Source organism: Notolepis coatsorum (assembly GCF_963971535.1).
Source record: "Notolepis coatsorum genome assembly, chromosome: 10".
NCBI lineage: Eukaryota > Metazoa > Chordata > Actinopteri > Aulopiformes > Paralepididae > Notolepis > Notolepis coatsorum.
The window spans coordinates 7,378,512-7,450,600 of NC_140174.1; the positions used below are offsets into that span (position 1 = coordinate 7,378,512).

A 72,089-nucleotide genomic window follows, 5' to 3' on the forward strand; every position below is an offset into this window, starting at 1 on the left:
GAAGGCAGCAATGGATCAATACATCTCCGAGTCCTTGGAAGCAGGACTCATTCGGCCTTCCTCCTCTCCTGTGGCGGCCGGCTTCTTCTTTGTTGGGAAGAAGGACGGAGACCTTCGACCCTGCATCGACTATCGCCAGCTCAACGAGATCACCATTAAGAACAAGTACCCTCTTCCTCTCATGAACTCCACCTTCGAGCCTCTCACCCAGGCTACCGTCTTTACCAAGCTGGACCTCCGGAGTGCCTACCATCTAGTCCGTATCCGAGAGGGCGATGAGTGGAAGACCGCCTTCAAGACTCCCAGGGGCCACTACGAGTACCTGGTTATGCCGTTCGGCCTCACCAACGCTCCGGCGGTATTCCAGGCGCTCATGAACGACGTCCTTCGTGACATGCTGGAGGAGTTTGTGGTAGTATACCTAGACGACATCCTCATCTTCTCCAAGACCCTCGAGGAACACATCCAGCATGTCCGCCGGAGCCATTGGTGAGCCATTTACCATTTGGACGGACCACAAGAACCTGACGTACATCCGTGCTTCCAAGCGCCTCAATGGCCGGCAGGCAAGATGGGCCAGCTTCCTCAGTCGGTTCGACTTCTCGCTGACGTTTCGCCCTGGTTCCCGCAACACGAAGGCCGACTCCCTGTCCCGGTTACACTCCAAGGGGGCTCCAACCACTGAGGACCTGACTCCCATCCTCCCAGAGGCCAGGGTGGTAGGAGTAGTCACCTTGGGCATCGAGGGGGTGATAAGGCGTGCCCTACGCTTCCATCGCGCTCCAGGCAATGTACCGGTTTATCGTCTCTTCGTCCCCGACTCGGTCCGGTCCCGGGTCCTCCAGTGGGGCCATACCAGCCGGTTCGCCTGCCACCCGGGCGTTCATCGCACGTTCTCCTTCCTGGCTCGTCGATTCTGGTGGCCCACCATGAGGAACGACGTCAAGTAGTTCGTACTGGCCTGCGCAGTCTGCGCCCGCAGCAAGGCCTCCCACCAGGCACCCTCCAGGCTATTGCAGCCGCTTCCCATCCCGAGCCGTCCTTGGTCACATGTGGCGCTGGACTTCGTCACGGGTCTTCCTTCTTCCCAGGGGAACACGTGCCTACTGACCGTGGTGGATCGGTTCAGCAAGGGGGTTCACCTCGTGGCCCTTCCCAAGCTTCCCTCGGCGGCCGAGACGGCGGACCTCCTGACACGCCACGTGTTTCGCCTCCATGGTTTTCCCCAGGACGTCTTCTCGGACCGGGGGCCCCAATTCACTTCCCAGGTATGGCAGGCTTTTTGCAAGGGATTGGGCGCAACGGTCAGTCTTTCCTCTGGTTATCATCCCCAGACTAACGGACAAACGGAGAGGATGAACCAGAGTGTGGAGTCTGCTCTTCGGTGTGTGGCTGCCGAGAGACCAGCTTCTTGGAGCCGTTTCCTTCCCTGGGTCGAGTACTCCATCAACTCCATGGTCAGTTCCGCCACCGGCCTCTCACCCTTTTTAAGGTATCCCTGGGCTACCAACCCCCTCTTTTCCCTGCACAGGAGTCGGAGGTGGCAGTTCCCTCCAGGACCACCTCGACCGGTGCCGTCGGGTCTGGGAGATCACCAGGACCGCGCTGCTCCGGTCATCGGAGCGCGCCAGTCGTGGGGCTGACCGACGCCGGGTTCCTGCGCCGACGTACCACCCTGGGCAGAGGGTGTGGCTTTCCGCAAGGGACCTTCCACTTCGGTCCTCGGCCAAGAAGCTTAACCCCCGGTTCGTCTGTCCTTTTGAGGTTCTGAAGGTACTCAGTCCGGCGGCGGTGAGTCTTAAGCTTCCTGCGTCCATGCACATTCACCCCGTTTTCCATGTGTCCCGGGTTAAGCCTGTCTCTCTCAGTCCCCTGATGCCTCCTGCTCCGGAACCACCTCCTCCCGAGATGGTGGACGGTCACCCCCAGTGGCAGGTCCGCCGGTTGATGGGCGTTCGACGGCGGGGTCGCGGGTTCCAGTACCTGGTGGACTGGGAGGGGTACGGTCCGGAAGAACGGAGCTGGGTCTCCCGCCAGCCAGGGTTAGAAATTAACATTTTTTTTCAAGGGCTTTTTTTGCCCCCCTTAATTGATTTTCGGGGGCTTTTTTTGTATTTCGGGGGCACTGAATTTTTATGATGAAAATTAACAAGGATTATAAAACATTGTTGACACTTTTTTTTACAGTCTTCGTCCCTATGTTTGATAATGTAATGTTAATGTCTCCATATATAGGGCTCTACGCTAACCTTTTTCCCAAGGAGCACATGTGCTCCTAAATAAAATGTTAATAAATAAAATCTAAATAAAAATTTAGGAGCACACAAAGAAATTTAGGAGCACAGTGAAAATTGTTCAAGTAACACAGAGTTTATTAACTATTTATCTCATGCATTATTATACTGTGCGTGTGCACACTATGAATTGAAAATGGGGGACCCTGATGTAAACAAGACGAAAGTCTTTCTCTGGTCTGCATCCCCTTAACTTGTGTGTATTGAGCTGTACTGTATTGTACCCATTCTGCAATCTGTTAATAAAGTTTTCAATCAATCAAACGCAAAGGATATCGGTTGTCAAGCTGCTTTTGTATGTTGTAGTGTTGTTATGATACCAACATTTTGACTTTGATACAGATATGAAAGGTAATGGAATATATTATTAGATGACAGAACATTGAAAATTCTTTATACAATTATTTAATTCATTATGAAATAGAAATTCCGTTTTTGGGTGGAACGTTTGTTGCAAGGAGGGAGGAGGCGGGGACCGCTGCGTGTTACACACAACACGGAGAAATGGTCTAGCTGCTTCGGTGCGTCGTTAACGTTAACGTCGGAAGAAATTCCCCACTAAGCCCTAAATTCAGAGCAGAGCAGTATCCTAATGACTTTTATGCTTCAGTCGATAAGGTGTTTTGCGAATTCTGTCAACATACCGTGGGGACTGGACCCGCAAAAACACGTGCGAATATCACTTCAAAAGCCATGTCAGCCGGATTCCTCTCTTTCTCCTCGTCTCTCTTTTGCTCAAAATAAAAATGAATGGGCTTCATGGCTGGCTGATTTTTTTGCGTTGTCTGATTCTGAATGTATAACTTGCCTAAGCCGGTACCGTGACTTTGTTTTCGGGCGCTACTGTGATTGGACGTTTATGCGCCTTGTGTAATGTGGGACTATTATAACAGCGGAGCTGTTTTGTAATCGTCACTCGTCTCGAGTAAATGATTTTTCCGGGTGGCGCACACACACATATTATTAGGGCCAAATACAAGGGAAATGCTCGCACTGTAGATAATATATATAATTATATATATAATTAGTAAACTGTCGGGGGCATTTTCTGCCCCCCTTAACTGATATTCGGGGGCATTTTGTCCATTTTCAAGGGCATTTTGCCCCGAGCCCCCGTTAATTTCGAACCCTGCCGCCAGCTCATCGTGGATCCCGGCCTGGTCACCGACTTCCATCGTGCCCATCCGGGCGAGCCGGGTCGGGCTGGTCGCCGGGTGGCTCCCGTGGAGGGGGGGGTACTGTGAGGTTTTGGTCCGCTCCCTGCCACACGCTCCGTTCCTTTAAGGTACTATGTGATTAATGCATTCCCCGCCACGCGCTCCGTTCCTTTAAGGTGCCGTGTTTGATTGGTGCTTTCCCCGCCACACGCTTTTGGAGCAAGTATCAATCTCATCCCGCAGCTGTCACAGCTTGTAATTAGCGCCCCTGAAGGCTTTATATGCTCAGACCCCCTTACTATCGATGTTGGGTCGTTCTGAATTACACCTGCATATACCTGCCTTCTCAGTCGCTGTTCCTGTCTTTTTGCTCTCCAGGATCTTTTATGGAGAACTGCTGTGGAGAACCTGGTTCCCCGTTCGGAGCTACGCCTCGTTATCTGCCCGCTTCTCGCGTTGCGCTCTGGTGAGTTTTTGGAAACTGTCTTTTGGATTATCAGTTTTTTGTGTGTTTGGTGAACACCGAAGAGATCCCGTTTGTTTGTACCAGGACTCACCTAATTTTGTGTTAGATTAACACTGAAGATACCGTATTGTTTTTTCTCTGGACTCAGCTAAACTTGTGTGTGGTACACCGAAGATCAAGTCACTTGGATTTATACTGGATCAGTCACCTCTCTGCCTCTGTGTGTTCGTTGGGCTAACTCTGATTTCTCTCTCTCTCCGTTTCCACCGGGAGTGAAAGCTGGGAGTATCTGCAGAGCCGCTTCAACGTCACTAGCCAATTCCTCACCACTACCTACTGGGAGTATCTGCAGAGCCGCAACATCTTCACATGCCAGATTCCCCGTTTGTTCGATTGCTGTACTTCATTCCATCTTGTGACTCTGTAAATAAATACGCCCTTGCTTTGGCTAACTCTGAACTTCCTCTCTGTGCCGTTGCGTTTGAGGTCGGTTACAAACGATAACACAATGCTTATACAATAACATGAGAACAAAATAAAAATATAATAATAATTGTTGTGAAGGGCCAGATTAAACCGAATATATATATTTATTTATATATATATATTTAATTGTATTTGTATATTCTCTAATATTCCCTGATATCCCTTGTATATTCCTTGTACAATATGCATTGAATATCCATTCTAGCCTACTGAACATCCCATAATAGTCTCCATTCTACTATTGGTCGAGACCTTGGTGCCAGGCTGCCATACCCCCCAGACCCAGTTCAAACGTACCGCTCAACATGTACGAACAAGTCCTAGTTCCGCGTAGGAATCTGGCTACCGCACCACTAATGGTACTATTTGTTCATAGTGCGTATATATACTGCGCTACTAAAGTAGGACTTCCTTTTCAGTCCAGTTTCTTACCCTCCAATAGAGTGACAGACGTAAAGCCTCCCCGCGACGCCACGTGTGGGAGTAAGGCCAAGTTCGGCCTACCATCGGTATTGAGACATCGTGTATATTAATATTTGAATAGTCATATTTGGCACTATATCGTCGAGTTGGACGTAGTCTATTAAGCTAATAATAGTCTATTCATATGTAGTGCTTCGTGCGGTGAGAATACTATCGTAGTCAGTACCCCCATCGTTTCCGGTAGAACTGGCTGCTTATCCAGGGTGGCCGACCCCATGTGAGGCTGCACCCGAGGAGCCCCAGAGCCGACGAGCGAGTGGACCTGCATACCGGATTATTCTACCGACGACAGCCCGCCTTCCCAGGCACGGATTATGCTTTGTATACAGTGATTATTCTATGGATAAAGACCAACACTGCCGTGTGTTGGAAAACCCCCCCCCGGAGAGGACGACAGGTGAGGAGACGCTCTACACGACGAGGTCGCTTCACGTCTCTCCATCGTGGACCGGAGGAAGCCGGCCCACAGAGAGTCCAACTGCTTTCATCTGTGGATCGAGGATCGCTGAGGCACCGAGCCGCACAACCGTGGGTTCTCCCAGGATACCCTCGGCCAGACGGATACAGCCAGACTCTACCCCCCCCCCCCTTCTCCAGTTGTCTTACAAGCGACCGGAATTCCCCCCTAGTGTATCCAGTTCTATAATCATTAAAGTATCATTGCTATTATTCCTTAAATATTCCAGGTTGTATATTTACCGCCTGCGCCACCAGAGATTGGACGTTCTCTATTGATATACCAACGAATACTCATTTGCCATAAAAGTGCATCCTATTTCAAATCATAAATGTAATTAAGTGATTGCTCTACATACCTTTTGCTATGTATTAATTATTATTAAACGCAGACTTTCGACTTGGTACATTTGTGTTGGATCGTTTCATCTACGTGGGAGTGTTTACCATAATTATTTATGCCTAGTACTGGGTGGCCAGAGTCTAAAGTACAAGAGGTAGTGGTAGTAAGTATCATATCTAACAATACAGTCAGGGAATTGTACCCCTCAGTTACAATTGGTCCTTCGAGCCGGATGGTAATTAGTGTAATATTAATATAGTGTTATTAATATTGAAATGGCCTATGATGAACACTCCACGAAACGATCCTCCTAACCAACGCCCGCAGCGCGAACGACGGCTCCCTCAGTACTTAGAGGCTTACGCTGTCAGTCAACAACCTAGTCTTCTACTAACAGTAAACGCGGTAAAACTAGAAAGTAATGTCTAACCCCAACGCCCAGACTACCCCGACCATAGAGGCCCCTACGGGTTCTAATGTAACTGACCAAGCTCACGGTGGGGACCAGTGGGAACCAGACATGACTTCACACCCCGCCAGTACTGAAGAAGTAGTCCCCGATGAGTCCCGGGAGGAATACAACGCTACCGAGAGAGAACTCGGCACGGAAGAAGACGGGGAGAGCACCGTGGAGATAGAGCTCCAAGGCTCCGCAAGGAGTACCCCGAGGGAAGGCTCCCCTATACAACCGCCTTCTCCCAGCGAGGCAGAGAGGACCCTACAGCAGGCCTTCCTCATCAGCCTGAACGCCGCTGCTGAACGCGACCGACTGCAGATCCAGCAGCGGGGCGAAGAAGAGCATATACGTCTAGAAATAAGACGCATTCAGATGGAAGAGAATGTGGCCCGAGACCGAGCAGACAGCCAGCGAGCAGCTGCTGGTGCTCTACGGGACGCAGAGCGCGACAGACAGCAAGCGCAACTAATAGAACAGCTGATCAGACGGACAACACCCTCTCCCTCCGCCAGAGGCTCCAGGAACTCGTCTAGACACACCTCCAGGGCGGCATCCCCTAGCCGAGTAAACAACCCTGAACTTGACCAACAGACGAGGTCTATACCCCCCACAGACCACCTCCCCCCACCGGTCCAAGCGAGACCTAGCAACCGGGAAGGAGCAGCATATCCTGTGGAGAGGCTAAACCAGAGACTACAAGCACTGGATGACCTAACTGAAGACGAAGAGGAAGAGGAGGAGAACCACGCCCGACGACAGCACAGTACTCTACCGGACCAGGAGGTCCGGTACAGCCCAGGCTATACTCCCGCGGAGCTGCGCTACAGACCCCCGACTCTATACACGGGTGAGCACGACGCACGACCCGCACCGAGGAACAGCACCTGGACAAGCGGGCCATGGTACACTGCCGGTACCAGCCCATACCAAGGAGCGGGAGGAGACTCGCCTAGGAGGCCTCTCCCCCAACGCTCGCCGATGTATCCACAGTCAGCGTCATACATTGGCACGCCTATGGTACCCGACTTCACCCAAGAGAACCGGGCCCAGTATACAGAACTCCGCATGTGTCTGGAGACCATGTTGGTGGATGTATTGGATGAACGCCATAAATACGCCATCCTACTGAAGCACTTAAAGGTACCCCGCGCACATAATATAACGCTCGCCTACGCGACTTCCACCACCCCATACACAGCAGCGCTGGTAGCATTGGACCAGAGGTATGGGCGCATATGGGATTACGTGATCCAGGAGATCCGACACATCGACCGCTTACCCCCAGCAATAGACAATCGAGCACTGGACGACCTGTCCATCAGAGTGCAGTCCCTGGTAGGGATGTTGGGAGCGCAGAGAGAGAAGGGGAGGCATGAACTTTACGCCAACTCAAATGTGGAAAGGATCTTGGAGAAGCTGCCGCCCGCTCGACAGGAGCGTTTTAGGCGGCAGAGAGACCACCGAGACCCGAATGGCCCCGAACCGAACCTCCTCGATCTAGCAGACTTCCTGGCGAGAGAAGTCAGCAGCCTACGGCTAGATACATTCGGACGGAGCACCCCTGGCTCCAGAGAAGGAACCAGACGACTAAATGATGGAAGAAGATCGGTGACTGTGATGCACCAATCGGAGTCAGTACCGAGCAGCAGGAGCCACAGTACCCCCTCCAGAACGGAGAAGTGGAAGATAGTGTGCCCCTACTGTGAGAAAGAACACTGGCTAGCGCAATGTGACTCCTTCCCCAAGCTGAACGCGGAGGAAGCAAGTCAATGGATAAAGTCCAACAAGCGCTGTTTTCGCTGTGCGCGCTCACACATGGCAGCCGAATGCCGCTTAAAGAAAAGGTGCACCAAGTGCGATGGAGCCCATCTGGACATACTTCACGACAGTAACAGACGGCGCCCTTCACCCGCACCATCCAGCAGCAAAGCGAGCGTCATGTACATCGATCCCGCCAGCAGCAGTGGAGCCCGAGTACTCCTAAAAGTAGTGCGTGTGACACTAAGCTACCAGAATAAAGTCCTGGACACTTACGCCGTCCTCGATGACGGGTCAGAGAAGACCCTTCTGCTCGCCTCCGCTGCGGCCCAGCTAGGGCTGCGGGGAAGCGAAACCCAAATGACAATTCGGACAATAAGACGAGATTTGAAGACGATAAAGGGCGAGAATGTCTCATTCTCTATCGCAGCAAGCGGCCAGCCTGAGCGACGGTACCAGATTACAGACGCTTTCACCAGCCAAGAAATAGGACTGTCGCGGTACACATACCCCGTCGCCAAGCTGATGGAGAAATATGCACATCTGCGCAAGTTACCGATCCCGCTCATAGACAATGCTATGCCGACCCTGTTGATAGGCTCCGACCATGCAGACCTCATTGTCCCGATAGACCGGGTTCATACCGGACCCCGAGGCTGTCCTGCAGCAGTCGAGACCCGTTTGGGATGGACTCTCCAAGGCCCGCTCGCCAAATCTCTCAACCGAAGTACAGCCACTAGATGTCTCCACTCCCGAGTCACAGAGGGAGAAACCGCACTCCCGCAACACGTAGAGCGGCTATGGACCTTGGAACAAATGCCCTTTAAGAACGGAAAGAAAGACATTCGCTCTAAAGATGACATTTACGCCATTCACCTCCTCGAGACAGGGACCAAGAGAGTCCCGGTCAACGGCGTGTTGAGATACGCCACGCCACTCCTGCGGCGAGAAGGAATGCCTACTTTCCACGCCAAGACAGACGCCACAGAACGGTACCTGCTGAACACGGAGCGGCGCTTAGCCAAGAACCCCGCCCAAGAGAGTGTATACCGCGCCGAGATTGAGAAGCTCATCACAGCAGGACACGTCACAAAGATGGACATTAAAGAGGCTGACCAGACCACTGAATCGTGGTACGTGCCTCACCACAAGGTCCATCACAACGGTAAAGACCGCATAGTATTTAACTGCAGCTACCAGATCGGATCCCAAAATCTTAATAAAGAGTTACTGCCCGGTCCCACACTCGGCCCCTCCCTACTCGGCGTTCTACTCCGCTTCCGCCAGGAAAAGGTGGCCATCAGCGGGGACATTAAAGGAATGTTCCTGCAGGTGAGATTAGTAGAGGAGGACAAGCCCCTGTTACGGTTCCTATGGAGAGAGAAGCCAGGAGATGAGCACCCAGCCATCTACCAATGGGAAGTCCTCCCCTTCGGAACGACGTGCAGCCCCTGCTGTGCTACATTTGCACTACAGAAACATGTAGCAGAGGACCCAGCAGCGGACGAAGAGGTCCGACACAGCGTAAAGAACAGCGTCTACGTAGACAACTGTCTACAAAGCCTTTCAACCCAGGAAGAAGCCGAGGCTCTCCTGATTAAACTCTGCGCCTCATTGATCAAAGGCGGCTTTGATCTCAGGCAGTGGGCCAGCAGCGATCCGCAAGTACTGCGCAGCCTCTCCTCCGAGGACAAGGCAGCCAGCAGCGAGACCTGGATGGCTACAATCCCGGGAGAAGCCCAGGAGATGACCCTGGGATTGGTGTGGCGATTCAAAACAGATTCGCTTCACTACAGACACAAGCCCCTGACTACGGAGCAGGGAAGGCCGGCGGCGGCGCCGACCACCAGACGGAGTGTGTACACAACACTCGCCCGACAATATGACCCGCTAGGATGTATTCTACCGTACACCACCAGGGCAAAAATGATTGTATGAGCATTGTGGGACAAGGACCAGGGCTGGGACGACCCCATTCCCGCACACCTTGTATCCACCTGGAGAGAGTGGGAGATGGAGCTCCACTCACTCCCAGGCGTTAATATGCGCCGAAGCTACTTCCCACCCACGGTGAGGCCAGAGACATGTAAAATGGACTTACACGTCTTCAGTGACGCCTCAGAGGTCGCATACGGATCAGTAGCCTACTTGCGGGCCCAAGAAGAGGGGGGAGAGATCTACACAGCATTTGTCCTCGCCCGCTCGAGAATAGCCCCACGCAAGCAACAATCTATCCCACGTCTAGAGCTCTGCGCAGCCCTAGCCGGAGCGCACCTAGCCACGCTCATCCAACGTGAGCTCACCATACCGGTGTCTAGAACAATCCTGTGGTCAGATTCCACGACAGTACTCGCCTGGATCAAATCGGACTCATGCAAGTACAAAGTCTTCGTGGGAGTCAGAGTCACCGAGATTCAAGACTTAACCGAAGAGTTAACCGGAGAAACAGAGTGGCGCTACGTTGATACAAAACAGAACCCAGCTGACGTCATCACCCGGGGAATGCCCCTAGATGACCTCACCCGTCGCAATGTCTACAGTGACGGCCCAGCATTCCTAAAGCTCCCGGAAGGAGAGTGGCCCACGCCTATCCCGAGGGAAGCCAGTCAAGAGGAGGCTGAGAATAAGAAACCTATGTTCTGTGGATTGAGCACTGTTATCTCCGCAGACCCCAACATAGATGATTGCACTACCATAGAGAGTGCACAACAAAGGACATTCCTACTGCACTACCTACCGTCTCTACAGACCCGCCAGAAGTGGGTAAAGGAGAGAGACAATTTGACAGAAGGAACAGTCGTCATGATTATTGATCAATCACTGCCCAGAGCTATGTGGCCGGCCGGCCGCGTAAGCAAAGTGATCACCGGTGCCGACGGCAAGGTCCGAGCAGCTGAAGTGCTTGTCCAGGGTCGCACTTACACCCGTCCCGTGGCGAGGCTCATAGAACTGCCCCGACTCCCAGACACAATCGATGATGACCATGACCCTATAACCCTATGACTTTGTGAAGTTGACTGACCCCTACAGCAAACCCTTATGTGTAAATAGACAACGCGATTAATCCGTCTCTGCTTAACTGATTAGGTCTGGGACCAATCAGGGGGTGGCTGTTGTGAAGGGCCAGATTAAACCGAATATATATATTTATTTATATATATATATTTAATTGTATTTGTATATTCTCTAATATTCCCTGATATCCCTTGTATATTCCTTGTACAATATGCATTGAATATCCATTCTAGCCTACTGAACATCCCATAATAGTCTCCATTCTACTATTGGTCGAGACCTTGGTGCCAGGCTGCCATACCCCCCAGACCCAGTTCAAACGTACCGCTCAACATGTACGAACAAGTCCTAGTTCCGCGTAGGAATCTGGCTACCGCACCACTAATGGTACTATTTGTTCATAGTGCGTATATATACTGCGCTACTAAAGTAGGACTTCCTTTTCAGTCCAGTTTCTTACCCTCCAATAGAGTGACAGACGTAAAGCCTCCCTGCGACGCCACGTGTGGGAGTAAGGCCAAGTTCGGCCTACCATCGGTATTGAGACATTGTGTATATTAATATTTGAATAGTCATATTTGGCACTATATCGTCGAGTTGGACGTAGTCTATTAAGCTAATAATAGTCTATTCATATGTAGTGCTTCGTGCGGTGAGAATACTATCGTAGTCAGTACCCCCATCGTTTCGGGTAGAACTGGCTGCTTATCCAGGGTGGCCGACCCCATGTGAGGCTGCACCCGAGGAGCCCCAGAGCCGACGAGCGAGTGGACCTGCATACCGGATTATTCTACCGACGACAGCCCGCCTTCCCAGGCACGGATTATGCTTTGTATACAGTGATTATTCTATGGATAAAGACCAACACTGCAGTGTGTTGGAAAACCCCCCCCCGGAGAGGACGACAGGTGAGGAGACGCTCTACACGACGAGGTCGCTTCACGTCTCTCCATCGTGGACCGGAGGAAGCCGGCCCACAGAGAGTCCAACTGCTTTCATCTGTGGATCGAGGATCGCTGAGGCACCGAGCCGCACAACCGTGGGTTCTCCCAGGATACCCTCGGCCAGACGGATACAGCCAGACTCTACCCCCCCCCCCCCCTTCTCCAGTTGTCTTACAAGCGACCGGAATTCCCCCCTAGTGTATCCAGTTCTATAATCATTAAAGTATCATTGCTATTATTCCTTAAATATTCCAGGTTGTATATTTACCGCCTGCGCCACCAGAGATTGGACGTTCTCTATTGATATACCAACGAATACTCATTTGCCATAAAAGTGCATCCTATTTCAAATCATAAATGTAATTAAGTGATTGCTCTACATACCTTTTGCTATGTATTAATTATTATTAAACGCAGACTTTCGACTTGGTACATTTGTGTTGGATCGTTTCATCTACGTGGGAGTGTTTACCATAATTATTTATGCCTAGTACTGGGTGGCCAGAGTCTAAAGTACAAGAGGTAGTGGTAGTAAGTATCATATCTAACAATACAGTCAGGGAATTGTACCCCTCAGTTACAATAATAATAATAATAATAATAATAATAATAATAATAATAATAATAATAATAATAATAACAACAATAAAAAGAGTCATAGGGAAAGCTATTACCATCAACTTCATACAGTCGAAATGTTCTTTCTTTATACTTTTTCTTGAACTGAAAGATATTTGTACAACTCTTTAAATCATTATGTAGAAGATGATTCTATAGTTTTACGCCACATAGTGAAACACATGGCACACAGTCATAATATCGCATGGGCTATGTACCCTTTACGTTGGACCGACTGAGGGGAGACTGGGGCGATCTATTATGGAAAGTGGCCACCAATAAAATGTGTACAAAGTTCCGAAGAAACTGTACATTGGAGGAGGTTGGTAGGAGGGGTGGAGGAACTGTACATTGGAGGAGGTTGGTAGGAGGGGTGGAGGAACTGTACATTGGAGGAGGTTGGTAGGAGGGGTGGAGGAACTGTACATTGGAGGAGGTTGGTAGGAGGGGTGGAGGAACTGTACATTGGAGGAGGTTGGTAGGAGGGGTGGAGGAACTATACATTGGAGGAGGTTGGTAGGAGGGGTGGAGGAACTGTACATTGGAGGAGGTTGGTAGGTAGGAGATTGGTAGGTGGAGGGGGTATTTCGTATAACACACTCCACGTGACCCCAGAACCTCAATGTAAATAAACCATAATCACCCTACAAAAACAGTACTGTATTTGTAAATCTGGTACGTCATAAATGTATAGATGTACATTTACATTTAGTCATTTAGCTGACACTTTTATCCAAAGCGACTTACATGTTCTGTACGACAAGCCATCAGGAAGGGCACAACTCTATCAGCTGAGCAACAATGTTCATCAAAGTGTTGAGTGCTACAGTGTAGGTTAGTTTATTAGGACAAGTGCATGACAGTACGGTTAGTTAGGGTTAGATTTTTTTTTTAATAAAAAAGAAAAAAAAAATTATTCAGATAATGGTTGAAGAAGTGCGTCTTTAGTCGACGGCGAAAGATTGGACGTGTTTCGGCTGTCCTAACTGGGGTGGGTAGTTCATTCCACCATTGTGGGGCAAGGACTGAGAATAGGCGACTTCTCTTTGATGACCCTCCCGGAGCTTGGATAGGAGTAGGTCTGAGGCGGCCAGAAGATGCAGAGCGTAGGGGTCTTGAGGGTGTGTAGTTAGAGACCATTGACCGGAGGTAGGCGGGAGCGGTTCCCTTTGCCGCACGGTATGCTAGGTCGAGGGCCTTGAAGCGGATTCGTGCAGCAATGGGGAGCCAGTGCAGGTCCCTAAGAAGTGGGGTGACATGGGCCGACTTCGGTAGGTTTGAGATCAGGCGGGCCGCTGCGTTCTGAATGTAGCAGTACTGTCTATGTGTATGTCATGTAAATCTGTAAACTTGTGCATAAAGGCTCGATATGGACTAAGCAATATATAGCTCAATATGGACTAAGCAATATGTAGCTCAATATGGGCTAGGCAATGTGTAGCTCAATATGGACTAAGCAATATGTAGCTCAATATGGGCTAGGCAATGTGTAGCTCAATATGGGCTAGGCAATGTGTAGCTCAATATGGATTAAGCAATGTGTAGCTCAATATGGGCTAGGCAATGTGTAGCTCAATATGGGCTAGGCAATGTGTAGCTCAATATGGATTAAGCAATGTGTAGCTCAATATGGGCTAGGCAATGGGTAGCTCAATATGGACTGTCACTAGGCAACGTGTAGCTCAATATGGACTAGGCAATGTGTAGCTCAATATGGGCTAGGCAATATGTAGCTTAATGACTTGTCGTACAGAATTTGTAAGTCGCTTTGGATAAAAGCGTCAGCTAAATGACTAAATGTAATGACTTGGGAATGAAAACTAGTGGCTCACACAATCCAATAACTGTCAAAAAGAATATGCCACTCATTTTACCACTATATAGAATCTTGATTCAAGAGTAAGACTAAACACCAGAGAGGAGACACCGATTTAGTAAACACACGTGTTTTATTACAGATTTGATCAATGTGTTAATAGACTTCCAGTCGAGGAGAATACTGCGATTGCCGTCAGCGTTATGAACACGGCGTGTGGATGATTAAAAAGATGATTGCATGGCCTTCAAGTTACCAACGTAATCAGTATACTATTCATTAATTCAACAATAGTAAGTGACATCACACAAGACATACAACTCGACTGAGTCATCATTGCACCATTGTATTCAGAGGGTTAAAAAGGTCATGTAAACTGCATTAGAAGGCAGGGGACATATTTCCCATGAGTACATATTTTACGCAAAAGCATCTTACGAGTAGTAGCTCTTCCTGATGAGGCGTCGCCAGCCACAGAGTAGTCCAGTACACACGGCGTGTCACTCCAATTCCCTGCCCATGATTGATAAATACACAATAAACAAACACAAAATAAATGTACCAGACATATTTGCAGTGTTGGGGAGTTAAACTACACAGTCCAATAACTAGTTTAACTACATTTAGCAGTAGTCAGGTGGTAGTTATCTACCATTCAAATCGCCATAGTTTTTCAGTAAACTACCTTTGGTCATGTAGGTTAAGTTAATTACAAGCTACATATTTCCCTTAGAATAGTGCATTCTCCCTATTCCACTTAAATAAACTGCACCCCCCCCCCCCCCCCCCCCCCCCTTAAAATACACCACCAGGCATGCCCGGGTGAGTTATGAGTTTACTTGTTGCTCCATGTACCCACATGACCTGCCAGACTCAAGATTATGATACTAATGTAGTTTGGATGTCGAATTACTTTTTTTGGGAGAGTAGTTTAAGATTCAGTTTAGTAGTATAGCCAGTAGTTAAAGAGTTTAGGAGAGTTTAACTCGTCTGTGAAGACAGACACTTTAACTACTGCTGTGTTCCAGTGTGACCTCCATATATTTATATTTGTAAACGCTACTTGATCGTACACCGTGAACGGAACGTGCAATAATGTTAATGTTACTTACTTGTGTCTTGTATATATCTTCTACAATTTTTTTAAAGATCTCCTTATTTTTAGCATTCGCTTGTATTTAAGTTGTTCATTCTAGTTAAGTATTGTGTGATCCGTGTGATGTTGTGTGAAGGGCGGACTAGCAAAGTAAGTTTTTCATTGTACGGCAAACTGTGCACATGACAATAAATCATCTTGAATCTTCTCTCTTTGAGAAGTAGTAGTAGTTTCCCCAACACTGCATATTTGGACGTTAAAAGAGACGCATAAGCAGTTATGTTCTCATTTCCCTTGCATTTCAAACCACTGAAGAGGTACAGTTGCACAACAGAGGGGGAACAACGACCTTGCACATACATTATGCACACTTCCCTCCTTGCAACCGGAAAGGAATGTCGAACAGACAAACACTTCTTACCCATAATAGTTACTAAAATCTTTTAAAACACCTTTTTAAAACGACAATCAATCAATTTTTTTAAACAAATCAATATCGGAACATGATGTTCTTGAATATCCAACTAAGCATACATTCCATGTTTGGATGAAAGTTAAGTGATGAAGCCTTAGTTTTATAATATTCTGTACCGCTGCGATTTCAGAAGTAAACGACAATGCTGCTGCTGATCAAACCTGGATAATGTCTCTTTTGAGAGTTCCGAGTAACTCTCTTGCGTCAAGACAGTCCATCAAGAGTCCCAGTGGTACTGTAGGTCACCGCCGCCACAAAGAGAAATCATTTCCGTGTTCATCTCTATGGAAAACACCACCTTTCAGGAGACAATGGAGAGAAGAGGGACCCTAGTCTAGGACAGTCTAGGTAAATGTTAAGGGGGCAGTTCGCCAAGAATTAAAAAATATATATATTTTACTCCTTTACCTGGAGTGCCATCTATAGTATCCATCCAGATCATGTTGGTGCGATTCTACTTGTTTTGGAGATATGTGACTTGGAGAGAGCTGACGTAGAGATATCTGCCATCATTCCCAAGAAAAAACAGGGCTGAACGACACTCCGTTGGTTGAAAAATTATGACCCGGTTACGCACGAAAATCCACAGAGGAGGGGGGGGGGGGTAGTTCGGTAGAAAATAGTTCCTACATGAAACTGCTCACAACAAGGCCTGTGGATTACCTTGAGTAACTGGGTCATGATTTATGGAAAGAGACGTCGCTTTTGAGTTTGAGCGACACAAGCCGTTCAGCTCCGTTGTGTCGGCGTGACCGGCAGATATTACACTGGCATCATGTGATGAGGCCCGGAGACACGGGTCTCTCCCGTGTCTCTCTCCCTGCCCTCGGCTCCCTCGCAACTTGGGGCTGAACCATTTGGAAAAAACAAAACATCCAAGTGCGACTATTTTGACTGATATTGCCACAAGTCACGATATCGGAGGGAATGGTCTTTTTGTGACACCGTTCTCATGAGGATGATCGCGGTCGCGGGGGAACGGTTACCAAACGGATGTTTTCTTAAGACTATAGAAAACGAGCTGTAGACCAGGCCATCTTTACAGCACCACAATGCTTTATTTTGACACACACTTTACCGTGAACAGATATTGCGCCTCCTGCGATTTGAATATTGCACTAGTAGGCCATATTACGATAAGATACGATTTTTCGCTTCATTGTTCAGCCCTACTCCCAACCTTCCTTTACTTAAACTATCAACTGGTTAACCCTTTCACTGCGGCAATACAGAAGATGAACCCTTTCACTGCCACACGACAAAGGGTTAACCCTTTCACTACCACACTACAGAAGGTGAACCCTTTCACTACCACACTACAGACGGTTAGTTACGTCTGTAGCGCGGTAGTGAAAGGGTTAACCTTCTGTAGCGTGGCAGTGAAAGGGTTAACCTTATGTAGTTTGGTAGTGAAAGGGTTCACCTTCTGTAGCGCGGTAGTGAAAGGGTTAAGGGGAGTGGAGTACCCACTCTCCTTAAAAAATAAAAAAAACAAAAAAAAAACGAAACAAGCAAAAACAGAAACCTAGAGGCTACAATGCAGCTCCTCTCCGGACTAAAAAAATAAACTCCCAATAGAGCCGCCATTAAGATCTGCGATGGCTTCTTTATCCCTGCAGGGCCGCCGTTAAGATCCACGATGGCGTCTTCATCCCTGCAGGGCCCAACAGTAGATCCGCGATGGCGTCTTCATCCCTGCAGGGCCCAACAGTAGATCCGCGATGGCGTCTTCATCCCTGCAGGGCCCAACAGTAGATCCGCGATGGCGTCTTCATGCCCGCAGGGCCGGCAGGAGATCCGCGATGGTCTCCACGTAGTAATCCGGCACCATGCCCTGCCGCTCCGGACAGCCGCTCTGCTGGTGGGCCGCGGCGTCGGCCAGGGTGCTGATCCCCGTCAGCGTGAGCAGCGTCTTCAGGCCACAGTTGGAGCCCAGCTTGATGTCCGTGTCGAGCCGGTCGCCGACCATCAGGCAGCGGCTGCGGTCCACGGCGAACTGGGCCACCACGCAGTCGAACATGAAGCGGTTGGGCTTGCCCACCGTCTGGGCCAGGCGCTGGGCAGCCGTCTCCACCGCCCTCAGCAGACAGCCTGTGCCTGGGGGGGGGGGGGGGTAAAGGGGACGCGGGTTGCGTGAATATTAAAGGCAACCAACTTGTGTTCAGCTTTTCGTTCAGCGTTTCTCTGATTGGCCACACAGCCAATCAATCAATCCACTAGCACACGCCCTTGCGGCAAGAGAGACGCGGCAGGAGCGCTGGTCGAACCAGCGGTGTTCTGTTGTGTGACTGTACTACAGCGGTGTTCTGTTGTGTGACTGTACTAAACTCTTCCACCACATGACCGACATTTGACATACAGTACACCTCCTATCTATGTTGGGATTATGTTTGGTCATGACAAAACAATAAAAATCGCTACTGTTAGTAATGCTGCCACCATCCACTTCAATGACAGAGCTCTCATATTTGCGAATGCATAAACTATATCTTAAATTATGGCGATGTGTCTAATATGGCTGTCGCGAAGTCATTGATAAGCGACAGCCATATTAGACACATAGCCATAATTTAAGATATAGTTTATGCATTCGCAAAATATGAGAGCGCGCCGCTGTCATTGAAGGGCTTCCTACAACAGAGCACCGCCGCTGCTGCTGCTGAAGCTGTATCAAGCCGACGGCGGCGCACGAAAGCCGGGGATAAAACACCGCGTCGCCCCGCTGGCGCTTCAGGCTCAGCAGCCTCCACGGGCGAAATAACATATAACGTTACAGTTCCACACTGATGTACAGTGAGTGTCTAATATGGCTGTCGCGAAGTCATGCCTCTCCCTCTGACAATATCATAATGATGTGTTTTCTATATTATATCCACAATCATTCATCTAAAAAATTGTATGGGCTTTGATTAAACATGTAACCTACACCTACTGTAACTTACTGTACCTCTGCTTCCTACAGCACAGCAGGTAATGGCGTTAATCAATGGAACGCGAAACATAATGACGTTACGCTTTCTAGTTCAGCGCATTTCATAACTGTATGGGCTTTGTTTATACACAAGTGAATCTGGTAGTTGGTTGTTAAAAACGCGAAACATAATAACGTTACGCTTTCTAGTTCAGCGCATTTCATAACTGTATGGGCTTTGTTTATACACGAGTGAATCTGGTAGTTGGTTGTTAAAAACGTGAAACATAATAACGTTACGCTTTCTAGTTCAGCGCATTTCATAACTGTATGGGCTTTGTTTATACACGAGTGAAACAGCAGCCCAACACAAGTGCGTTGGAACAGCAGCCCATGGTACACAAGTTGGTTGCCCGCGCTGCCGCTCGCTTGCGCTCCTTGGATTTCATTTGGGACGTGGGACGACTGCGCTTGCCTGCGCGTGGGGGCGCGGCCAATCAGATAAAAGCCGAACACAAGTTGGTTGCCTTTAATATTCACGCAAACGGGTTATACAGGATACAGGTGGGGGTGGGGTGATCTACTGATGTACAATGCAATCCTACTATGTAGTAGAACTCTTTGAATGCAACAAAGTGACATGCTCCATATTGATAGGGGCCAGCTGACAGTTCAACATTAAAAAGGGTCACTAAATGTAGATTTATTTTTGTACATAATCTCACACGTATCCCAAGGCTCTAAACTGTTTAGCATTCATTTAGTTTGACAGTTATTGAGTGTTCATGAGTTTGAAAATCTCCTCCAGTGATGTCATCAGAGGACACTGAATCCTTGTGTTGCGTTAATTAACACCTCAATGAAATGATGTAGATGGAAAAATAGCAATCCCTATCACTATGTTTTCATCTACCCGATTTCATTGAGCTGGAATTAGCACAACACAAGGACTCTGTGTCCTCCGATTGACGTCACTGGAGGCGATATTCAAACTCTTCATTAACTCGCAATAACTGTCAAACTAGATGAAAACAGAGACACGGATTGCAATAGGGATTGCTATTTTTACTATCTACTATATATGCTATATCTACATAATTTCATTGAGCTGCAATTAACACAACGTTGTTAACACTATTGTTCTGTGTCCTCCGATGACATCATGGGAGGAGATATTCAAACTCATTAACTCGCAATAGCTGTCAAACTAAAGTTAAATGCATCAATCTGGTGCACTTTGAGAGCAAAATAAAGAGGCTAGATCTATGATGAACTTTGTGCTCAAAACACAAAATCGACTAGACTAGTGGTTCCCAATCCTCTTCTCGAAGCACCCCCGCCGTTCAATGCATTTGTTAAATTCCACCACCAGCACACCCGATTCAACTTAACTAGCCCTTTATTAGTTGAATCAAGGTGTGCTGGTGGTGGAATTGAACAAATACATGGAACGGCTGGGGTGTCTCGAGGAGAGGTTTGGGAACCACTGGACTAGAGAAGACATTTGAGCCATCAAAGAAATGAAGCAAAAGTGGTTACCTGTGTTGAACTGGTTTATTTTTTAGAAAATAAAAAAATATAGTGGATTACTATTACGACTACTACCACTGCCAATACTACTGATACATCCCTATTGGCAAACTTTATATTAAAAAAAAATAGTCAAAATGTTTTAAATTTTTTTTTATTAATTATTCATTTAATTATTAACACTTTGGTCGCCAGGCTTATATTCTTAATATACCATCCTCCGCCAGCTCTATTTGTCTATGGGGATGTTTACCTTCTTTGCAGGGCTATAACTTTTTAAATTGTATTGCTAAATTGACATTACTATGGCCCATTCAACGTCAAGTATCTATTGTTCAGGGTGTAGCAACGTTATACTTTTTCATTCACATATTCATACTAAAATACGGTCTAAAGTATAGGTATGTTTTTATCGTTTTCTGCAGCTTTCTCCAGAACGTGATTTATAGCCCCAAATGCATTATATTGATGATCAAATACAGTTTGATAGGAATCTGCGCGAGATAAAAAATTTCAAATGGACGTGCTTCTAGAAGTTACTACTGATCATCTGATGTTGACCGGATGGGGGGGGGGGTTGTTTATAATTCCGTGGCCAACGTTAGATGATTCATCTAGTGTGGGTGATATGATCATTAGAGCAGTTAGTATCGAACACGTAAGATTGCTGAATCTTACCGTAGCTTCCTCATAGCGTTGGGCGATGAGCGTGGAACAGAAATATTCCTATTATGGGATGTAGAAATATGGGATCCATTTCCAGGTTGTATAATAGTATATACGTCCAAATCATGTTGTTTATAGAGTTATTGGTAACGGATTGCTATCCGTTGTGTCTAGCTCGAGTCCTGGGACTATTACCGAGTGATCGGACCGAATTGGAATGAGCACCAGCTTCCATTTCCTGTTTCCGCTCTGGGCGATCCGCCGATCGGCCACCAGATGGCGCTCTTGAACCGTTGGAGAGTTGAGAGGGGATCAACAGTAGATCTCAAGTCTCCGGGGGAGAAATATGATTTCGATCACAGATTTTTGAAATATTGATATCAAAGACGTGGTACGGCGTCTTTGGCAGAATGAGCATGGCGGGGAATGACGTGGGACGGCGTTTTTGGCGACCATAGTGTTACATTTATTATTAAATTAATTTTTTTTGTTCATAATACAACTGTGGCGGGCCACCACAGTCTAGGTAATTAATGGGAAACCCTGACATATATACACTTGTTATGTTGTTAGTTATGGTTGGTGGGGTGATGGTTAGCATTTTATTTGATTGTTTTACATATTGATTATATGGTCAATCTTAAATTCCTAATACCCCTTTTGTTTCTTCTTTCAGCGGATGTGAGGCATGTTCCCTGGATCAGTGATCTGAAGTGACTTCAACCAGCTGTTAACTGTATTTGAGTGAGTTAATCTAGGTGTTATGGTAGACTCAGAGTGACCTAAGCTTTAACACTTTGCATGCCACGCCTGAGATTTCTCGGGTTTACCCCCCGCGGGTTGAATGCCCACTCACGAAAATTCTCGTATTTTCTCTCTTTTTTTTAGTGATCCGACACGACTAAATTGGGATGGGAGAAAAACAGAAGGAGAAAAAGTGGATACATTTTAATTTATTTTTTTAAACGTACCTCTTCACCATAACCTTTTAACACTTTGATTGCCTAAGGTTAAATTCATGATATACCATCCGTTGCCAGCTCTATTTAACATGGAGTTAAAGAAGTTCCCCTTCTTTGCAGGGCTATAACTTTTTAAATTCTATTGCTAGATTGCCATTATTAGGGCCCATTCAAGGTCCTATATGTATTGTTCATGGTGTAGCAACGTTAAACTTTTTCATTCACATATTCATACTAAAATATGGTCTAAAGTATAAGTATGTTTTCATCTCTTTCTGCAGCTTTCTCCAGAACGTGATTTATAGCCACAAATGCATTATATTGATGATGAAATACAGTTTGGTAGGAATCTGTGCGAGATCAAAAATTTAAATTGGACGTACTTCTAGAATTGACTACACGTCATCTGATGTTGACCGGATGGGCGAGGGGGCGTTTATAATTCCGTGGGCAACGTTATACCATTCATCTAATGTGGGTCATATGTTCATCATAGCAGTTAGTATCGAACACGGTAATACTACACGCTAAAACTCACCCCAGTCTCCTCGGGCCGTTGGGCGATCAGCGTGGAGTAGACAGTTTTCAATTATGGGATGTCGAAATACCGGACCTATTTCCAGGTTGTATAATAGTATATACGTCCAAATCATGTTGTTTTTTCGAGTTATTTCCACCGATCGATGTTCACTGTGTGAAGACTGAGTCTCTCTAACATTAGCGAGTGCCCGGACCACATATGGAGTGAGTCCTGCCGGGTTAAAGGTTGACATCCGGTTTCGATCTGCCGATCGGCCACCAGATGGCGCTCTTGAACCGCTAGAGGATTGAGAGGAGATCAGAACTGTGTGTCAAGGCTGCAGAGGGGAAATATGATTCCGATCACAGATTTTTGAAATATTGATATCAAAGACGAGTTCCGGCATCCTCGGCAACTTGAGCATGGCGGGGAATGACGAGTTCCGGCGTTTTCGGCAGTTAAAGTGTTAATACTATTTTATTGCACTATTGCATTATTTTACTCTTGTCTATTCTAATTTAATAACAATTTTATTGCACTGCACAATTTTACTCTCGTCTATTCTATTTTACTCCTTTATTACGGTCTATTTAAAAACCACATAACGCGCTGAGTCGCGGCACGGCCGACCCAGGTTCGATTCCCGTACCCGTCGTTATTTGCCGAATGTCTTCCCCCCACTCTGTCTCCCGTTCCTCCTCTCTCTCTCTCTCTCTCTACTGGACTGCCCAGTAGTAAAAGAAATAGGCATCTTATATTTGGCAAGAGGAGAAGGCTCAAATGTGCTAGCCTAAGCATAGCATGCAGGGGCCCACAGATCTGGAACAAGCTTGACGAGAATCTGAAAATGTCTAAATCCTTTAAAACATTTAAAAAATCACTGAAAGAGGAACTGCTTAAATCATATCTCTAATTAAAATGATAACTTAGGTATATAAATTGTCTGTATTATGTATCTATGTTATATGTCAGTTAGTAGGTAGGTGTGTAAACCTACCCACGTTGTATGTTTTGTTTTGTTTATCGTTTATATTCTGTTTATATTTGTGTTCATGCTCCCTCCAAAAGCTTTAAATAGCTTCTTGGGAGACCTGGCACATGCACACAATTGCGACGTTGTTGTATCACATGAGGATATTTACATGTAATGTATCGTGTGCGTGTGTGAATAAATTCATTCATTCATTAAAAAAAAAGCGATAAACGCTAAAAAATGTATCTAAAAAATAAAATAAAATAAAGAATTACCATAGAACTGTCAGACACCATTGAGATTGAGCTAATGGATCCCCATTAGCTGGTGCCATAGCAACCAGCTAGTCTTGCTGGGGTAAAAAAAAAAAAAAAAAAAATACAAAAACAAATTATTGCAAAAACAAAATTATTAAAAGTCAGTACACACAATGCATAATGAAACTAACTATTAACACTTTGGATGCCACGCCTCCCCGTCTCAAAACATGGTTGAATGCCAGCACCCACTTCAATGATAGCGTTGTGAACGCATAAACTATGTCTTAAATTATGGCTATGTGTCTAATCTGGCCGTCGCTTATCAATGACTTGTTTGCAGTCAACATTGTCGAAACGGATTGTTTTTTTTAATCGGTTCATTTCCGTTTTATATACCAGTTTGAAAAACCCTTGTTTTCTTGAAAGTTTCAGGAAAATATAAAGATTCTGTGATAAATGGCCTTTACTGGAATATTCTGGAATACACAAAAAACGTTGACATTTTTCAGCCTATTTATGAATCATTTTCAAATAAACGCTAGATTATCGATAGTATATGTGTACTTATGCACGCTAGAGAAGCGAGCTGAAAAATCGATTCTTTCATTTCCTGATCAGCGCACACACACATACACATATGGCACACGCTGATATCTCTGTGAAAACTGTGTTTTGCGGCTCGGCAATGACTTGGATCTCTTCGGATGGCTCGCCAGAGAAGTAAAATGAGGAAACTGGATTCCCCCCCCCCCCATGTCTTTCATTCAGTCTAATCCAATGGGGTGCAGTACAACAGGGAGACTATAGGGGGCGGTATTTTCCCAATGGAGCTCAGAGAGTTTGCAGCACTAACGTGAGACTAGATTGATGAAATATGAATTCAAATCGCTAATAATAATAATAAAAACGACAAAAAAACGCTATTCGTCATCGCTGGCATTCAACGGTCGGCATGAACTAACGACATATAGCGTTGTTGGCACTCAAAGTGTTAAGATAGCTAAAATTACATTACAGTGTAAAACAAAAACAAAAAAAAAACAATTTAAGATTATTTTAAAAAGTGAATCTACTGTAAATGCAGCAGAGGTTTTGAGGCAGGTTATTCCAAAGAGTTAATGCTCTAAAAATAAAAGATCTCCTTAAAGCGTTGGTTTGAGTTGATTGCATAACGGAGGAAAAGGCGGAGTATATGAGAGACCTCTCTGGCTCTGACAGCACTAAAAACATCTAAAATACTGCTGTGCTGAAGGAAGCACTTTGTAAACATCTAAAATACTGCTGTGCTGAGGCACTTTGTAAACATCTAAAATATGAAGCACTTTGTGATTGCTGTACTGTTGATGAGAACTATTTCATTGCACTGCACTATTTTACTGTGTATCAGTGATTCATTCTGGGCTAACTAAAAGCCCCGGATCTCTTACAATCCTAAATCCGCCCCTGAATGTGTGCCTTGGGGTGTCTGTGAGAATAACAGCACAGCGATCCGAGTTAAAGGAAAACTCCAACATTTGGGGAAATTAGCTTATTTACCATCTACCCTGGAGTTAGACAAGAAGATACATACCTTTTTCTTCTCTGTGCGTGCAGTAGGAGTAGGAAGACGTTGGGAACTAGGCTAATGGAGGAACCTATACTTCCAGTGACTGACGCTAAGCCAGGCTAACGGTGCGCGTCTTCCTACTCCTACTGCACGCACAGAGAAGAAAAAAGGTATGCATCTTCTTGTCTAACTCCAGGGTAGATGCCAAATAAGCTAATTTCCCAAAATGTTGGGAGTTTTCCTTTAATTAAGCATCCACCCCTTACCTGGGACCGCCTTGCCTCCCTCCAGGGGCAGCCTGGTGTCAGTGTTGGTTCCCACAAACAGACAGTTGGGGTCGGTGAGATACTGCAGGGCCCTGTTCATCTTCATGTAACTGAAGTGCTCGTCGAAGCCGACCACCACCGCCTTCACCTCGGGGTCCAGCGGCACGTTGGCCCAGTCGCCCTGTCCCCCGGTGATGTGGTCGGGTCCCACACCGGTGTTCTGGATCCCCACCGCGTCCAGCTCCAGCTTCAGCGCGTTGCTCCCGATCAGGTACACTTTGCCCCCCTGCAGCTTGGAGACGGTCTTCAGGTACATGGCCGAGCAGTACGCGGTGCCGAACACCTCTTCCTCCGTCGCGTTGAATCCCATGAGGGCCATCTTGTCCGCGTACATCTTTCTGGTTTTGGAGCTGTTGTTGGTGACGAAGAATACCTTTTTCCCATTTTTCTTGAGCAGGTTCACGACCTCGGCGGCGCCCGGGATGGCCTGGTCGCCTCGCCAGATGACCCCGTCGCAGTCGAACAGGACGCTGTCCACGGAGTCCAGCACCTGCTTGGTCAGGGCGCCGCTCAGCCGGACGCACTGTTGAATGATTGAAAACTTTATTAACAGATTGCCGAATGGGTACAATACAGTACGGCTCAATACACACAATTGTTAAGGGGATGCAGACCAGAGAAAGACTTTCGTCTTGTTTACATCAGGGTCCCCCCGTTTTCAATTCATAGTGACATTTATGACATACACATGACATACACAACATTATACATGATGACATCATGACATTTATGACATACATGACATCATGACATTTATGACATACACAACATATACATGACATGACATTTATGCCATACACAACATATACATGATGACATCATGACATGTATGGCATAGGGACATACATGACATACAGGTTTGATTGATTGAAAAGTTTATTAACAGATTGCAGAATGGGTACAGTAACAGTACAGCTCAATACATACATAGTAGTATATAGTACTGTTACATTTGTGACATATACGATATGCAAATATACAGTACAGTTACCTTGGACCCAGCCATGGAGAGGAGAAGGGCGTGGAGTCTGGTTCCTCCTGACCGAGAAACAAGTGACCCTGGAGTCTCTCTCTGTACCTTAATGCTGAGCAGAGCAAGTTCTGTCGTCGTTAGGAGTTCAGTATAACGACGCGTAAACTCGGTCTTTTTTTACAGTAAATGGTTCAAGCTTGTGACCGCGGTTTCAAAGTAAATAGGTCAACTGTCTGGTCACCACCGTGGTTTCATTCATTCGTGCCGCAACTCGATTATGAGGCAAAACGGGCCAAACCTGACCTTCTTCGAACGTCGCTGCGTAAATAAATCAACCGTTACTTCCGCACCGGCCCCAAGCCCCGCCCTCCCCGACGCGCAGTTCTTCTTCTTCTTCTTTGGAGTTAATGGCGGGTCGCAACCACAGAAAGGCGCATACCGCCACCTACTGTCTGTGGAATGCTCTCCCTGACTACCTGAGAGCACCACAGACTGTGGATGCTTTCAAGAAAGGCCTCAAAACTCACCTTTTTAGTAGAGCCTTCTGTTGACTTTTTATCCAATGTTTAGCTCCACATATTTTATGTTCTTTGACCAATTTCTTTTATCAGTTTTATTTATTCTATGTTTCTCTATGTTATTTTATGTTTAGTCTTGCCAATTTTTTATTCCTTCTTCCTTTAGTCTTGCTAGTTCTTATGTTTGTTTAACTGTAGCGCTTTGAGATTTGCCCCGCAATTGTAAAGCGCATTACAAATAAAATCTATTATTATTATTATTATTATTATTATTATTATTATTATTATTATTATTATTATTATTATTATTATTATTATTATTATTATTATTATTATTATTATTACTACTGTACAACCCAGCAACTGGAGCGGATTTTTCTGGACTCTCTTTGTATCACAAACAGTACTGTATTTACAAATCTGGTATGTCATAAATATATAGATGTAGCAGTACTGTCTATCTGTATGTCATGTATGTCATATATGTTACGATGAATTGAAAATGGGGGACCCTGATGTAAACAAGACGAAAGTCTTTCTCTGGTCTGCATCCCCTTAACAATTGTATGTATTGAGCTGTACTGTACTGTACCCATTCTGCAATCTGTTAATAAAGTTTTCAATCAATCAATCAATCAATAAGGCAAGAACCCGGCAAAGAAAAGAAAACAATAAAGAAAAACCAACAAACCCAGAACAAACAAAACAAAATAACCAACCCTAACATCACCACCCTATACAAACCTAATACAAATAAAACCTAAACACAAACAAAATAAATTAAATAAACTTCAAATCCTACCCCCCCAAACCAATTGAAAAAACACAAACCCCCAAACCAAATCCCGCACCCGCTTGTGCTTTTACCGGTTGTGGTATGTTCGATCGCTCCTCATCAACTCGTAAAGTTGGACATTTTCGAGTTTACCACCAGGAAGTTACACTCGAACGGCCGACCAAAAGAGTAGGGTATATCTGCAGAGCCGCAAGCCCAACGTCTGGGCGGGGCTTCGGGGCTTGTACTCTGTGTGAGGTGGGACTTCGGGGCTTGTACTCTGTGTGACTGTGCGTGGGCGGGGCGTCTGGGCTTGTAACCATAACCCTAACCCTAACCCGCAACACGGAATACAGAAATGCAAATGCTGTCGAGTCCAATAGCCTCCAGCTGCAACCGCGGAGCGAGCCCCTCACTAGTCGCTGTGGCAGCCACAGAGAGTGGAAGTTTCTCTTAACACTTTGAGTGCCAACGACGAGATATCTCGTTTGTTCATGCCGACCATTCAGTGCCAACAACGAGAGATCTGAGCTCCATTGGGAAAATACCGCCCCCTATCATCTCTCCCTGTGGTACTGCACCCCTTTGGAATGGATTGAATGAAACGCATGGGGGAAAAAAAATCCTGCTTCCACATTTTACTTCTCAGGCACGTCACCCGAGACGATCAGATTCATTGTGGAGCCTCAGAACAGCGTGGAATCGGTGTTTCGACCACCCAGCGTTGGATCAATAAACGCGATCGATATTTGGAATGGTCGATCAGGAATTGGAATAATCTTTTTGGAGAACATCTGATCTGAGGTAAGGAATCTATTTTACCAGTCTTAGGATAATCAGAGCTTTTTTCACAGAGATATCAACTTGTGCCCTATGTGTGTGTGCGTGTGTGTGTGCTGATCAGGAAATGAGAGAATAGATTTTCAGCCCGCTTCTATAGCGTGCATAAGTACACATATACTATCGATAATCTAGCGTTTATTTGAAAATGATTCATAAATAGGCCGAAAAATGACAATGTGTTTTGTGTATTCCAGAATATTCCAGTAAAGGGCGTTTATCACAGAATCTTTATATTTTCCTGAAACTTTCAAGTTTTTCAAAGTGGTATAAAATGGAAATGAACCGATTAAAAAACAATCCGTTTCGACAATGTTGACTGCAAACAAGTCATTGATAAGCGATGGCCAGATTATACACATAGCCATAATTTAAGATGTAGTTTATGCATTCGCAAATATGAGAGCTCTATCATTGAAGTGGGCACGCTACGGGGTTCTGGGGCACCCGACCTCCGGCACGGAAAGTGTTAAGGGTTAGGTAACGGGAGCGCGCGTGCACGTGGCGTCATTTGCGTGCGTGCAACCAGTTTTGATATCAGCACTCATCTAAGAGAGGTTAAAGTTAGAGTGACAGTCAGGGCTGGTAATCCTTCCTGTAACAAAGCAACATAGGCCCTCAACCATAGAGGTTAGGGTTGGGGAAGTATTTTACTGTATTGTACCCATTCTGCAATCAATCAATCAACCAGGAATCAATCAATTCCTGGCCGCGCCGCGACCCTCTCTCCAACGTCTCAACCGAGCTTGGTCAAGGGGGAGGGGCTAGGCCCAATGTGGAGTGACGTCAATTAGCGCTAACTTCCGTACTCTCCGCCTCGCCACAGCGCCTAGTGAGGGGCTCTCGGTTGCAGCTGCAGGCTACTTGTCGAGTCCTCACTGCTTGTAAAAATAAACAGCACAAACTGACTACTTCCGGGTTTTACAGGAAACAACACAGAGTACAAGCCCCGACGCCCCGCCCACGCACAGTCACACAGAGTACAAGCCCCGAAGCCCCGCCTCACACAGTCAGTTTGTGCTGTTTATTTTTAACCCTAACCCTAACCCTTTTACCGGTTGTGGTACGTTCGATCGCTCCTCATCAACTCGTGAAGTTGGACATTTTCGAGTTTACCACCAGGAAGTTACACTCGAACGGCCGACCAAAAGAGTAGGGTATATCTGCAGAGCCGCAAGCCCAACGTCTGGGCGGGGCTTCGGGGCTTGTATGGTTAACCTTAACCATAACCCTAACCCGCAACACGGAACACAGAAATGAAATATCTATCCAATTACTTTAATCGATTCCGTGACAATCATTCATATTCCACTAGAAGGAGCAGTACGGATTTTATTCTGCCAAAATTCAACTCATTAATGGGCACAAATAAAAAAAAAAAATTTGTATCATTATAAATGTAGTTTACGAGATATATATACCTAATACTTGCTATCTAATACCACATACATATGCTCTTGCTCGCTCACCCCCCCCCCCGGACCCCCACTTGGATAATCCATCCATTTTCATTCGTTTCTAACCAGGCACTACAATTCATATGCTAGCTTTTATTTTCTCCACCACTTCTAACCAGATTGCAATGTTGGTTTCACTGACACCTAAAATTCTTGCTGTAGAAATTTCTAGATAAATCACATCGAGATAGGTATAAGAACCCATACCTTCCGGCAAATTTTTTCCGGTTGAAACCATCGTGATGCTATCAGCTTTTTAGCAGCTGTGAGACCGGATAAAACTAGTCTCTTTAGCTGTATAGGGGCTGCAAACTGAAAAACATCATTCAACAGCAATACAGAGGGGTGTACAGGTATGTTCAGAAATAAGAATTCTGATAATTGCTGGGACACTTCTTTCCAGAATATCTTAACCGGTGGGCAATCCCAATACATGTGCATAAATGTACCCTCATCCCCATTTGTACATAAGGAACATCTGGAGTCTTGTTTAAGTCCCATTATGTTCAATCTTATAGGAGTCAGGTATGTCCTATGAATATAATTAAGATTAATTTGTTGATGGTCCGGGTTACGTGACGCAATTCGAACGTTTGCCCAGACTTCTTGCCAATCAAAATCTATTTCCAAGTCTGGTATATCCCTCCTCCAGACTGAGTCTAGGGGGAGGATTCCATACGAGGACGCTAGTAAGTGATGATAAAAATCAGATACGAAGCCTCTCAATGTCTCTCTTTCATAGAAGAATTTGTGATATCTGTGGTGCTCAATTGGTATCCTTAATGGGACTCCATGAGCCTTCAAACAATCCAATAACTGTGCATAAAAGTAATATGTGGAACTGGTGAGGTTACATTTTTTATGTATATCTTGATAGCTACAAAAACCCAGTTTGTTGAAAACATCTCCCAATGTGTGTATGCCCTGCTTTTCCCATTTGGGGTATCTTATAGGTCGTTTTCCAATAAGGAGTGCATTGTTATTGAATAGGGGAGTATGACTATGCCATTTATGTTGGTTAGAATATTTTTTTTGTGTTTCACGCCATATCCGGATCACATGTGTAATAAGGGGGCCAAATTTCAATTCGCATTGCTTAATTGATAATATGGTGTATACTATGTCCTGCAGTCTATGTGGTGCTACTATATTTTCTTCTAAGTTTCTCCAGAATACAGATGCTTGGGAGTCAAACCAGGTTGTCAGTGGTCTTAAAGAGTACGCTTTAAAATAGTGGTAAAAGTCTGGAAATGCCAAACCTCCGTCTGCTTTTTTCTCTGTGCGGTGGATCTTTTTATTCGTGGAGGTTTGTTATTCCAAATAAATTTATATGCGGTGGAGTGTAATTTTTTCCAGTAACCATCAGGAGGGGGTAACGGTAACATTGAGCTAATGAAGTTGATTCTAGGTAAAACATCCATCTTAACTATTGATACTCGTGCCTGTACTGAGTTTTTAAGTTTGGACCACCTGTCAAAGTCGTATTTTATCTTATCTTGGAATTTTATGTAATTGTACTTCACCGTTTGGCTTATAGTAGGGAATACCTCAACTCCTAAACATCTGAAGTGTTTAACCATTGGTATTTTTTCTGGAAGGAGTATATTCTTTGCAGGGGCATTAAGTGGAAGGAAGGCCGACTTTGGCCAATTTATCCTAAATCCCGATAGATTGCCAAAGTCATCAATCAACTTGAGAAGATGAGGCATTGAGGTGTTAGGGTTTTGCATGAACAATATTACGTCGTCCGCATATAAACTAATATGATGTTGTGTGCCCTTAATTGCGATTGGTTCTATGTAGGGCTGGGCGATATAACGATAAATATCGCGATATATTTTAATAATCGGTATCGAAATAAATTTTTTTTTTTTTTTTTTTTTTTTTTTTTTTGACCTGCAACAGGGCAGTTTTAAAACCAGAGACAGTGGACAGACTTGTCTTTCTTGCCTGCAACTTAAAGTAATGGCTTTGCTTGTCCAAATGACAATACTGACCAAATTGGGTTTTATTTTTCTCTTGTCCATTTATTTTGTTTGCTTTCTAATTTAAAATACAGTTTGAAACCGTCTGTACACAGTAGGCTAAGTGTGCTAGCAGAACTAGACTCCAGTCACGAGTCACGGTGCACATGTGCGGTGGTTTGTCCACCAAAAAAGCGCCAAAAGATCGAAAATAAACTAGCAGAGCCAGAACTGTTCAACTCCCCTGGAGCCACAGCCAGCAGAGAAGCCGGTTTACTTTCGCTTTTAAACCAGCTGCAGCCTGAGAACTGGAGTGTGAGGGGATGTAACACAAAAGATGGCGGCAATGACAAAGAATTGCTGCAAAATAAACATACATCTGTTGTTAATTTTTAATTTATTTTTTTAATACTTATAACAATTCGATAATTATCGATATCGAGAAATATGATAACATTATCATATCGTTATCGCGATATGATTTATTTCCATATCGCCCAGCCCTAGTTCTATGGATTGGGATTGTCTTATATATTGTGCTAAAGGCTCTAATGATAAAGCGAATAGTCCGGGACTAAGAGGGCAACCCTGTCTGGAAGAGTGCGATACCGGAAAGATTTCAGAGGTGATTATACCTGTTGTAATCATGGCCGATGGGTCTTTGTATAATACTTTAATCATATCAATGAATCCTTTTCCTAATCCCATCCTTTCTAGTACTGCCCATAAATAAGACCATTCCAACCTATCAAAGGCTTTTATCGCATCCAGGGACAGCATCGCTATAGGTGGGGTGTCATCCTTGCTGGCATCTAGCACATGTAATAACCGTCTTATATTATCCGTGATCAAGCGGCCTCTTATGAAGCCAGTCTGATCAGGATGAACTAAAGACGTCATATGCTTTTGAAGTCTGATGGCTAATACCTTGGAATACAGCTTGATATCGGTTCCGAGGAAGTTTAAGGGTCTATAACTACCGTAATCGGTGGGGTCTTTGTCTTTTTTAAGGAGGACTGTTATGAGTGCAATATTGTCAATCTTATGGAAATTCCCCTCCTTAATTGAGTATAAAATCATATTAAGTAATAGGGGTCCAATTACATCCCAGCATGAGAGGTACATTTCTGGTGGGATACCGTCCCTTCCAGGAGCCTTACCACTTTGCATTTCAGATATGGCCTCCCTAAGTTCATCTAGTGTGATGGGTGTTTATTTTTTTTATTTTTTTTTATCCACTTTTTCTCCCATTTTCTATATTTTTCTCCCATCCCAATTTCATATCATCCAATTCAACCCTCCCCTGTCACGAACGCTGTTTCTTGCCTCCCACAAGCCGGCTGCAATGTGGACTAAGTCATACATAGCACAAGTCCCCTCCGGTACTTGAGGTAATAGCAGTCGCATCTTTTCACCTGCGCAGCTCGATCTCTCAGTGGCGAGGAGTAACGTGTGGGAGGCTCACGCTGCCCCCGACACTTCCTGATTCTACTGCGCAGGCGCACCAACCGACCTGTAGGAGTCGCTGTCCACAACGCCCGATGCCCACCCATCAGTTTCCCACCCCCTAATACGGCCAATGTGTATTAGTACGAACGACCAGCTAAACTGAAAGCAATGTGGAGCGCTGGGCTCGAACAGGCAAGCCCAGCGTCTCCGTCATTCGTGGCGAGCGCCTTGCCCACTACGCCACGTAGCCGCCCTATGTGATGGGTGTTTCTAACTGTTTAGCGTCATCTTCTGATAGTTTAGATTTGATTAAGATATATGTCCATTTTGTTTTGATCGAAGGCCATTTCTGATTTGTACAAGTTGGAGTAAAACTTTTTGAATGTCTCGTTGATTTTTTTAGGGTCTGTAAGTCCTTGCTGTGCCTTAATAGTAGGGATATCTGCAAATTTTGCGTTGGCTCGTATCTGCATAGCTAGTAGGTGACTTGGTTTAGAACCATGAAAGTAATACTGTTGTCTTGTGCTACGTATTTGAACTTCAGATTGTTGTTTTAAAATGACATTCATATCTTTTTTTTAACACAATAATTTGTGATTCCAATCGAACCGAGTAGTTGTATTGTAAAGAGGAAAATAACGTAGAGTAAAGCGTTTCCAGCTCTGCCAGTTTTGAACAACGATTCTTGCGTATTTTGGAGGAAAAGACCCCGGTAAAATCCTTGATAAATCCCTTTACCGACATCCATAATATTCTGGGGTCCTGTACCGATTGCGCATTCTCCAGCAGGAATACAACAAGAGCTTCTTTGAATTGTGTAATGAATTCCTTGTTTTTCAGCAATATCGAGTTAAATCGCCATCTTGGGGCTCGGGATGACAGTATACCAAATGATCCTTTTAGGAGTAAATAACAGTGATCTGATAGTGCATTCATTTCCACGTCATAGTTATCAAATAGTCTAGGGGATGCAAAAACATAATCTATTCTGGAAAATGTGTTGTGTCTTGCAGATCGACAAGAGTACTTTCGGGTCGTAGGGTTGAGTGATCGCCATAGGTCATTTACACCTGTATTCTTAGACCAATCCTTTAATGCATTAGATGAATTTTTCTGATCATTGGAAAAGGTGGGATAAGATTTATCCATCCCGGGATCCCAAATGGCATTAAAATCTGCGCCAATTATAAATGCGTATTCAGGAAAGTTTAACATTGTTCTGGTAAGTGTAGCGTAGAAATTAGCCTTGTAAAGATTTGGGGCATATGCCGCTACCAACGCTATTTTCCTGTTCCTGTATACAATTTTAGCTATGGTTATCCGACCATCTGTATCAGACCATACTTCCTGCAATTCAATATTCAACTTCCGTTTCGCGACTATAGCAACTCCACGGGATCTCGTTCCAAAGGAAGAGTGGCTAATGTTATGATATATGTTGTCCGCTAGCGTTGCTTTGTCTTCCACTAAAAGGTGCGTTTCGCTTAGAAGAGCCACATCAACCGGTTTGTTTTTCATCAGTGTGAGCACACTTTTGCGTTTGTTGTTTATTTATTCCCCCAGTATTCCAGATCATTATATTTAAACTAGCCATAATCTATACATGTTGTTGTGTACTTGTTAGTAATGCGTCTGGAGTACGAATTCACAATGGATATATATCCAATTATTGAGGTCCCGTTGAGAGCCGAGCTTAAAAACATACATATATACAAATAATCCCCTAAACCCCCCTCCCTCAAAGAGCCGTACAAGGCTGTGTTCCTTTGACACCACCTTCGCGTACAACTCCCTCCCTCACACCACCGGTTAGCCCAGAGTGAGCCATTTATCCTTAACTTTCCTATGCCAATTGCCATAGGATCTAAAACTTTAATTCTAATTTAATAGAATGTCACTCGTGGCCTAGCCACTCTCCCGTTAATGTAATAAAAAACAAATACTTTTTTATATTCTGCGGCACTGGAGTGGAACAAGCTTCCAGTGGCCCTGAAAAACACAGAAGAGGGGGGAAGCTTTAGACGTGCCACACAGAAATAGCTAGCCAGTGAAGTATAAAATAGCCACGTCTAGGAAGGAGGGTAGGGCGTGTTTTATGGGGTTGCTATATGTTTTATTATGATGCTGTTTTTTATTATGATGATCTATGTTTTATTATGATGCTCTGTTTTATTATGATGCTGTTTTATTATGATGCTCTGTTTTTATGATGTCTGTCCATGTCCAAAATCAGGGACCATGATGGAAATAAGTGCTTGCACTCTCATGTTTTTATCCCTTGGATGCCGTCTTTTCTTTTACTCCACAATAAAAATCAATCAATCAATCAATCAAATGCTGTCGAATCCTCACTGCTTGTAAAAATAAACAGCACAAACTGACTACTTCCGGGTTTTACAGGAAACAACACAGAGTACAAGCCCCGAAGCTCCGCCCACGCACAGTCACACAGAGTACAAGCCCCGAAGCCCCGCCCAGACGTTGGGCTTGCGGCTCTGCAAATTTATGCTATTGGACCAAAATGGCAAATGCCAGCGGTAAACTCTGGCCAGTTCCATGACACCGAGTTTACGAGTTGTGACGTTTCACTGAACCTCCACCCTTTGTGGTACAAATATACATTGTTGTGTACATGGAGTATCACGAGACATAATCGGAAATATGATTTTGACATGCTGGGCTTCCTAGAAATAGCTCCACCTCAAGAAAAAAAAGTTGAATAATCTGGATGAATCTACTGCCTTGTATCTGATTTGTTGTTGTTGCCCCTGGTAGCTACATTATATTATTCCTAGGCCTACGACAGGAGGAATTATCAATCAATTATCATTCACACCAGTCATTCATAATATTAAAACATTCCCACATTTTTCATTAACGTTATTTCAGTAGGCTGTTTTACAAGGAACGTATAAAAGTAATATTCATCCTTGCTGTTTTACAGGAGTCTGTCAAGTCAGTGGACCATGTCAGTAGCACTGATGATGGGAGTTTAGGTTACACTAGTGCCCCTAATTGAAATTTGTTGGGCATCTTTAACAAACACTTATTTTTTATTATTCACTGGTTATAATAACGATAAACTACTCTTCATTTCGCTGGGGCACCCCTGGGCGTCCCAGCCCAGACCACTGAGAATCATTGCTCTACAAGAGTGTTCTTATCAAGGTCCTCTAATCTCATCCAACAAGTGTTTGTACTGTATTTTATGTGTTATTGTACTGTATTTTATGTGTTATTATCACTCATTGACTATTAGAGGGAAGCAAATCACACCATTGACAATAATTAATTAAAAAAAGATACATGATTTATTCAAATACCCACCTCCCCTATATATATATATATATATATATATATATATATATATATATATAATCCAAAAGAAAATGTACAAAAATATAAAATAACAACACATTCAATAGCAGTAATCCTATAAAAAAACTAAATACAAAAAAAATCATCTCTCAATCGTCTTTCTTGTGAACCGGCGGTCGCAGAGGGAAGAAGATCTCTCCCAGGTTTCGGAGCGGCCCTCTGCTGTAGTGGCGTCTCGTGGACCGGCGGTGGTCTGCCGTGGGGGCGGCGGGGTGGTCTGCCGTGGGGGGGGCGGCGGCGGGGTGGCAGTGCGGCTCCTCCGGGCTGCAGGGGTGGTCTGCCGTGGGGGGGGCGGCGGCGGGGTGGCAGTGCGGCTCCTCCGGGCTGCAGGGGTGGTCTGCCGTGGTGGGCGCGGTGGCGGGGTGGCAGTGTTGGCAGACGTAGCCCCGGCTCTTGTACCACTCGTTGGACGTCTGGTTCACCAGCGCCAGGTAGGAGTGGAACAAGGCGTAGCCCGCCAGGAGGAAGAAGAGGAACACCAAGAAGCCCATCATGAAGACGATCCTGGGGAAGGTGAGGAACAGGTGCTAGAGGGGGAGAGGGAGGGGGGAGAGAGAGAGGGAGGGAGATAAGAGGAAGGGAGGGAGGTAAGAGGAAGGGAGGGAGAGAGATAGGGGATGCCGATTGTATTGTAAGCTTGGAAATGCAATAATTACGCTGCTTTCACACCATTATAAGCAAGACCTGGTATTTCTGCTAATTAAAGGCCCAATCCACGATTGCATTATGTACAGTCTGCGATCTTTGATACGAGGACCAACAGTATGGGACCGCTGAACATGAGTTTTAGGTGACTCGAGTCTATAATGGGTTTGTTTACATTAGTAAATGTTTGTGAACACACAGACGTGACTTCGGAGTTGTGATGGGCCAAGAACGCTCTAAAAAGTATTTTCCCACCTACAGGTCAAACTCTTCCAAGGACATAACCGCCGGGAATAAACCCTACATTTAGATGAGTCAATCAAAGCACAGATTGTGCCTTTAACGAGTGCCCCCGCAGCAGTCTTACCTGTATGATGAACAGTGGTCCCACCTCCTGCTGCAGGCCGTGGTCGTCTATATAGCTGGCCCTCAGCAGTCCCGAGCGCAGCACGGCGTGCAGCAGCATGTCTCCGGTCAGCAGGGCCATGTCCCCCGCCATGGCGCACACGCTGAACAGGTACAGGAGGAAATAACGAGTGTTCTGGGCCCCGATGCAGTTGTTGACCCACACACAGTGGTGATCGAAGCGCTGGACACACCTGTTGCACACGCCTGGTTAACAGAGAGACGAGGGATATACATTACACACACACAATGCAAGGTCTGTTCATACAAGCAAGTTCAGATAGAAGGATCGTGAGAAAACAAAGCTATATGTTTATTTTATTTATTCATTTAACCTTTATTTAACCAGGCAGGTCAATTAAGAGAAAAAAAAATCGTATTCACAACGACGGCCTGGCGAGAGGACAAAAGGGCCTCTGAAGGTTAAAAAAGAAAAAATGCATACATCAGAGGTAAGGGAAATAATTAGGGATGCTCGATATTGGCTTTTTTACTGATACCGATATTGTCCAACTCTTAATTTCCGATACCGATATCAACCGATACCGATATATGCAGGGTCCCCCCCCCCCCAAAAAAACTGAATAATTTCAGGTAATTAACATTACATATCTCTTGTCGTGTAATTAACACAACATTATGCATACTTTGACAATAAATAATAATTTGTTCTTACTTGCTTGCCTGGGTAAATAAAGGTCGAATAAATGTATATATTTTTTTAAACAGATACCGATATTTTCCGATATCACATTTTTATGCCAATATCGGTAGGCCGATAATATCGGACATCCCTAGAAATAATTAAAACACACACCAAACAAGCAAACCAATATAAGTAGTATATATATAGTTTATATAAGTAGTGTGTATATATATATATATATATTATATAAACCATAGCATATTTTATATAGAGTTGCAATTATTCCTTTTACAGATCTCTCAAAAGAAGGCATTTAATAAAAGCAAAATGTAGTACAAGATTAACAGAGGGGAGCGACAGTGGCTCAGGAGAGTGGTCATCTGGTAATCGGAAGATTCCCGGTTCGATTCCCTCTCCTCCCGGGCAACGTGTCTAATAAGTGTCCTCGAGCAAGACACTTAAACCCCTAACTGCTCCCGATGTGCAGGTTGGCTCCTTGCATGGTCGCCACCGGTGTGTGAATGTGTGAGGAACAAAATTGTAAAGCGCTTTGGATAAAAGCTACTATATAAATAAATGCACCATTTTATTTTAAAATGATACGGCCGCACACAAAATTCAAAGCCAAAGACAATGCTGTTCCAAGTAGCCATTCAACGTTAACAGAAGGAGGGACTTGTACTCACTACAGTGTTTGGAGCGGGCAGGTTTGACCAGCCGGCAGGTGGGGCAGGAGACCCCGGGGTGGAACATCCTCTGGTCATAAGGATAGACCTGTAGTTGGCCGGCAACTCGCTTCTTTGTTACTGTGCCTGATGAGGAGAAGACAGTGTTGTTTCTTTCTATAAATACAACGGGAGAACACACTGTACTTTCTTCATAATGAAAGCACGTACAAGTACTAAAATGAGTAGTTTCTTACACAGCCGTGTCAGAAGTGTTGACGGCGTAGCGTATGAATGGAATAGAAGTAGGCTACTTTATTAATCCAGAGGGAAATTCAGCACCACAGATTGCTCACAATAAACATTCAGGTAGTAAAAAAATAATAATAATAATAATAATAATAAAAAAAAAGAAATAATAATAGACAGTCAAAGATATACATTCTAAAATATACTGTACATATAAAATATATATACAAAATAATGTCGGAGTGGAGTCCACTGTTCTAAATGACTTTTTAACTACACTGTAACCACAATGAGCCTTCATTAGAAGAGAACCATCTACATGCTTTACCTACAGGTTTATAATATATAGGGCTGTCTTAAATACTTCGAAGCTTCGTTCGATGGGCATGGGATTCTAATATGAAAATAAAATTTGATAAAAAATAAAAATAAAAATAAATCTTTTCTTTTTTGCTAAATCAACTCGGCCTCTCTTTGTTAACTACAACAAGCAATGCTGTTTGTTATTTAAGATGAGGTCGGACTCGGCAGTCGGCACTGACAGATTTGTGTTCATTGTGCTGCTTTTATAAAGCCTCAAATGACGGCTTACAATATTTCATGAAAGCAAAGTGTTTTGTTTGTCTAAGATTTAAAAAGGTTTAAACTTTACAGCACTGACAAAGTTGAACAAAGTGCTGTACAAGTTCTCACAATATTAAAAAAAAAATTACATTTTTTTATTCTTTTTTATTTTTATTTCGAAGCTTCGAATTAAAATTGAATCTCGGCCCCGAAGCTTCGAATTCCAAAAACAAAATTGAAGGTCAGCCCTAATAATATATACACTGAAACATCAGCTTCTCGGACCAGGGCATGAACACTTGTAGGTATGGTTGGCAATCCACCAGGGGTTAGGGATGTCAAGGTGAGGAAGTTTTTTCCCCGCAGTTGAATAAACTCATGACAACACCAGAGTTACCGGCGACACCAGACATTTTACAAGACGACGCTCTTGAGCACTAAGTTTGAACTTTAACATTATGTGGCTACGTTGATACATTTTCAATGACTAGTAGCCATTTGCTGGACAGACGGGGTTGATGTTAGCTTCTAATTTAAAAATAAACCAATGGACAGTAATACCGTCCATAAATGTTCTATGTATGACGGATCAATGTAGCTGCAGCAGTGCAGTCTTAGATCTTTACATCTTCCCCTTACTTTGAACAAACAAGACTATTCTCAAGACTATTCTTCCTATATTTAGTGCATGGTGCATTGCGCCAACACACTCTTACTGGTCTGGACAGGTCTGTCCTCCAGTAAGGCAGCCTCCCACTGTGCTGCGCTTCCTTCATCACACTAAGTTCACAGATTACATCATTAACGCTAACAGGTTCCCTATTAGCATTGGGTTTGAATCCGAAATATTGCCAAATCCTCTGCCATCGTTGTGTAACCTGTCGTGTCGTCTAGAGAGCCTTCTTCTCTCTCACATGAAGTGAAATATACTCCGCTAACTCTGTGCTTTGACTGATGTGCGCACACTGCGCAGACACATTCAGTTCATAATGCTGTCTGACTAACTATTGATAACATGCTTTAGTATTTTACAAATTAGTAGGGATGCGCGATATTGGCTTTTTTTACCGATACCGATATACCGATATTGTCCAACTCTTAATTTCCGATACCGATATATGCAGGGTTTCCCCCCCAAATAAACGGAACAATTTCAGGTACCGTAATTTTCGCACTATAAGCCGCACCTGAATACAAGCCGCAGCAGCTAAATTGAATGATGTTACATATATAAGCCGCACTGGACTATAAGCCGCAGGTGTTTTAATGTTTAATTACCATTATGTAAGGGTTCGTGCACAGAGGGGATTGTCGGAAAAGAGATGGCTGTTTGAGGAAGCTCCCATTTATTAACATTTTTGTTTAAACAGTAACGCCAGCTAGGTACTAACGTTAGCTCACATAACGATAGCTACGTTAGTTAGCCAGCGCCAGCTAGGTACTAACGTTAGCTCACAGAACGATAGCTAGTTAGCCAGCGCCAGCTAGGTACTAACATTAGCTCACAGAACGATAGCTACGTTAGTTAGCCAGCGCCAGCTAGGTACTAACGTTAGCTCACAGAACGATAGCTACGTTAGTTAGCCAGCGCCAGCTAGGTACTAATGTTAGCTCACAGAACGATAGCTAGTTAGCCAGCACCAGCTAGGTAGGTACTAACGTTAGCTCACAGAACGATAGCTATGTTAGTTAGCCAGCGCCAGCTAGGTACTAACGTTAGCTCACAGAACGATAGCTAGTTAGCCAGCGGCAGCTAGGTACTAACGTTAGCTCACAGAACGATAGCTACGTTAGTTAGCCAGCGCCAGCTAGGTACTAACGTTAGCTCACAGAATGATAGCTAGTTAGCCAGCACCTGCGAAATCGAATGCCATATCAGGATATCAGGAGCTATCAGTAGCTAGATAACATTAGACAACGCCTCATGCATTAATAAACTAAAGTGAATAGTTCGTTGACTGGGTCATTTTGTTTAATGCTTCAGTTATGTTGAAAGAGCTCTGAGCTGCTCATACACTAGACTCTTGCCGTAATGGTTTGTTGACGTGGGGCTGTGAGGGGGAGGAGGAGGGGCAAGGCGTGCACTGCTGCAGCAGATTTAGGAGTTTGATCTGACGGTCACAGAGCTGAGGGAGCGAGCCCAGTTAGCTGTACAAATCCATAGATTAGCCGCACCGTTATATAAGCCGCAGGGTCGAAAAATGGGGGGAAAAGCCGCGGCTTATAGTCAGAAAATTACGGTAATTACCTTTACATATCTCTTGTCGTGTAATTAACACAACATTATGCATACTTTGACAATAAATAAAATAATAATTAGTTCTTACTTGCTTGCCTGGGTAAATAAAGGTTAAATAAATGTAAAATAAATAAATAACCGATACCGATATTTTCCGACATCATATTTTTATGCCAATATCGGTAGGCCGATAGAATAGAATAGAATATAATAGAAATACTTTTTTTTATCCCGTGGGAAATTTGACACTGCAAATCGCTCAACATTTAAACATTTAGACAGAACAGGTCACGAATTAGAATAATAAAACGAATCAAATCAAGTTGCCTAGGATAAGAGTAGAGTAAAATAGAATAAAATATACAGTAAATAAATACAGTAAAAATATACTGAGGTCTACAGTAGATGTAGTATTGCACAGTGCTGTTTCGAACTAAGTCCAGGAAGATGGTAACTGCCACTCTGTGCTCAGTGATGCAGTGAGGCACAGTGATGCATTGTATAGTCTGATGGCTGTTGGAATGAAGGACTTCCTGTGCCGTTCAGTGCTGCATTTGGGTAGTGTGAGCCTAGCACTGAACATGCTCCTCCTATCAGCTAAGTCTGTGTATAGTGGGTGGGAGGGGTTTTCCCTGATGGCCTGGAGCTTAGCAAGGCTCCTCCTCTCCGCCACCCTCGCTAGGGAGTCCAGCTCCACCCCAACCACGCTACTGGCCTTCCTGACCAGCTTATCCAGCCTGGTTGTGTCCCCTGCTCTCAGTCCGCTGCCCCAGCAGGTCACAGCGTACAAGAAGGCGTCCGCCACCACCGACTCATAGAACATCCTCAACATCCTTGTACAGCCATTGAAGGATCTCAGCCTTCTGAGGAAGTAGAGTCGGCTCTGGCCCTTCTTGTACAGTGCCTCTGCGTGTTTTGACCCGTTCAGTTTGTTGTCGATGTGCACACCGATAATATCGGACATCCCTACAAATTAGCGTTTCTTTTCTATTTGATGAATGTGGGCACTGATATGCGAAAATTTACTAAAATGGGTTTTTATTTCTATATATATACACAGTATATATATTTGTATGCTTCTTAATCATATATTCCATTACTTCTCATGGTATACTATAGACCAGTGGTTCTCAACCTTTTTTAGGTCAACGCCTCCCTATCTGACTTCCAGGTCCCATACGCCCCCCCCCCCCAGCCTCCTACACCCAATGGGGATTTAAAATAATTCATATAATAATGATACTTATGATTATTTCCCATTTATCATGGGTATATATTAAATTCTCGGCCATTAATGTTTCTATTAGGCTCAGTTTGTCAGTTGAGCTGTCCGTGCAAGGTCATCTGATGTTTTCAAATCAATGAGCAATCGTGTTTAATAAATAAAAAATAATCGTGATTTAGATTTTCGCCATTTAATCGAGCACCCCCCCTAGCCGGAAGTACCGCTCCTGGGGAATAGAACCCGGGTCTCTGCGGTGGTAGTAGGCGAGTGCTCGTACGGTACCTCTACACACAACCCACACGCACGAAAGCAAGAGCTTTCACACAGAATGTCTATGGAGTAGTCTCTCCCCAAAAAAGATGCACTTTGCAGTTTGGAGACGGAAGCAGCAGAGTTTTGCCAGCAAGATGACGTCGATGAATTAAAGGAGAGAAGAAAAAAAAGTCCATAACTGATAATTTTCTGACCTGGATCTCTTCTGATGCAGAGGTAGAAGAAGCACGACTTGACAGCCAGGAGGACGTAAGGCACAGACAGCCTGGTCAGGCTGGTGTCCAACTCTCTACAGTAGCCAATCACCTCGTAGGTGAACTCTGCGTACACGGCTCCTTCCAGCAGGAGATGGAGGTAGATAAACAGGTTGTTTCTGTGATGAGAGAGAGAGAGAGAGAGAGAGAGAGAGAGAGAGAGAGAGAGAGAGAGAGAGAGATAATAAAGGTTCAAGACAAACATACTGTATAATGTGAACAAGGCTACATTTATTTGACCCGTCTCAATAAAATGGGAGAGAGAGAAGCTACAAGTCCCCACCTCTGATGAAACAGTCTGTGTAAGGTCTTCTGGGAAAACCTCTGAAGCCATGTTGGTGTAATCGGGGCTATTAGCTGGGAAGCAAATCAAGAGACAGTTACTATGCCATCAGCCACCTCTGTGTCCACTACACATCTACATACTTCATTCATACCTCATTTTTGCATAGTTTTTTCTTGTTGTTGCATTTTGTACTTTATTTTCTATATTTAGTATATATAGTTTGGACTTCATTCTTTTTTACTGTATGAAGCACATTCTCAGGGGGCTCATACAGAACCAAGCATTCCACTCTGTAATGTACATGTACTTTACACGTGACAATGACAAATAAAACAAAACATGAACTTGAACGTGTTATGGTGTGTAAGACGGCGCTACAGCGCCACACAGTGTCCATTTAGAGAGGTGCAGCTGAGCTACCCTTTTCCTACCTTTGATATGTAGTTGAGGAGTAAAGTGAAGGCGGTTTGTTGCCGGCCTGAGTATTTGCAGACCAGGGCGATGCATGTCAACACCACCGCGACATAGATGGCGAAGAGGGCGAGGAAGTCCATGATGGTCCACCTGGCGAGTCCAGAGACGAGGTTTAGTCGATAATCCAATGTACAGTTACACCCCCCCCCCACCTACAATGTACAGTTACACCCCCCCCCACCTACAATGTACAGTTACACCCCCCCCACCTACAATGTACAGTTACACCCCCCCCCCACCTACAATGTACAGTTACACCCCCCCCCCACCTACAATGTACAGTTACACCCCCCCCCCCACCTACAATGTACAGTTACACCCCCGGCCCCCCCCCACCTACAATGTACAGTTACACCCCCCCCCCCACAATGTACAGCCCCCCCCTCCAACCAACCTTCTACCTACCAACCTCCTCCAATGTACAGTTTCTTCGTCAAATGTATATTCTCTCTTTTCTGGACTCTTTTTGTATCACAAACAGTACTGTAATTGTAGATCTGGTATGTCATAAATGTATAGATGTAGCAGTACTGTCTATAGTATGTCATGTATGTCCTGATGAATTGAAAGTGGGGGACCCTGATGTAAACAAGACGAAAGTCTTTCTCTGGTCTGCATCCCCTTAACAATTGTGTGTATTGAGCCGTACTGTTGTACTGTACCCATTCTGCAATCTGTTAAATAAAGTTTTCAATCAATCAATCAAAACGACGAAGACAACAGGTGTACGTTAGACGCCCAGTAGTGCTGTAAACTGTAAAGTACAGTAGCTAGCGAGCAAACGAACCAAAATAAGCTCCACGAATTGTCCAATAGTACATTGATAGTTGGACTTAATAACCTGGTACTTTCTGAACACTACTATGCAGGTATGAACATGTTTTAGCAAGTTAGCTAGCGTTGTTGTGGTGAAAGCGAAGCAACAACAACGTTACCTTCGTGCTGCTTTGGTTACCGTGTAAGTTAAGTAACCGTTCGCGAAAGCCGATCATAACGTTATCCATTTATTTGCCCCTTACCTTCTTCTTCACGAGTAAATCATATCTCCCTTTAATAATTGAGCTTGAGTGGTTGTTAGCTGACGGTAGATCTGTGTAGCATTGCACGTTAGTTAGTAGCCACCCAGTCAATAGGGTCCAGCTGCAGCGCCGGAGAATCCTCTCAAGGGGCAAGCCTGTGGCAGCCACAGAGAGCATAGATGGATGGTAATCATGGTATATATCACGGTATATTCATTTATCTTAAAATGTCTATATAAATTCTTCTGAAGGGGTAAAACACTGGTATGGCAGCTATTACTGTACTCTTGTATTACTAAGACATATTTCACATAGTACAGAGGTATTTTAAGAAAATGTATTGTGCAAAACTGCAATAGAAAAATGCAAAACCTTTTCTCAAGTTACTTCCATCTCTGTGTAGCACCCTGAATATTCGACTATTATTCAGAAGTGCTGACTTGCCTTTGATCTCCCCTTTGTGCACAAAGACATGTTAACTAGTTTCCATTGATATTCTCCTGAACAATGACGCGAGTTTCTCCTTCTCTCACCGGCTGGAATATGGATTATAAACATTAAACTGAATCATATTCAATTCACCCAGTTCTTCCTGTGGGGCTAGTTGGCGGTACCAGCAGGGGGCGGTGGTGGCAGGCGGAGCGCACGAGAGAGGCATGGAGGAGAAGCAAGTCAACTGAAACGGAAGTGGAGAGAACCAGCCTCTTCGACGTTGGACTTGGACCTGAATGGTCGTGTCGTTGGAAGAGCCCCGTAGTGGAATACGTGGGTGAACGTATTGAACTTGAGTATATTACAGGTTATACTCGAAATATAAGCGTAGTAGCGTGTTGAATATCCCCACAGAATAACCCTAGTGATACAGTGAGTTATCCTAGAAGAAAGCGGTATAGCCAAGTGGCTTATGTTAACGTTATCCCCTCCAGCGAGGTGCCCGGCAAGCGTTGCCTGAAGAGAACTGGTGGTTAGAGGCACCGTGCGTTGTTGCATGTTTCGGCTAGCAGGAGGGCTGTCTAGGACCCACAGAGTAGCTTCAGTTAAGGTAGCCCCCAGATTATTAAAGCGCGTCAACTCAGCACCGGCAGCCAGCAGCCTGTCAGCGCCGGCAGTCAACATCTTCTCTGCACCGGCAGTCGGCAGCCTAGCACGGGAGTTTGTCCCGTCCAGCAGAGGTCGCCATCACCCAGCACGCGCCTCCAGCCCGCTACTGCCCCCTCTGCCTAACACAGCTTGCTAGCTCCTGGGACGAGAGCGTTCGACGCCATCTTACCACCCGGACTAGTGGTGGTGCGGCAAGGCCGCCATCTTGGTTGAGTACACTGGCGCTTCGGTGACCAAGATCCTATTGCACAGTACACAGTGTGTCGCGGCCTACGGGCGAAGCTAATGGTTGCTAACTACAGTTCATAGGGGTACCCCATAAACATTACATGCCGGCATTAGTATAGGACTTTTGTTTGGTAAAGTGGGCCCACCTTTTCATTTCCTTTGAGTGTGATAACGTGTATGGTCATGCCTATTGATTTCCCGTCTAGTTAACCCTGTTTCTTCCTGGGGTACATTAATGCTGCTGTAATATGTAAAGCCTTAGAGAAAGGTATTATTGTATACGTGTTATATATATATTATTATTATAATTATTAGTAATTAGGAATAATAATATTATATGCCATTTGACTCACTGCCAGTAATACTTGTCACTGCCCAGTATAAGTAACACTAAACGAACTAAGACGGGAATTGTGTGTGTGCGTGTCCATTATTGAGTCTAACCCTAACTGTAACTGTAGCCATTATATGGTTTCATCATTTATGTTATTTCAGTTTGTAAGTGTAATATTTGAGAATGTATTTATGTTTCATTTCTTATTTTCTTTCTTATTTAATTTGCTACAATTTATAATATATTCATTTTGACGTCTGGTCATATGTGGTGTCCCGTTAGGCTGCTGTTGTGTTGTTACATTTGGGTCTGATTAAGACACATGCGAGCAAGCGGCAGGGATGTTGGGAGACTGGGACTCATTAAGACACCTGCAGCGGCAGGAATGGTGAGACGAGTTGTACAGGCTCTCTAGATTCGAAGAGTGTACGACTATGTGTAGTGTACCACTAAGACTGTTACCAAGAACAGAAGAACAAGACCCCTTTTTTATGTAGCATGCAGCCAACGAGGTAATTAATGTTTGTTTGTATTTTGCTTTTCTGATGTATTGTTTTCATATCGTGTATATTATTGTTTGTGTTGACCTGACGCAACGTATATGTTTCTGTTTAAGTTTTCACGGTGGATTGGAGGACCAAGCCTTTAATAAACCCGTCGAAAGGAAACCACTTGTGTCTGCAGTGCTTGAAGGAGTTACAGTGAAAACTCGACTGTTCATCGATGCAAGTGGGCGATGAAGCAAGTCCAAGTTTAAGGCCGGCGTCCAGCGGATCTTCCCCGACAATTGTTTGCTGCGCTGCCGGCGCGCCGACATCAAAGGACAGATGAGTCACAAACAATACGCACTACACGCATAAATGCAAAGAAGTAAGAAGATGCACACAGTATAATGAGCAGCGTTTCAAGATAAAGCCATAAAGGACTTGGACATTATAAGTTAAGAGTGGTCAGGTCAAGAAGAGTGCTTTGTAAACGTTTCTATAATATATTTGACTGTGAATTCTAATTACTGTGGTGTGCGTGCTAAAACGTTTTGACTTATTTGCCTATATAATTTAACTGAAGCTAACCATTTGTACACATTAAGGTGTCAACGTTAAAGTATAAATATTTTCTGATTGAACACACATTTCTAATTTAAAGTGTGTTTTGGAAATTATAACCTATAAAAGGCACGTATAATTTATAGGTGAAGGCTATTATTGGCATCTAATATTTATGCTCCTAAGCGTTCTGAAGCGCTTAATATATATATGTGGAGGTTATTTTGAAAGCCAATTGAATTAAGCAATTTGATTTGCTCGGAGAGTACTGCATTTAATTCAAATTTGAGTACAAAACAGGCTAAAGGTTTAAAGGTGTATTTACTATTTTTTCTTTACAAATTTTGGTAAATTTAAAGTAGTGATTTACAATGACAGAGCCAATTAGGCCTGCAATTGAAGTAGGGGACAGTGTTAGGGATAGTGCAAACTCCCAAGACCGACCTGAAGAAGGTCAGGAAGAAGGTGCTGAAGCCCAGCAAGAGGTACCAAAACGATCTCAAAGAACCAGAACTCTAACAGAGAAGGGTAAAGCAATGCAGGAGGATAAGATCAAAGCGCTTCAACAAAGATTTAATTACATTTACAATAAATGGAGGACACAAGTTAAATCTTCTAAAGGTCCGTTATCACAATCAACAGAACATTTGTCTAATGAGCTGCTTACTGATATCATTACAGATGTCACAGGTCTTTCTAATGATGTGCAGCATATTTATGATGCACTACGTGACATCTCAACTCCAGACCAGGACACGCGTCTAAGAGTGGATCTGTGTGCAGGGATTTCTGAGATAATTGTGTCCAGAGCCACATTTAGACTGGGGGGAAGTGTGTTAGAAGAAGGAGAGAAAGAGTGGCCAGAAGCAGGCTCTCTCTTTGACTCAAGCACCTATAAATCTGGTTCTGCCACTTCTTCCAGGAAAAGTGCTTATAAATCTGGTTCTGCCACTTCTTCCAGAAAAGGCACCTCAGTGCATTCAAGCAGTTCTTCTGTAAAGCGACGAGATGCTGTCGCTGATGCTGCTGCAAGCCAAGCTGTTCTGGAAGTGTTAAAAGAACAAGAAAAAGAACAATTGGAAATGCAGTGCCTAGAAGCAGAAGCTAAAAAGAAGATAGCTGAGCAAGAGGCAGCAGGCATAAAGCGTCGTTTAGAACGAGAAGCAGAACGTTTAGAACGAGAAACAGAAGAGGTTGAACGAAGAATAAAGAGAGAGGAAGAGGAAGCTAAAATTAAAGCTCAACTGGAAGAAGAACATGGAGCTATACAAAGGACTCTGGAGGAAAAGCGGAGAAAGATACAGCATTTGGAGGCAGTGAAAGGTCTTAATGCAGCACGAGCAAGAATTCTTGTGTACGATCAAGTGGAGGCCACAGAAGAGCGGAAAGACGTACTAGAACATGAGAGGGTAGCAGACAACAAAGTGCCTGCTCCCACAAGTCCTCTGTCCCTGTATACGTCTCCCGTACCACAAGTTGTGACCACCTCCTCAAATGACAGTACAGCAGAGCTTGTTAAGATGCTGGCAGGTGCTTTGAGTGTCAACAGAATTCCAATTCCTGAACCTTCATCATTCAGTGGGGACCCATTGAAATACAATGACTGGAAACTTTCCTTTGAAATACTGATTGATCAGAAGAGCATTGAAGACAAGGAGAAGATATACTACCTCCGTAGGTATGTAAGTGGACAAGCTAAGAAAGCACTTGATGGCTATTTCTTACTCGGAACCAAATCTGCCTATGTTGCAGCATGGAAGACTTTGGAGGAGAGATATGGTAATCCATTTACAATAGCAAAAGCATACAGAGACAAGCTCCAAGCATGGCCCAAGATGGGATCTAAGGACAGCTTTGAGCTCAGAGAGTTTGCAGACTTTCTCAGGAGTTGTGAGGCTGCCATGGTCAACATCAAGGCATTGGACATTTTAAATGACTGTAATGAAAACAGGAAAATTCTTTTAAAGTTGCCTGATTGGCTAACAGCGAGATGGAACAGGATGGTTATCCAAGAAGAAGAAGAGCGTAACCAATTCCCCTCCTTCAGCCAATTTGTAAAGTTTCTGACAAGAGAAGCAAAAATTGCCTGCAACCCTGTTACATCACTACAGTCACTGAAACAAGGTGAGACGGAAAAACCAAAATGCCCAAGATATCAAAGCTTTGGAGCAAAGACACTAACCACAGGTTCCAATGAAAATACTGTTATAACATGCATTTTCTGTGAGAAGTACGGGCATACTTTGCATAAATGCAGGAAGTTCATGGAGAAACCTGTTACAGACAGAATCAAATTTGTTCAAGCTGAAAAGCTATGCTTTGGTTGTCTCAAGTCTGGTCACTACTCAAAGAGCTGCAACAGTAGGAATGTGTGTGACGTGTGCCACAAGCAACATCCTACATGTCTGCATGAGGAGCGAGCCAAAGAAGGACAAAGGCCACCACAAGCCAAGCTAAAGCTAAATGAAGAAAAGCCAAGTACAAGTCAACAATGGTACAAAGAAAGACCCCAATCAGCACAATACAAGGAAGCAGCGACAACCTCTACTTCACATAGAGTAATACTTCAGGAAGCCAACACACAAACGGCTGCAATAATTCCTGTCTGGCTTTCATCCACAGATCAACCAACACAAGAAGTACTGGTATACGCTCTGTTGGATTCTCAAAGCGACACAATCTTTGTTCTAACGGAGTTAGCAGAAACTTTGGAAGCAACCAAAGTGAAAGTCAAACTCAAGCTCTCTACTATGACCTCAAGAACCACGGTAGTAAGCTCTGAAAGAGTAAACAACTTACAAATCCGTGGCTTTTTCTCTGGTAAGAAGATATCTTTACCACCAGTCTACACGCGGGATTTCATTCCAGCCAACAGAACTCACATACCGACAGATGGAACTGCAAAGGCTTGGTCCCATCTAGAGCACCTCCAAGGAGAGATTGCACCTATGCAGGACTGCGAAGTAGGTCTACTCATTGGGTATAACTGCTCACAAGCCCTGCTTCCAAGGGAAGTTGTGTCTGGCGAAGAAAGTCAGCCTTATGCACAGCGTACAGACCTTGGATGGAGTATTGTTGGCCATGGGAATCCCTGCGTAGACTACGGCGACGCCATCGGAATCAGCCATCGCATAGTAGTGAGACAAGTAATGGCAGGTGTGAAATCTTCTGTTGTTAATCTCAAAACTGAAGTACACTATGTGAGCCGAACAAAAGTGAAAGAAATGACTCCCTCAGACATCATAAGAGTTCTTGAATCAGACTTCTCAGAAAGAACTGGAGAACATGATCCTGTGTCTCAAGAAGATCTCAAGTTCCTGTCGAAGTTGAGAGAAACCATCACACAAAAGAAAGATGGTCACTATGAAATGCCACTACCGTTCAAACAGGGAAGACCGAAATTACCCAACAACAAGATATGTGCAATACGCCGCTTGAATTGTCTTGAAAGGAGACTAAAGAAAGATCAAAGGTACTACAGAGACTACGTAAACTTTATGGATGACATCATTGCGCGTGGTGATGCAGAGAAGGTCCCTGAGGAAGAAATTGACAACAAGTCAGCTTGGTACATTCCACATCATGGGGTTTACCATCCACAGAAGCCAGGAAAAATACGTGTAGTATTTGACGGTTCTGCCAAGTTTCAAGAAACATCCCTCAACGACCATCTGCTCACCGGTCCTGACTTGACGAATACATTGGTGGGAGTCCTATGCCGTTTCCGAAAGGGCTCTGTCGCAGTCATGTGTGACATCGAAAGAATGTTCCACCAGTTTCATGTGAAAAAGGAAGATCAAGATTATTTGAGATTCCTATGGTGGGAGAATGGAAACTTGGAAACCACACCATCAGTCTACAGGATGAAGGTCCACTTGTTTGGAGCGGCCTCATCTCCTGGCTGTGCCAGCTTTGGCCTAAAACATCTGGCAACACAAGGGCAAGGTCAGTTCAGTGAGGAAGCCAGGCGCTTCATTCAAAGAAATTTCTATGTAGACGATGGTCTGACAAGTGTTCAAACTGAGAAGGAAGCCATCCAACTTGTTAAAGAAGCAAGAGAACTTTGCTGCACTGGCAAGTTAAGACTCCACAAGTTTGTTTCAAACAGTGACAATGTGATGGCAACCATCCCAGAAGTCGAACGTGCCGCAATCAAGGATCAAGACATGGCCTTGAGTTTACCGCACATGGAAAGAGCTCTTGGAGTAGAGTGGTGTGTCACATCTGACTCGTTTAAGTTCAGAGTTCAAATAAAAGCCAATCCGTTAACGAGAAGAGGTGTGCTCTCCACCGTAGCCTCTATGTATGATCCCCTGGGGTTCATGGCACCCTTCGTCCTTTTAGGGAAACAGATACTCCAGCAAATGTGTAGAGAGAAGATCGGCTGGGATGAAGAACTCCCAAGAAACCTAAGACCTCAGTGGGAGTCCTGGATCAGAGACTTTCCCAATCTGGCCAAAATGCAAATCAAAAGGTGCTTCGTACCTTCAAGTTTTGGCAATGTCAAGAGGTATGAGCTTCACCATTTTGCGGATGCAAGTGTCTCTGGATATGGTGAATGTACTTACCTACGAGCCATCAACAAGTCAGACGAAGTCCATTGCTGTCTGGTAATGGGAAAGTCGAGAGTTTCACCAACCAAGGTCACAACTATACCGAGACTTGAACTCACTGCAGCGGTTGTTGCAGTTCGAATCAGCGACATGCTCCGGGGTGAGCTAGAAATACAAGACCTGCAGGAGTTCTTTTGGACTGATTCCACGGTTGTTCTTGGCTACATTAACAATGACGCCAGAAGATTCCAAGTCTTCGTAGCCAACCGCATACAGAGAATCAAGTCAAGTACAAAGCCTGAACAATGGGCTTATGTTGCCTCTGAAGACAATCCTGCAGATCATGCCTCTCGAGGTTTGACTGCAGAGCAACTCAAGACCTCAAACTGGTTCACAGGACCAACGTTTCTCTGGCAAAAGGAACTACCTGACAGAGAACTCAAGGTGGGAGAAATTAAGGAAGATGATCCTGAACTCAGCAAGGCTTTTGTGTGCAACACTAAAGCAAAGGAAAACAGGTCATTATTGGATCGACTACAGAGATTCTCGGAATGGTCAACGGTAGTAAGAGCAATTGCCAGATTGAAACGACAAGTCAATGAATACAAGTGTGGGAAGCAAAGAACAAATGAAAGTTCAAGCCTAGAAGAAAGGAAGGAAGCAGAACTTGTCATCATCAAGCTAGTTCAAAGGGAAGCATTCTCAGACGAGATAAAGAGCTTGGAACTCAAGAAAGAAGTTGCCAAGACCAAAGAGGGCAAGATGTACAAGTTAAATCCATTCTTGGATGAAGAAGGTGTCCTAAGAGTAGGCGGACGCCTAAGTCAAGCCACGTTGCACCCACATGTGAAGCATCCGGCAATACTCCCTAATAACAGTCACATATCGGCTTTACTTATCAAGCACTTTCATGAAAAGGTACAGCATCAAGGACGTGGGATGACGATGAACGAACTGCGAGCTAACGGATGGTGGATCCTGGGATGCAGCAGTCGAGTCTCATCACACATCTTCAAATGTGTCAAGTGTAGAAAGTACAGAAGACGTACTGAAGAGCAAAGAATGGGTGACTTACCACAAGATAGATCGGAAGCAACTCCACCCTTCACTTACGCTGGCATAGACTGCTTTTGTCCGATCCATGTTAAAGAAGGAAGGAAGGATCTCAAAAGATATGGTCTCTTACTTACATGTCTATGTTCGAGGGCCATACACATAGAGGTAATTGATGACATGACAACTGATGCATTTATCAATGCCTTAAGAGCGTTCATTGCCCTAAGAGGAAATGTTCGACAAATAAGATGTGACCAAGGAACCAATTTTGTTGGTGCAAGGAGAGAGTTCGCAGAACTCATGAAAGGAATGAACCAAGAAAGAGTAAAGGCTCTAGGATGTGAATTCCTCATGAACCCTCCAGCAGCAAGTCACATGGGCGGTGTCTGGGAGAGGCAGATAAGAACTGTAAGAAGTGTTCTTACTGCTATTCTCGACCAGTCGGCACAAAGGCTCGACTGCACCTCTCTAAGGACATTTCTGTATGAGGTTATGGCCATTGTTAACAGTAGACCACTCACCACTGAGCATTTGAATGACCCATCTGCATTTGAACCTTTAACTCCCAACCACATCCTTACAATGAAGTCTACAATTCTTCTGCCCCCCCCTGGTCAATTTGTCAGAAGATCTGTATCTGCAAAAGAGGTGGCGGCGAGTGCAGTATTTGGCTAATGAGTTTTGGACTCGATGGAGGAAGGAGTATCTTTTAAACTTACAACCAAGACAAAAGTGGCACAAGGATAGAAGGAACTCGAAGGTCAACGACATCGTTCTTCTACAAGACGATCTGGCACCGCGGAATGAATGGAAGCTGGCCAGAATCACAGACGTCTATCCAGGGTCAGATGGTAGGGTGAGAAAATTGAAATTGCTGGTGAGTGACACCACCGTTGACAAAAAAGGGAAACCTACAACTAAAAGAGTGTTCCTTGATAGACCTGTACAGAAGGTTGTAACGCTACTCGAAGCAGACTAATTTAATGTTTTGCCTAAAATTTATGTTAATAATGATATTTTTACATTTAGTCATTTAGCTGACGCTTTTATACAGGGCGACTTACAAGTTCTGTACAAGTCCCCAGGAGGGGCACAACTAGCAGCTGAATGACCACAAGAAATATTTAATTTAGAAGATAACCAAATTATGTTCAGAGAAATCCCACGTGTGTGCGATTTGGTGGGAGTGTAACTGTAGCCATTATATGGTTTCATCATTTATGTTATTTCAGTTTGTAAGTGTAATATTTGAGAATGTATTTATGTTTCATTTCTTATTTTCTTTATTATTTAATTTGCTACAATTTATAATATATTCATTTTGACGTCTGGTCATATGTGGTGTCCCGTTAGGCTGCTGTTGTGTTGTTACATTTGGGTCTGATTAAGACACCTGCGAGCAAGCGGCAGGGATGTTGGGAGACTGGGACTCATTAAGACACCTGCAGCGGCAGGAATGGTGAGACGAGTTGTACAGGCTCTCTAGATTCGAAGAGTGTACGACTATGTGTAGTGTACCACTAAGACTGTTACCAAGAACAGAAGAACAAGACCCCTTTTTTATGTAGCATGCAGCCAACGAGGTAATTAATGTTTGTTTGTATTTTGCTTTTCTGATGTATTGTTTTCATATCGTGTATATTATTGTTTGTGTTGACCTGACGCAACGTATATGTTTCTGTTTAAGTTTTCACGGTGGATTGGAGGACCAAGCCTTTAATAAACCCGTCGAAAGGAAACCACTTGTGTCTGCAGTGCTTGAAGGAGTTACACTAACCCTTTTTGATGCGGGTAATATTATTATTATTTAACCCTTTCCCCTTACAGTCATTAAGGTCTCTAGTGGTCATCAAGGGAGGGTACTGCTTGCGGGAGGAACGAATCTATTTATTCATCTATCAGTCACTAGGTGTGGGAGGGCTAACGGAGGTATTGGGGGAAGTGAGAGCAGGTTGGGGAGTACTGCTGACCGCCCCGGAAGGGCGAGGAAGACCAGAGTACCAGACCAGGTTGGTAAATCCCGGGGCCCCATCCACTCCCACTGCCGGCCTCCAGTTTGACGCTCCAGGCCCAAAGACGAGGGTGCAGTCAGACGGAGCTCTACTGTGTCCCGCTACCCAGTGACTGTGCACACCCGTTCCCACGAAGCAGGGATAATCCACCCTGCTGCATCTGAAAAACACTTTTTTCATGAAATACAATCAAATCAAGTCGCACAAAGTGAAAATAAAAACTACAGCAGGACAGGAGGTTTCTTTCCCGCAAACAACTCAAACACAATACAACTCCAACATAACTTAACTTTAGTGTACATGTTTGACAACATAGAGAGAGAGTGTGATGTATTAGGTTTGAGTTTGAGGTTTGAGCTCAAGATGCCGTAGGTGATGATGTCACACCAGGCTTGTCCACACACAGAGTTGGAAACGGCAGCAGCCCCGATGGATAAAGCGATATAAAGAAACGAATAGCCAAATAAATGTGAAGTTATCTTTGAACCTCTGTTTTCAAGCCTCGTCAATATACCCCCCCCCCATTTCCTCACTAATGGAACTGGTGCCGCGGAGTCACGTTAGAACGTTAGCTTAGCGGCTAACGTTAGCCCGTTGCTGCGCTAAAGCAAGTCTCCTCTCAGCCTCCTTAGCCAAATTGAAATGCCAAAACTATATGGCAAGGTCCGTGAACAAGTGGAGAAAAACTCAGTACAATTAAACACTATATGCAACGACCACTGCAAACGTTGAGTGAATCGTCAAGTAACGTTAACGTCATTGCTACTGCTGTGACTTAGTTGCTCTAGTCTACCGGTCAAAATCCATATCGTAGCGCAAATTCATACCGTTTATACCGTCCACCCCTAGCGGAAAGTACGGACGTTTCTCGAAGTACTCTCGGAGGTGCATGCCATCTAAGAATGAAGTGAGCGTGTGTTATTGGAATGATTGATTGATTGAAAATTTTATTAATGTCCATCTTGTTTCCAACTGGTTATGCTTAGGCCCTCTTTCGAAGTCGACTTCGAAAGAGGGCCTAAGCATAACCAGTTGGAAACAAGGTCGGACATTAATAACATTTTCAATCAACCAATCAATCCAATAACACACGCTCACTTAAAACAGCTCACCTCCGAGCTTATTACGCCAGACGTACATCAGCACGCGCCCTCTGTGGCTGCCACAGGCTTGCCCAGCGAGAGGATTCTCCGGCGCTGCAGCTGGACCCTACTCAAACACAGGGGGTTTGGGGAATCTGTGTCGTTACTTCCTTAGCATAAGTGGCTCTAGCCAGAGCCGTATAATAATTATACGGCTCTGGCTCTAGCTAACCGGTGATGATGATGATGATGATGATGATGATGATGATGATGATGATGGAAGAGGAGCGTGTTTGTGTTTCTATTCTAATGAAGATACAGATATAAACTGCACCAGTAAAAGTTTGTAGCAAGAAGCACAACAAAACAAGCAGGGAACCACATTGAATAATTTACATGCTACATGTTTTTTTTGTGATTTATTTATTAATTCATCTATTTGATACAAAATTAAATAGCATATCATCCTACTAACTCTAATCTAACTGTTGGCCCCGTGTGCAGTGTTGTGGTCTGTCTCTATAGTCTCTAATGGGGGACCCTGATGTAAACAAGACAAACGTCTTTCTCTGGTCTGAGCCGTACTGTATTGTACCCATTCTGCAATCTGTTAAATAAAGTATTCATTCATTCATTCATTCATTCATTCATTCATTCATTCATTCATTCATTCATAGTTGTGTCACCTCTCCTCTCTCTCCCCACAATGCAGCAGGGCATCACAAGACACCTGTGGGATCTGGTTGCTGACTTGGCCCCAGCAGTGCTCATCATGTTACAGGTATGCATCACTAAGGGGACTACAGCCTACTGGAGCACCCAAGAGCTCCCATAGGCTGCATGGACGTCTTTGGATGCTGTTCAAAAAGGTGATCATCATCATACCGGACTTTTGATTGGCCATGGGCTCCCTGGCCTTTTGTCATTATGCATAATTAAGCAGGACGGTAAGGCCTTTGTCTTTGTTGTTGATATGATTTGTGAGAGACAACGGTTTTTGAAGATACATTGTGAATTTGTTAAACCGAGTGACTCCGATGAGTCGGTATGACGTACCAGCTTCATAACTTTGTTATCGATTCGGTCCTGCCGCGCGTCCTTTGATTGTCATATATGGTTGATTTGGAAAACACCAGGCAGTATCATTAAATTCATACGAGAAAGGGATTATTATAATAATCCCGCTGAACAGGGCCAAGTATAGGCTATTGTTTTGCCCCCGACTCAATCGCCTGTCAAATGTCAAATTTCTCTCCCTCTCTCCCTTACTCGGTCAAACGAGTAAAGGAAGCGTCTTGGTTGATGTGTAAGTTGAGAGTTTGATTGAAGGGAATGGGCCTGTTTGGAAATACAAGCATTATTGTTGAATTATTCAGTTGGTGCCTTACACCGGCCTTTCTATATTGTGTGCCGTGCCACTAATGACAGCGCTCTCACTCTTAAATAGGCCTGTACCTGTATAGGCTTTATCATAAAGGAGTGTGTGTGTGTGTGGGTTTCAGCTGTGACTGACGTATCGGTGGTCATATTGGACTGCATTGTTACTACGATGGTTTCATCAACATCACCTCACACACTCACACTCTATCAGATTATTAGCCTCACTTGTTGTCTCCATCGGAAGGGTGTATTGCTTTAAAAAAAAAAATTTATCCACTTTTTCTCTTTTTTCCTCTTTTCTCCCATCCCAATTACCCGCTGTGCCAATTCTCCCCCTCCCCTGTCTGAACGTTGCTCGCATATGCCCCCCACTGGCCGGTTGTAGAGAGGATAGAAGCCTTGCATCACATGTCCCCTCCGGTACACGAGGAGGCAGCCTGTCACATCTTTTCACCTGCCAGCTCGGACTCTCATTGGCGAGGTGTAACGTGTGGGAGGCTCACACTACCCCCGCCATTTCCTGTCTCTGCTGTGCAGGCGTCCCCCCAACCGACCTGTAGGAGTCGCTGTCCACAACGTCCAGATTACCACCCATCGACTTCCAACCCGCTAACTCTGCCGATTGAGTTAGTATGACGGCCGGCCCAAGCCGGAGGCAACGCCGACAGCCGGAGTCGAACCCGGTGTATCTTGCGTTGGTGACAAGCGCAATGTCCGCTGCGCCACCCAGCCGCCCCGGAAGGGTGCATTGCTTAACACTAACAGTCGACCAATCACTGGAGTCCGCTGCTGTGAGTCACTAAATGGTAAATGGCTGCCTTTTTTATATAGCAGCTTTTATCCAAAGCGCTTTACAATTTGTTACTCACATTTGACACATTCACTCACACATTCACACACCGACGGCGGAGGCGACCATGCAAGGTGCCGACCTGCTCATCGGGAGCAGTTAGGGGTTAAGTGTCTTGCTCAAGGACACATCGACACGCTGCCCGGGAGGAGCGGGAATCGAACCCACGGGAACCTCCGGATTGCCAGACGACTGGTCTACCTCCTGAGCCACTGTCGCCCCCATGTCACTAGTCTGAATATATACAGGTCTCTGAGTATTTTGAGGAAGTGGGACCATGTGTCCCTGTTTGTGGAGGGGTGTGGATGGGGGTGGATGGGGGGTGTGGAGGGGGGTGTGGATGGGGGTGGAGGGGGGGTGTGCATGGGGGGGGGTGGAGGGGGGGTGTGGATGGGGGTGGAGGGGATCTGAAAATACAGCCCATAATCTTACTAATCTCACATAAGCTCACTATTAAGATTTAAATGGCCTCTGCTCCTTCTGAATGGGCTCTCGGCTCTCTGGGACACACACATATGGACCCCCCCCCCCCCCACACACACACACACACACACACACACATGAACACACACACACTGACACAGAAAGCACATGAGCACACACAGACGCTCCAATTAGTCCTCATCAAGCCTTCCCCCTGAATGGTGGCGGAGTGATTCTGGGCCAGGCGCTGGCCCTTGGAGAGCCACCTGGCCGACAGAGACGGAGCAGGAGAAAGACACGGCGGAGTATTTATAGAAAAAACTAGGCCTCATCACGCCACCCCACCCCCGCCCCGCCCCCCTCCGGCCCCCCTTTTTGGAGAGAGAGAGAGAGAGAGCGCGTTATTAAGGAAAGAGGAGCGTATAGTGAGCGCCGCACACGTCCCAGTTTCCTGATTAACACTGTGCAGACGGGCTGGCCCGGCCCGAGGAGGAGGAGGAGGAATCAGGGTGGAGATGCGGGAGTAGCTCCATGACACACCTGCAGACTGCACTGGGCTTCACAGACTGTCCCCTTTTTTCTATGTGGAGGAGGCAGTGTTCCCTCTCTCTCTCTCTCTCTGTGTGTGTGAAGGAGGCTGAAGATGGGGCTGTATTTTGAATTCTTCGCCCCCTCTAGTCTGACCACGGGCCCGTGGTGGGGGTGTTGAGGGGAGCTGCTTTTGTTTTTCGGCACTGTCTGTCACAGTCGGGGTATCAGCCCCCGTAGCAGGCGACCTGCTGTCTTTGTTAAAGAGTTTGATCCAAGATGAAGAAGTTCTTGCAGAACAAAAAGGGCAGCAGACCCTCTCTTCGTCAGATCAGGCGTGGCTCTCGGTACCTATCTAAGGATTTCTGTGAGTCTTTTTTCCCTCAGCTTCCATCAACATGTGCGGTGACTGTAGAATGTGGTCGCTAGCTGTGCCATGGCTTCAGGAGGTCATGAACCACACCCTCACCCACAGGCTGAATTATGGGGTTAATAGTAGATTCCTTTGATAATGTGGTCTGTAACGAGTACTTTGATAATGTGGTCTGTAACGAGTACTTTGATAATATGGTCTCTAATGAGTACTTTGATAATATGATCTGTAACGAGTGCTTTGATAATATGATCTGTAATGAGTACTTTGATAATGATTTGTAGTGAATACTTTTTTGTAATGAATACACACCAAAGATGGAGGTTTTATTTAAATGTTATTTCATGTCTATAGTCTGTACTGTGGCAAAACATTTTGAAAAAAAAAAACTAAAAAACACCAAATATCTATTTGTTCATTCATTCATTATTCTTTTGTTCATTCTTTATTTGGCAACAGTGAGACGTCTCTCTCCAGGGAAAGCACGTGTGCTAATTCATGTTCACTGTAATTCAACAGGCCTACACTTCAAATCTGGTATCTTTTGTGGATTTCACCTACAGTACCATATTTGCTGTTTTTACAATTTCTGCTCGGTTTGTTTTGTGCCAATTCACACACATCCACCTCTTCCTCGCCGAGGAAGCACGCGCAGCATATTGTATTACTTTAGATCCCTTCACCCTTTCACTGCCACACGACAGAAGGTTAACCCTTTACTATCACGCAACCGATGGTCGCCCCGGCTGTCGTGTGGCAGTGAAAGGGTTAACCTTCTGTGTATTGTCGCGGTGAAAGGGTTAACCGTTTGGTAGTGCGGCGGTGAAAGGGTTTAAAAAACACTCAGCCATCATTCAACCACGGGGAGCAGCTCGGTGTGTCGGGACTAAGATTCCCCGGGGAGTAAAGTTTGCCCTTTTTTTTTAGTTCATCAAGGTCAAAAATCTCTGCGACGCCCTTAATTTGATTGGCTGCCGTTACGGAGATACTGTACGTACAGTACTAGTATGAACCAGGTCACGCAGCCCTGAGGGTGTCAAGGGTTCAGGGCGGAGGGCTGAGAAGCCACAGTATACAGTCAGTGCAATACAGTAGGGCTGGAGGCAGGAGAGAAGGCAGGAGGAGAAGGAGAGACGGCTGCGTCTCTCTCTCGAAGACCAGCGAGGATTATTTGATTCAGGTGTGTGTGTGTGTGTTCGTCACGGATAGATTTGATATCGCTGGCAGAAGCAGGTATGTGTGGTAATCGTGGACGACGGATGAATCTCTTTTGGGTGCAATCGCTTGAATTTGTGTGTGTGTGTGTGTGCGCATATGCAAATGTGGTTGTGTGTGCGACGTACGTGCATGTCTGTGTTTGTAGCACTGACCCGAATACTTTCTTCTTCTGCTGCATCATACTGTGTCCACTGAAGCTCTTGTGCCTTTGGGGCGAAGCTTTTACTCCACGCTGTGAAAAAACCCAGATGTCGGACTCTCCCTGAAGAGTCACACTAATGATTCTGATCCACGGGGCCACCTATTTTTAATCTTCCACCCACTCCGTCCCTTTACCACCCCCCCCCCCCCACCCCCCTCTCTCTCAAGTCTTCAACATGCCGTCGTCCAACCAGGGCTGGCCAGAGGAGTTTGGCTTCCTGCTGGGAGGGAACGGCCCCAGCTACATCCTGTCCGTGGAGGAAGGGAGCAGCGCCCACCTGGCGGGGCTGCAGGCCGGGGACCAGGTCCTGGAGATCGAGGGGCACAACGTGTCGACGCTGGGCACCCAGGCCGTCACGGCCATCGCCCAGACCCAGAGGAACATACCGCCCAGCATCGGAGTGGTGTCACGCATACAGCAGGTCTGGTGTCCTGTCCTCTCTGGCTCTTGAATCTCTCGCACACCGATGTGCGTGTAGTGGGTTCACGACGTATGTGTGATTATATGTTCAAGTACGTTAAGGGCAACGTTAAAGGTTGCAGAGACGTGCTTCTGACCGCAGGATTGCCTGTTCAAGTCCCTGGACTGCAGGAGAAATATTATAGTAGTGTAAAACTCTGCCCTAAAATAAGATTAGATAAGGTGTTCCTTTATTAATCCAAGATGAAATATTAATTAAAAGATAATTAAGGTCAGGGCCGGACAGGTGAGACATACAGTATGTATACTCTATTGATAATAATATCACACTGACCGGTGAGGCAAATGTATACTCTCTTGATAATAAAGTGCGAGGGGGGGGGGTTGAGTCTATGGCTGAACATGATCCTCATCTTGGCACCCTACATCCCCCCCAGCCCCCGCCACCACCTCTAGTTTGACCAGTTCGACTCCCACCACAGCGCCAGCCTTCCTCACCTACTTGTTCAGTTTGTTAGTGTCCCTTGAGTTGGTGTTACCCCCCCCCCCAGAATACTACAGCGAAAAAGAGGACACTGGCTATACTACTCCAGATTGGTTAAACAACTGCAGCAGTCTATTGCACACGTTGAAGGACCTGAGTCTCTTCAGGGAGAACAGTCTGCTCTGTTCCTTCCAGTAGAGGGCCTCGGTGTCATCTGTTCAGTCCAGTTTATTGTTCATGTAGGACCTGAGTCTCCACCATCTCCACCTCCTCCCCCTCGGATAGTGATTGGAGTTGGGGGCTTATTCTTGCTTCACCGGCAGTCCACCACCAGCTCCTTGGTCTCGCTGATTGTTGAGTTGGAGGTGGTTGCTGTCGCTTAATATCTACTGCTGAAGTCAAAGTCAAAGTTTTCCATTTGTGCAAGACATACAGAACATTTTAATTGCGTTCCCCCATTCCCACGGTGTATATAAAAAAGATATAGACAATATAAACACAAAAGTAACATATAGGACACAATATACAGGTACAGCTCAAGTGCCCTTTAGCAAGGCACATAACCCCCAATTGATCCAGTGGAGCTGACAGCTGCTAACGGTAGAAGAAGAGCATCTTGCTGAAAAAGAGAATCATCGCTCAGCAAATCTTAGTTCCCATGGCAAATAAAGGTTATGTTTGACCAATTTAGATCTTGTTTTTTTGGGCGTAGTTACCTGACTGTTAACACATTACCTGCCAGCCATTAGATGGGCCCCACTCTAGGAAGGCCACCTTTCCATTACAAACGTTCACTGTGCGTCACGTTGTTTGTAGAGTTAAATCTATATTTTATATTATAGCTATGGGTCCAATGTCATTGTCAATTGACAGTATGAACCTTCCGTTCAATATGCCATAAAGAAATTCTTTTTTCATCAATACGTTCCTGTTTTATACCGTGGTGAATATGAGTGTTATATCGGAATGATCTGCGCTAAGCTAATAACGTTAAATCGATTGGCGTTTCGTCCCTACATAAGCCAGAGTTAAAAATCCAAATGCATACGATCGGTATTATGTTCCATCATGAATGCATGAAAGGGGGGGGCGGGGGAAGTAGTTTCTGATTATTGATTTGATTACCACTAACGGCATTCGTTATAACCACAATATAGGCTGAGCAGGGGGATGGCTATTAAATCCTTGGACGATCAAGCTAAAATTGACGTCAAATTGCTCTTACCTGTGGCCGGTTGGACTCCAAAAAAGATGTCCATTGGCTGATGCCATATTCCTTTACTGCATAATGAATTCGGCGTCACAAAAAATATCCCATGCAATCTGGTGAAGCCCTCGCTTCAGGCTAACAGAAAAGTCCGCCCGGAGTGTAAAAAATGTGAAACCAAGTCTGCAACAAGGATTACTGCATTCTCGAGACAGCGCCAACACCAGGAGCTGGCCGGTACTGCACTTTCTGAGTCCCAATATGCCTTTTCCAGCCAAAATACAGCTCTGTGACATTGAATAGGATATTAAAATCGAATAAAAAAAAAAACGAGTTAAAAACGTATATATACGTGATTGGCCGGGAATGTGTTAATTAAAGGTGTTGTTTTTTTCTTTTAATTAAGTGTTCTACATGTTAAAATAATAGCTCTACATCCCGACAGCGATCACTGATACAGAGTGTTTAGAGTAACATGGGTCTCCCAGTCCCTCCGCTCTGCAGTAAACACAAAATACATTTGCTGGTATCTCCGTTCTCGCTTTATCCAATCAGGAGAGAGATTTCAGTTAATCTTACCAAGCCAAATTTGCTTACTGCACTGGCAGATAATTTCACTTATTTCAAGGACACATTTCCTTAAAACTAGTTTAAAAATAAATAAATGATAATGATAATTAATGTCAGAAATAAAAACTGTCGGAATGTAGAGCTATCTTATTGATTGATTGATTGAAAATTGTATTAACAGAGTGCAGAATGGGTACAATACAGTACAGCTCAATACACACAATTGTTAAAGTGGAAATGAAGCAGTGCGATAAATACATATTCATAGCATCACATTAGTATTTAGATAAGCCACAGAAGAAGTCACGTTATAAAAATAAGCAGTTTCTAAGAAAAAACGATTTGTTGTGTACATTTCTGAAGCATTTAGCATTATGGGCGCGGCCATTTTGTTGCTGACGTCATACCGTTGGTTGGGTGTATACACTCTGGTTAGCTGCCTATAGTGAATGGGTCAGTCAGCAAATAAAATGTTGCCTACAAAACAACGGGACCGCGGTGGTTCTGTTTGTATTGCTCCTGGCTGTTCAAACTAATTTTACCATGTGAGAGAGAGGAAAGTTGGTTAATTTCCACAAACTACCAGTGAAAAAAACAGTGTTGTTGACATGTTGGCTCGGGCTGGCTGCACTCAGGCGGCGCGACCAGCCTGTTGGACAGGGAAGGAGGATCTGCAGAGAACACTTCATTGCCTCGGATTATGTTGTTAGGGTGGGATGTTTGTCCAGAAGACCACTAATCAGCTGAAGCCGGACGCGGTTCCCTCGGTCTTCGACAGACAGATCGGCGTTAGCTCTCGGGAGCGATCGCTAGCTAGTTGGCACCAGCCGGGGCCCGGCGTTAGCTCTCGCTAGCTAGTTAGCGTTAGCAACCGGAGCGTCGCGGAGCATTCAGCCTGCTGGCTACACAGCTTGTCGGTGTGCTGGAGCCTGGAGCCAGCTACCGTTAGCTTGCAGAGGCTCCAGCACACCGACAAGCTGTGTAGCCAGCAGGCTGAATGCTCCGCGACGCTGGTTGAAGTGGGTCTAGGTAGCCAGCAGGCTGAATGCTCCGCGACGCTCCGGTTGCTAACGCTAACTAGCTAGCGAGAGCTAACGCCGGGCCCCGGCTGGTGCCAACTAGCTAGCGATCGCTCCCGAGAGCTAACGCCGGTCTGTCTGTCGAAGACCGAGGGAACCGCGTCCGGCTTCAGCTGATTAGTGGTCTTCTGGACAAACATCCCACCCCAACAACATAATCCGAGGCAATGAAGTGTTCTCTGCAGATCCTCCTTCCCTGTCCAACAGGCTGGTCGCGCCGCCTGAGTGCAGCCAGCCCGAGCCAACATGTCAACAACACTGTTTTTTTCACTGGTAGTTTGTGGAAATTAACCAACTTTCCTCTCTCTCACATGGTAAAATTAGTTTGAACAGCCAGGAGCAATACAAACAGAACCACCGCGGTCCCGTTGTTTTGTAGGCAACATTTTATTTGCTGACTGACCCATTCACTATAGGCAGCTAACCAGAGTGTATACACCCAACCCACGGCATGACGTCAGCCATGACGTCAGCAACAAAATGGCGGCGCCCATGTTGAAAACAGGGATATTATATTATATTTTTCAGACAAATAAGATAGATTTCACATTTGATTATAGAACCCTGTCTTACACAAGGTACACAACAAACAAACTAGGATCACATTGCTCACTGCTTCATCTCCACTTTAAGGGGATGCAGACCAGAGAAAGACTTTCGTCTTGTTTACATCAGGGTCCCCCATTTTCAATTCATCATAACATATATGACATACATGACATACAGGTAGACAGTACTGTTACATCTAGACATTTATGACATACCAGATCTACAAATATACAGTACTGTTTATGAGTACAAAAAGAGTCTAAAAAGAGAGTATATACATTTGAGGGGGAAGAAACTGTACATTGGAGGAGGTTGGGTAGGTGGGGTAGGGGGGGGGTTGGGTAGGTGGGGTGGGAAACGGTACATTGGAGGTGGTTGGGGTGGGGGGGGGGGGTTTGGGTAGGTGGGGGGGGGACTGTACATTGGAGAGGGTTGGGTTTGGACATTTACAGGGGCCAGTTTCGAATTGCAGTCTCCCGTAGGTGCTCTTTGAGAGTGGTTTTGAAAGTGGGTAGTGATTCACATTCCTTTACAGCTGTGGGTAGGGCGTTTCACATTGATGTGGCATAGTTGCGAAAACGTGTTTAGTCCCTTGTCGCTTGTTGACAAAAAAAATACCAGTTACAGCATCTTTAATAATAACATCATCCATCTCGCGGGTTTGAACTGGTTCGAACTGGTTTTTATCTCCATCCGTCCGCCTGACAGATGGACATCACTCCGGGTCCCGACGGTCGATTCGGCTTCACCATCGTGGGAGACACCCCCCTGCTGGTGGAGGACTGCCCCCCCTGCTCTCCGGCCGGGCGCGGGGGCCTGAGGGCCGGGGACTTTGTCATGGAGGTGGACGGGTTCCCCGTCAGGCAGCACGAGGCGGCGGCCACCCTGATCAAGGCGTCCCAGGGCCGGACGCTGCGCCTGGGGGTGCTGTGCATGACGAGCCCCCGGCAGAGGCGGAGCAGCAGCGTGGAGGAGAGCCAGCTGGGAGGAGACGGCTCGAGGCTCGACCGCAAACACAAGGCCCTGGAGTTCAACATGAAGGTGAGCGCTCTGAGCGTCGATCACGTCACGGCGCAGGTCAGAGCGGTCACTTTGCAAAACTAGAAAACATTTGGTAACGCCTAAAACTAGAAAACATTTGGTAACTTTGGTAACACCTAAAACTAGAAAACATTTGGTAACTTTGGTAACACCTAAAACTAGACAACATTTGGTAACGCCTAAAACTAGACAACATTTGGTAACTTTGGTAACACCTAAAACTAGAAAACATTTGGTAACTTTGGTAACACCTAAAACTAGACAACATTTGGTAACGCCTAAAACTAGACAACATTTGGTAACTTTGGTAACACCTAAAACTAGAAAACATTTGGTAACTTTGGTAACACCTAAAACTAGACAACATTTGGTAACTTTGGTAACACCTAAAACTAGACAACATTTGGTAACTTTGATAACGCCTAAAACTAGAAAACATTTGGTAACTTTGATAACGCCTAAAACTAGACAACATTTGGTAACTTTGGTAACGCCTAAAACTAGACAACATTTGGTAACTTTGGTAACACCTAAAACTAGACAACATTTGGTAACTTTGGTAACACCTAAAACTAGACAACATTTGGTAACTTTGGTAACACCTAAAACTAGACAACATTTGGTAACTTTGGTAACACCTAAAACTAGACAACATTTGGTAACTTTGGTAACGCCTAAAACTAGACAACATTTGGTAACTTTGGTAACACCTAAAACTAGACAACATTTGGTAACTTTGGTAACACCTAAAACTAGAAAACATTTGGTAACTTTGATAACACCTAAAACTAGACAACATTTGGTAACTTTGGTAACACCTAAAACTAGACAACATTTGGTAACTTTGGTAACACCTAAAACTAGACAACATTTGGTAACTTTGATAACACCTAAAACTAGACAACATTTGGTAACTTTGGTAACACCTAAAACTAGAAAACATTTGGTAACTTTGATAACGCCTAAAACTAGACAACATTTGGTAACTTTGGTAACGCCTAAAACTAGACAACATTTGGTAACTTTGGTAACACCTAAAACTAGACAACATTTGGTAACTTTGGTAACGCCTAAAACTAGAAAACATTTGTTAACTTTGGTAACGCCTAAAACTAGACAACATTTGGTAACTTTGGTAACACCTAAAACTAGAAAACATTTGGTAACTTTGGTAACACCTAAAAGTTTAAAACTAGAAAACATATGGTAACTTTGGTAACACCTAAAACTAGACAACATTTGGTAACTTTGATAACACCTAAAACTAGACAACATTTGGTAACTTTGGTAACGCCTAAAACTAGAAAACATTTGGTAACTTTGGTAACGCCTAAAACTAGACAACATTTGGTAACTTTGGTAACACCTAAAACTAGACAACATTTGGTAACTTTGGTAACACCTAAAACTAGACAACATTTGGTAACTTTGGTAACACCTAAAACTAGACAACATTTGGTAACTTTGGTAACGCCTAAAACTAGAAAACATTTGTTAACTTTGGTAACGCCTAAAACTAGACAACATTTGGTAACTTTGGTAACACCTAAAACTAGAAAACATTTGGTAACTTTGGTAACACCTAAAACTAGAAAACATTTGGTAACTTTGGTAACACCTAAAACTAGACAACATTTGGTAACTTTGGTAACACCTAAAACTAGAAAACATTTGGTAACTTTGGTAACACCTAAAACTAGACAACATTTGGTAACTTTGGTAACACTTAAAACTAGACAACATTTGGTAACTTTGGTAACGCCTAAAACTAGAAAACATTTGGTAACTTTGGTAACGCCTAAAACTAGACAACATTTGGTAACTTTGGTAACACCTAAAACTAGACAACATTTGGTAACTTTGGTAACACCTAAAACTAGACAACATTTGGTAACTTTGGTAATGCCTAAAACTAGAAAACATTTGATAACTTTGGTAATGCCTAAAACTAGATAACATTTGGTAACTTTGGTAACACCTAAAACTAGACAACATTTGGTAACTTTGGTAACACCTAAAACTAGAAAACATTTGGTAACTTTGGTAACACCTAAAACTAGAAAACATTTGGTGACTTTGGTAACACCTAAAACTAGAAAACATTTGGTAACTTTGGTAACGCCTAAAACTAGACAACATTTGGTAACTTTGGTAACACCTAAAACTAGACAACATTTGGTAACTTTGGTAACACCTAAAACTAGAAAACATTTGGTGACTTTGGTAACACATAAAACTAGAAAACATTTGGTAACTTTGGTAATGCCTAAAACTAGACAACATTTGGTAACTTTGGTAACACCTAAAACTAGACAACATTTGGTAACTTTGGTAACACCTAAAACTAGACAACATTTGGTAACTTTGGTAACGCCTAAAACTAGAAAACATTTGGTAACTTTGGTAACACCTAAAACTAGACAACATTTGGTAACTTTAGTAACACCTAAAACTAGACAACATTTGGTAACTTTGGTAACACCCAAAACTAGAAAACATTTGGTAACTTTGGTAACACCCAAAACTAGAAAACATTTGGTAACTTTGGTAACACCTAAAACTAGACAACATTTGGTAACTTTGGTAACACCTAAAACTAGACAACATTTGGTAACTTTGGTAACACCTAAAACTAGAAAACATTTGGTAACTTTGGTAACACCTAAAACTAGAAAACATTTGGTAACTTTGGTAACACCTAAAACTAGACAACATTTGGTAACTTTGGTAACACCTAAAACTAGAAAACATTTGGTAACTTTGGTAACACCTAAAACTAGACAACATTTGGTAACTTTGGTAACGCCTAAAACTAGAAAACATTTGGTAACTTTGGTAACACCTAAAACTAGACAACATTTGGTAACTTTGGTAACGCCTAAAACTAGACAACATTTGGTAACTTTGGTAACGCCTAAAACTAGACAACATTTGGTAACTTTGGTAACACCTAAAACTAGAAAACATTTGGTAACGCCTAAAACTAGACAACATTTGGTAACTTTGGTAACACCTAAAACTAGACAACATTTGGTAACTTTGGTAACGCCTAAAACTAGAAAACATTTGGTAACTTTGGTAACACCTAAAACTAGAAAACATTTGGTAACTTTGGTAACACCTAAAACTAGACAACATTTGGTAACTTTGGTAACACCTAAAACTAGACAACATTTGGTAACTTTGGTAACACCTAAAACTAGACAACATTTGGTAACTTTGGTAACACCTAAAACTAGACAACATTTGGTAACTTTGGTAACGCCTAAAACTAGAAAACATTTGGTAACTTTGGTAACACCTAAAACTAGACAACATTTGGTAACTTTAGTAACACCTAAAACTAGACAACATTTGGTAACTTTGGTAACACCCAAAACTAGAAAACATTTGGTAACTTTGGTAACACCCAAAACTAGAAAACATTTGGTAACTTTGGTAACACCTAAAACTAGACAACATTTGGTAACTTTGGTAACACCTAAAACTAGACAACATTTGGTAACTTTGGTAACACCTAAAACTAGAAAACATTTGGTAACTTTGGTAACACCTAAAACTAGAAAACATTTGGTAACTTTGGTAACACCTAAAACTAGAAAACATTTGTTAACTTTGGTAACGCCTAAAACTAGACAACATTTGGTAACTTTGGTAACACCTTAAACTAGACAACATTTGGTAACTTTGGTAACACCTAAAACTAGACAACATTTGGTAACTTTGGTAACGCCTAAAACTAGAAAACATTTGGTAACTTTGGTAACACCTAAAACTAGAAAACATTTGGTGACTTTGGTAACACCTAAAACTAGACAACATTTGTTAACTTTGGTAACACCTTAAACTAGACAACATTTGGTAACTTTGGTAACACCTAAAACTAGACAACATTTGGTAACTTTGGTAACACCTAAAACTAGACAACATTTGGTAACTTTGGTAACGCCTAAAACTAGAAAACATTTGGTAACTTTGGTAACGCCTAAAACTAGACAACATTTGGTAACTTTGGTAACACCTAAAACTAGAAAACATTTGGTAACTTTGGTAACACATAAAACTAGAAAACATTTGGTAACTTTGGTAACGCCTAAAACTAGACAACATTTGGTAACTTTGGTAACACCTAAAACTAGAAAACATTTGGTAACTTTGGTAACACCTAAAACTAGACAACATTTGGTAACTTTGGTAACACCTAAAACTAGACAACATTTGGTAACTTTGGTAACACCTAAAACTAGACAACATTTGGTAACTTTGGTAACACCTAAAACTAGACAACATTTGGTAACTTTGGTAACACCTAAAACTAGACAACATTTGGTAACTTTGGTAACACCTAAAACTAGACAACATTTGGTAACTTTGGTAAGACCTAAAAGGATAGTCACATTGGGGCGACAGCGGCTCAGGAGGTAGAGTGGTCGTCTGGTAGTCGGAAGGTTCCCGGTTCGATCCCCGCTCTTCCCGGGCAGCGTGTCGAAATGTCCT

General features: G+C 44.4%; 3 protein-coding genes across 3 annotated transcripts in view; 1 reads left to right on the top strand and 2 right to left on the bottom strand.

Annotated features, from left to right (window-relative positions):
• Nucleotides 1–17,275: 17,275 nt before the first annotated feature.
• pgp (phosphoglycolate phosphatase) lies at nucleotides 17,276–26,874 on the bottom strand. The gene is made up of 3 exons (XM_084323405.1): nucleotides 26,550–26,874; nucleotides 25,499–26,081; nucleotides 17,276–17,961 (listed from the first exon to the last, which is right to left on the bottom strand). The coding sequence occupies exons 1-3, from the start codon at nucleotides 26,562–26,564 to the stop codon at nucleotides 17,636–17,638; spliced, it is 924 nt and encodes a 307-aa protein (XP_084179531.1). The 5' UTR covers nucleotides 26,565–26,874; the 3' UTR covers nucleotides 17,276–17,635.
• Nucleotides 26,875–36,822: 9,948 nt separating this feature from the next.
• zdhhc4 (zDHHC palmitoyltransferase 4) lies at nucleotides 36,823–45,959 on the bottom strand. The gene is made up of 7 exons (XM_084323346.1): nucleotides 45,857–45,959; nucleotides 44,795–44,927; nucleotides 44,361–44,434; nucleotides 44,018–44,196; nucleotides 39,295–39,420; nucleotides 37,925–38,169; nucleotides 36,823–37,439 (listed from the first exon to the last, which is right to left on the bottom strand). Exons 2-7 carry the CDS (start codon nucleotides 44,915–44,917, stop codon nucleotides 37,002–37,004), a joined length of 1,185 nt encoding a protein of 394 aa, XP_084179472.1. The 5' UTR covers nucleotides 44,918–44,927; nucleotides 45,857–45,959; the 3' UTR covers nucleotides 36,823–37,001.
• A 14,769-nt stretch (nucleotides 45,960–60,728) lies between these two features.
• grid2ipb (glutamate receptor, ionotropic, delta 2 (Grid2) interacting protein, b) overlaps nucleotides 60,729–72,089 on the top strand; it is a gene marked incomplete at both ends in the record, with an annotated part of 123,807 nt that continues 112,446 nt past the window's right edge. Inside the window, 3 exon segments of the mRNA XM_084322335.1 lie at nucleotides 60,729–60,816; nucleotides 62,410–62,663; nucleotides 67,260–67,592. Coding sequence (XP_084178461.1) covers nucleotides 60,729–60,816; nucleotides 62,410–62,663; nucleotides 67,260–67,592 — 675 coding nt within the window.

Bases quoted from the DNA above. Each gene is read 5' to 3' on its own strand.
- pgp (XM_084323405.1), bottom strand. The intron at 17,962-25,498 runs GTAAGGGGTGGA...CCCCCCCCCCAG, and splicing joins GGGAGGCAAGGCGGTCCCAG to GCACAGGCTGTCTGCTGAGG.
- zdhhc4 (XM_084323346.1), bottom strand. From the start codon at position 44,917: ATGGACTTCCTCGCCCTCTTCGCCATCTATGTCGCGGTGGTGTTGACA. The intron at 44,197-44,360 runs GTGGGGACTTGT...CTCTCATCACAG, and splicing joins CACAGACTGTTTCATCAGAG to AAACAACCTGTTTATCTACC. The intron at 38,170-39,294 runs GTGAGTACAAGT...TCTGTTAACCAG, and splicing joins TGCCCGCTCCAAACACTGTA to GCGTGTGCAACAGGTGTGTC.